This window comes from Dasypus novemcinctus, chromosome 29 (assembly GCF_030445035.2).
Source record: "Dasypus novemcinctus isolate mDasNov1 chromosome 29, mDasNov1.1.hap2, whole genome shotgun sequence".
NCBI lineage: Eukaryota > Metazoa > Chordata > Mammalia > Cingulata > Dasypodidae > Dasypus > Dasypus novemcinctus.
The window spans coordinates 30767247-30838419 of NC_080701.1; the positions used below are offsets into that span (position 1 = coordinate 30767247).

The 71173-nt window shown below is 50.4% G+C and overlaps 1 protein-coding gene and 1 long non-coding RNA gene across 2 annotated transcripts; one reads left to right on the forward strand and one right to left on the reverse strand.

Annotated features, from left to right (window-relative positions):
- Positions 1–2260: 2260 nt before the first annotated feature.
- LZTS1 (leucine zipper tumor suppressor 1) lies at positions 2261–58484 on the reverse strand. The gene is given in 5 exon segments (XM_004479965.5): positions 2261–6015; positions 8601–9404; positions 10661–11013; positions 11016–11138; positions 58300–58484. Coding segments are annotated over 4 exon segments (1899 nt in total). The 5' UTR covers positions 11104–11138; positions 58300–58484; the 3' UTR covers positions 2261–5361.
- LOC131276557 (uncharacterized) lies at positions 32127–48000 on the forward strand. Its single transcript, XR_009184015.2, has 3 exons — positions 32127–32216; positions 36557–36663; positions 47928–48000. It is a non-coding gene; the product is annotated as an uncharacterized lncRNA (long non-coding RNA).
- Positions 58485–71173: the final 12689 nt, after the last annotated feature.

Here is a 71173-nt window from a genome sequence, read left to right on the forward strand (position 1 = left end):
AAATCTTAAAAAAAATAAAATGGGATTTGACATAAAGTAGGAGTCAAGAGACACTTGTTGAATGAATGCGTGCATGGATGGATGAAATAAATGGCGATATTTCAGGCCGTGTCATGCCTGGGTTGGGGAGAAATTTGGGGGCAGCATAACTCTCTTCAAATAACTCCCCAAGCACCTGCTGCTGAGGCCGCTTGGGGCTGAGCATCAATCTGCCTTCCTCTTTGCATGCACAACACACCCTGAGTCTAAGGTGCGACAAAAATATCCCCAAACACGGTGCCTCGGATGCTGGCGGAGGTTGAGGATTGAGCTGCTTGTTGTCAGGGGAAGCAGGAGTCTGGCTCTCCTGCTGTCTTGTTTCCATTTTGTTCTTCCTGTTTTTTTTTTTTTTTTCTTTTTCCTTCCTAAACTAATATGCAGCTTTGGGAGACTCCATGAAGCACATGTACTAAAACCTAAAGCACGGGCTGCTCTGGAAAGGAGAGGGGTCCTCAGAGGAGGTGGGGTGGGCAAAAACCGTTGCTCCCCCAAATCCCTGCCCCCCTCCACCTGGACAAGTCTTTTCCAGGGCCAGGTGCCTTCGCAGGGGCCCTGCTCCTACCTTACTCTCAGCCCTTTGGACGGCTAAGGACCTCACAGGGTGGCAACTAAGGGTGCCAGGGTGGGGGAAGGGGCTGCCGGAGGGTGCTTTGAATATTTTTATGCCATATAACAAATCACCCAGAATTTAGCGGCTTCCCCCCAGCACCATATCACGTGCTCAAGATTCCAAGGGCCAGATCTTCTGCAGGACAGAGTGGGGGCTGTCCCACGGGGTCTGGCCAGGCCATTTACAGGCAGTGAGCCGGAGGCAGAGCTCAGCCTGGACCTGGGACCCTGGGCTCCTCCTGGTCTGTGTGGGGTCCCCAGCAGGGCAGCTCGGGGCGCCCGGGAGTACGAAAGTGGACACCGCCAGGTCTCCTTAAAGCTTCGGCTGGAGCTGGCAAAGCGCTTCTGCTGAATCCTGTCGGTTACAGGACCTGCCCCAACGAAAGAGGCCGAGGCTACCCAAGGTTGTGATGCGTGCAGGCCTGTTTTGGGGTCAAGTCTACCAGCCTTCAGGTCAGGGCTAGGAAGGAGAAGGGCAAGGGTTAGCCCAGGCCTGATTCTTCGCCCCACCTCCCTACTTCTTTGTGGCCAATGGAAAGCACAGGGGCTCTGGAATCAGACAGCGGTGGGCTCGTCACTTCTCAGCCAGCCTGTTTTTCCTGGCCTAGGAGGCTTTCTGCAGCCCGGTCTTTCTACCCCTCTAACCTCCAGCTCCGCTCCTGTCACCGAGGACAGGCAGGGAGTCCTCCAGGGGTGGGCGCATGTGCCCTGGAGCTGCGCTTCTTGACGGGATGCCTCTGATGCCTCTCCTTTCTGCCACCCTCCCCTTCCATCCCACCGTGCCTCCAAGGCCATCTCCTGCCTCCGGCCCCAACTCATGCCGATCTTTCCCACCATTGCCGGGACCATCCTGTGCTCCCGCGGCTGCCTAGTAATTTTTTTTTAACCAATCATTTTTATTGGTACATGTTAATAAAGCATACAATTCATGCAAAGTAGACAATCCCTGGTGCTTGGTGTAATCACCTAGTTGTACATCCATCGCTGCTGCGTTGTGATCTGAGTTCCCTCTTTCTATGCCCCTTCTGTCTCCCACCACGTGAACATGAGCCCTCTGGGCCCAGGATCCAGGCCCAAAGCAGTAGGTAATGCTTGTCGATGGTGAACGAGACAGGCTGGCACCGGGAAGGCTGGACAGATGGCCGTTGTGGTGACCACACCTTCCCAGCTAGCAGCCCCTGGGTTGGTGACAATAGCCACTGTGGTCTCCTGCCAAAGAGGCCATATGCAATAGACCCGGGAGCTGGCTGCGGAGGTGGGCAGCTGGTGGAGGGAGCAGGAGGGGCTGGGGGTCTAGGGAATGGCATTCTATTTTGGAGAGGACCCTTCTGTATTTTCAGAGGCACTTGCCTCTTGCTCTCCTTTCCCTTTTTCCAGGTTAGGCCAGGACCTTCCAAAAGTCCCCAGGTGGGCAAATGGCTGGGACCAGCTTTAAGTCTGTCCGACCCCAAGGTGCACGCTTTTACCACCTTTCCCTAGCCCTGTCCAGCCCTCCTGTGCTGGGGGAAAGGAGCATCACTCTTCTCGTCCCCAATGGAGAGGTGCCAGGGAGCTGCCACACCACAGGGAGGAGGACGTAGGTGGCCCGGGTGGACAGAAATGGCTACGGAAGGCATGAGAAATAGCACTCTTTATTCATAAATAAAAACATAAAATTCGCAGAAATAGTTTACATGGCCAGAAAATGACATCGAAAATAAAACGAAGCCCATCGAAAGCAAGCCGAACCACAACCAAAAACGACCAAGAGAAAAATACCTATGTACAGATTCTTCCAAGTGCCAGTTCATCCAGAGCCAGCCTCTGCTGGAGGTGCCAGCTCAGCCCGCGAATGCGGCAGCACAAAGACAAACCGCAGAGGAGGTGAGGAGGCGCCTCCGGGCTGGGGTGGGCACGGCCTCCCAACCTTGCAGCACCAGGGCCCCAGGGATTCCCCCCCCCCCCTTCCCCCAAACTGCCCCTCCAATAGCTCAGCCTGGAGGACCCTTGGGCAATGATCTGGGGGCAGAGAAGGAGCTCAGGGAGTATCTGGGCATCAGGCTTGTCAGCCCCCACCTGGAGCTCAGCAGAGTGAGGGTCCTCCAGGCCCCCGCGGGAGCTCAGGGTCCTCCTTGGAGGCAGAGGGCACCTGGCAGGAGCTCACCCGAAGGAGGCAGCACGCAAAGTCTGTTCAGTCCATTTCCAAGGAGGTCACAGTCCCAAGTGGGGGAGATGGTAGCTAGCAGGTGCTTGCTCTTTGCAGGGAGAGGGCTCACTTTCAGACCAGAGGGTGGCTCTGACAGCATGACCTGTCGGCAGGGGCAGCGGTGCTTGAAGGGAAGGGCTGGTGCTTGAAGGGAAGGGCCCTGAGCTCACGCGGGCAAAGCTCCGAGGTTGGCATCTGCCCGCCCTCCCCAGTCTCCACGCAGCCACTGCCATCCAAAACCCCCTTAAGGGGAGGCTGCGTTTGGCACAGTCCACGGATCATGAGGACGCGTTTCGAAGGGGGACGGGTGGACGGCCACGTGGAGGTCGCTATGTTACAGGCCAGCGGTGCCCTCTCGGGCCCTTTGAGCCACCCTGGGGCCTTGTGCCTGCGGTAGCCCAAGGAGAGCACCTGCCACCTGGGGTCCCAGGCAAGACCTGGGGCAGGGTCCCTGTGCGTGGAGGGTGGAGTCACCCGCCACGGGGGGGCCCCGCTTTGGGCTAGAGCTGCCCTTCCCGGGGCCCAGCACCCACCTCTTCTCAGGGCAGGTCGCGCAGGCAGAGCAGTGGGCTTTTGGCCGCACTTCCCTGGGGGCTTTCCAGCCTGGGGAGGGGAAGCCAGCCCCCTTCTCTGACCCTGTGGACTGGACAGGACCCCAACAAGGCACGGGCTGGTGAGAAGTGAAGACACGGGCCGGGAACCAGGAACGGGGGGGGGGGGGGTGGTCTTTGACTTGGTGGGAGCAGCGCAGGGAGGGAAATGCCCAGCAGGCAGGGTCAGGGGCAGCCTTTTGGCCTGTCCTTTCTAGGTTTAAATGTAGCACTGACTCAACATTCCAGAAAACCACCTGTCAAGTGAGAGCAGCAGGGCAGGTGCACTTGACCCCAGGGACCAGAAGGCAGAGCCAACCACACGCACGCTGGCCCTGTCCGCAGCCCAGGCTCAGGGCAGGGCTGCGAGGGGGACTCGAGGGGGGGCCAGGGGACAAGAGGCACCTCCCACCCCTCTCCCTCGGAGAAAGCAGAGGGCAAACTGGTCTGGGCTTGGGCTAGGAGCGCAGGCTCCTTCCTCAGCCCGCCCACCGCGGCGCGCCCCTGTGGGCAGACGCGCCGCGCAGGGACGCAGCCAGGGCTGGCTGCCTTAAGAACAGCAGCTGTGGCTGGAGTCAAAAATAGCACACGGAACAGCCTGTCTGCCTGCTCGATCTGGCTCACTTCTGAAAAGACCAGAAAGAAAGGGAAAAAAAAAGTGAAAAAAGCAAGAAGAATGTTCCTGGAACCAAGCCACCGAGACGCTCTACCTTCCCCGGCCCTGCACATCCTCAGAAGAGAATCCCTCCGTCTCCCCCAGGCCCCGACTTGGACCCAAGAAAGGCGCAGCCCTCTGGGTTCCCGTGGGGTGAAGCAGGGAAGGGAGGGCAGCTCAGAAGGGGGCGTTTGTGGGCCCCTCTGTAAAGACTCTCGTTGGAACTTGGCGCTGAAGATGTTCTGCAGGTACCAGGCTGGGGCGCGGGGGACAGGCGTGCCACTGAATGGGGCCACAAGCGAAGGACCCCACTGGCGCCATCCCATGGATGGGGGCTACCCCGGGAGGCAAAGAGAGACCTGATTCCGGGGAAGGGAAAAACCGAGCAGCCGCTGGCTGGCTTTGAACCGAGCAGGGAAGTCCCTGTCTCAATGAGGAATCATCCGGGGGCTCTCCAGGGGACCCGGGGGAAGCCACATGGCTCCGCGCCATGCAGCCTTTGATCATCCCGGCATCTGCTTCAGGCCCCAGTGTCTCTGGCTTTAAGGGGACTGGTCCAGAGGCTGCTCCTCTCCAGGGCGCCAGGCTTGGCGCAGAAGCGGGACCCCAGGGGCAAGCAGTCCCGCCGCTGCACCTCAGGACTTAGCATCTCCCTCCAACTCTCCTGGGCTGCCCCCTCGGTCCCCTTCCTCCTGAGGCTTGCCGGGGTGGGGGCTAAGCCAGGCTCTCCCCGCCCCACTCCATCCCCTCCGGCTCCGTGGCCAGGGGAAAAGAGCTCCGGGTCTGGCCGGGCCAGATTCCAAGGCTTCCGGTGAGGAATGGCTTCCATCTACATCCAAGGCTTCCCGACGGGCATGTCCAGGGGAGAAAAGAGGTGTTGGGAAGAGAGGCGGAAGGGAGCGTCTGTCCTTGGGGGGGCTCTACAGAGTTCAAGGCCATCGACACCTGCCTGGGGTGGGGGGCACCGCTGTTCCAATTGGCTCCCGCCAGCTCCCCAAGCACCTAAAGCCAAGCAGGCAATCCCTGTGCCCCACATCTTGGGAGAAGCCAGTGGAGGCAGAGCTCTCGTCCAGGATGGATTTCAGGAATGGTGAGCACTGGGGCACCGGCAGGGAGAGTCGCGGTCATCTCGGACCCCTCCCTCCCACTCGAGGCGCTCAAGTCTGTGGCTGGGTGTTGGCTTCTCGCAGAGCAGGGGGACGGGGAGGGGTAACCACCACAAACCAGGCTCACCAGCCCTGCCTCCCTGTGCCAGGACCCCAGCCCTCCTCCCGGCAGCCCCCCTAGATCTCAGTGGCTATGATGTCCTCGTAGGGGATGTCGGCCCCTTCGAGGTCAATCTCGAGAGGCTCTCCCGCCCCCTCCCCCCGCGCCAGCTGCTGCAGGGCCTTCTCCAGGCGCTGGTTCCGCTGGTACATGGCCAGGTAGCTCTGCTGCAGCTGCTTCTGGTACTGGATCACCTTCTCCTTCTCCTCCTTCCACACCAGCCGCTCGTGCTGGAAGCCGGAGGACATCTGGTCGTGCCCTTGCCGCTCCTCCCGCAGCTCGGCCCGGAGCCGCTCCAGCTCCCGCTGCAGGGCGGGGATGTCCTCCGAGAAGGTGGGCCCGGGCCCCAGGGCGGCCCCGTCCCGCTGCAGGGCGGCCTGGGCCCGCAGCTCCAGCAGCTCCTGTTCCAGGAGGTTCACCTTCTCGCGCAGCAGCTCCGACTCGTTCTTCTTGCGCTGCAGCTCGTTCTCGCAGACCTCCAGCTCCAGGCCCTTGGTGCGCAGCGCGCTCTCCAGGTCCTGCGTCCTCAGCTCCATGCCCTCCAGCTTGCCCCGGGTGTCCTTCAGCTGGGCCTTCAGGCTGAGGATCTCGCTGGCCTTGGCATTGACCTCCGTCTGGGACTCCTTCAGCTGCTGCTTCAGGAGGGAGATCTCGCCGGACTTTTGGCACACCTGCCAGAGGCAAGAAGAGAGAATGCCAAGGGATAAGTGTCCTCGACCCAGGGCGAGTGACATCTTAGCTGCATAAGAGAATTAAAGTAGACTTGAGATGCTGTCTTAGCAAGAAGTCCCAAGTGAGGAGGTATAGAAGATGCCGGAAGGTCAAACCCCTCTTCAGCACCCCTTTCATTCTCCAGTCCACCTTGGTCCACTGCTGGCCTGCCTCATCTCTGATTCAGAGTCTAAAGCTCAATTTGTATCCAAACCCAGGACTGTGCACTCTCCGTGGTCAAGAGTGTCATCGTCCCACTGCCTGTGGCTCCACTGTCCAGTAGAGCTGATTTGTGCCTGGATTTCTAGCACCCATATTTATGCCCCAGCCTTTTGACTTTACCCCTCCACACCCAGCTTTCCTCTCTTCATGGGGTTACAGACGGTATTCACATACTCACACTCTATTACTAACCCATGCCTCAGAGGCAGTGCCCCATAAATACCTGCCGAAGGACGAAAGAGCGTATCCTTCCCTGGCCCCACACCTCGACCGTGTCTCCTACTCATTCAAATTTGGCTGAGAGCAGAGACGAAAACCAAAGCACCGAGGAAGACCCACATGCCTCTGGGGTCTTGGTCACCTGGGGTCGCAGGTGGGTCACAAGAAGACCCGCGCCACTCCAGCTGGCTGTGTCTCAAGAGCATCTGCCGTTGTCTCAGGATGAAGGTGGCCAGAGTGAAGGCCAGCGCTTGGCCTCCTCCAGGGCAGACTCTGGGGACAAGGCGGGAGGCTGCCTTCACACCCCCTCACGTCCCCTCTCGCATTAGAAACTCCCCGTCTCCCATGGACCACCAGGGGAACACTGCCCAGTCCTAGAGAAGACCCAGCGCCACCCAAGAGGCTCAGCTGGGAAATGGAGAATGCGGTCCCAAGCCCCAGCCTGGGTTTACTCCACGTGGGGAACAGCAGAGTCATGGTTGAGGCACAGGTTCCCAAGGAGACTCCTGAGTCGGACTCCTGGTCACACCATGTAGGGTCTGAGTGAGCTCGGAATATATCAGCACGGTGGCAATGCGGTGTTGATTAAGAAGGTGGACGCCGAGGCCAAAGCATTGGGACCTAAGCCTGACTCTTGATACTTAATATGTGGTGGCCTTGGACAAGTCACTTAACCACGTTTTGGCGATGATAACCTCTCTGTGCCTCAGTTTCCTTAACTTTAAATTGAGGCTTAGTAGCAGTGACTATTCCAGAGGGTTGTTGTAAGGGTTCAGTGAGAGAACCCGGGGCCTAGACTTCATAAACACTCTATAAATTACCGTTTTTGATAGATATGCTTATAACATACTTATAATTAGACACAATCATTATCACTCATTGTTAATATTATCTATAATAATACTGCCTGACTGGACAAGCTGGGAATGGGGTCACAGCAATATCCAGTTGACTTCCAGGTTGGATGAATAAAGGCAGCCACCTAACACCAGATGCCCCTGACACGTCCCCATGCCCAGGCTAAGAAACATCCAGAGGGTGGGCTGTGTCAACATCGAGAAAAAAGCAGGGCCCTGCCCCACGGCTGATGTACTTTTCTCTGTGGGAAACCTGGCAAAACTGGAGAGGACCCTCCCTTCCTCACCTGTCCGCCCCTTCCACACACAGGATCTTCTCTGCCCCTAAAAACACCCCTACGCCTTACACCCAGGCAAGCACAGGAAGCACCAGTGCAAACAAGTGTGCTGTGCTACTAAGGGTCAACCCCACCCACCTGGGGGCAGTGGGTGCTGGTCCAGGCAGGCCCTGAGGCAGAGGGCTGGACACAATGACCCCTCATCTCCTTCCCAGGGTAGGAGTCTCGGATCGGGGTCTATAACAGAGCTGCCAGCGTGTCCTTACTTTTCCCTTCCCATACCCCAAGGGTCCTCCAGGTGGGAGAAGCTTCTTTCCAGCTAGCAGGATGTGGGGGTGACACTGGTTCTTCAGCAAGGCCTGGGCAAGATGTCTCTTTTCTAGGTGTGTCTAAGTCTGCACGTGCCTATGTGAGACCCTCTAGCCTCCATGTTTCCATCTCGGCCCACCAGAGAGAAGCTTCCACTAATGCTTCTGCAGGGAGTGGCCAATTCCGAAACTGAGATCTGTCTCTTATGGGGCCACCTTACTAGTGTGGGGCTCACTTTCTTCAATCCCACCCTCTCACTTGGGCTCTTGGGCCTACACAAGCTCAGATCTGGCTCGTGCTTCCTTTGAGCCTCCTGTAAGCAGAGGCAGTGAGGCTGGCTCTTGGAGAGCTCAGCTAAGTTTGTGCCTCTCCATCCTAGCTTCTCAGCCAATAGCTGGGTTGGTAAGTTCAATTCTGGGGGCCACAGAGGGTGAGGATGGAGGGCAAGTAGGAAGCCCCTGCATGACTTCAAGACAAAAACGCATCCCCCCACGTGGTTTACCAGGAGGCCCTGGTATATGGCCCTTTCTTTGGGTCAGCCAGTGGGCACTGTAGTCCAGTTGGCCTGAGCAGCATGCCTCCACACACCATTGGCCAGAATCTGAATTCTGGCCCCAAACACTTGTCCCCCCAAGCCCACCACCACCAGGCAGGCCTCACCTCCCACTGGGTCTCCTCCAGAGCAGGGACAAAGTTGGTCTTCTCCTTCTCGTAGGACCTCAGCTTGGTCTCCAGCAGGTCCTGCTCCTTCATGAGGCTCTCGAGCTCCTGCCGGAGCTGCCGCTTCTCTTGCTGAAGCTGGAGCACCTGGAGGTGCAGCACCTGCTGGGCACGCTGGCTCTTCTGCGAAGCCGGCTTCAGCTTGCCGCCGCCCTTCTGCTCCAGGCTCTCCAGCTCGTCCCTGCAGCGCCGCTGCCGCTCCTCGTAGGCCTGGCTGGAGGCCAGCTCCTTCTCCTCGAAGCTGCGCTGAAGCTTCTGGAGCTTGCCCTCCCTCTCCAGCAGCTTCTGCTCCAGTTCCTGGATGCTGCACTCGTCCGTGGAGATGGGGGAGCGGACGCACGCGGGGCCCTTGTCCGCCTTGCTCGGGTGGCCCAGCTTGCTACCCCCGTCGGAGAAAGACAGAGCCTTCAGGCTCATCATGTTGCTGTCCTGGAGGACGGTGCCCTGGGTGATGTTGTGCGCTGAGCCCCCGAAACGGCTGGTGGGCCCCACGGGCGTGACCAGCGGGTCCAGCTGGTAGCTGCTGCTGGTGCTGTGTGTGGGCAGGCTGGACATGGAGTTCCGGCCCGAGTCAGACAGTGCCCCGGAGCACAGGCTGGGCTTCAGCTCCTGCTCTCTGGGCTTGTCCGGAGGCACAGGGTGCAGCTGGTGGCTGGCGCTGTCGGGAGAGTTGCGGAGGATGGCTCCGGATCGCGGCAGCACGGGCTTGAAGGCCGTGGGTCTCACCGCCCCCTTCTCCGAGCCCTGGGGAGGGAGGAGAAGAATCACACTGACCCCGGCGTCTCCCCTCAACACGCGTCCCATCTGCCTCCCCACACAGAAAGCTCCCTGGCTTGCCAGGCCTGCCCACTGGCCTCCGCAAGCCAGACCTGAGCACACACTGGCCTCTTCGCCCCCTTCTTGGCCGGGAGCTGTAGCAGCCTAAGGTGGTGACTCTCTCCGAGAAGGAGAAAAGCCCCTGTATCTGGGGCAGTAGGAAATACCAACCAGTGTCTGGCTTGCCCCAGTGTCCAGAAGGAAACACCATTCCACGGTTCCCTGGCCGGGCTTCCGGCTCTGGGCTTCTGTGCGGGGTGCAGTCAGGGCATGGGGCTGGAGCCGGGAGGTCCAGAGTTTAGTCCAGACCAGGGGGTGCCCCTGGTAGAGGCTCTTCCCTCTTTTCTTTTTCACTGCCTCTTTCAGTAAGCCAGGAATCAGAACACTGACCCTGGGCTCCTCACCGGACTGGGAGGAACACGTGAAGTAACAAAATATAAAACTGTTATTTTCGTTGGCAGATTATTTTGCAGTTTCCAGGACACTTTATTTTGCAAAGCCTAAAACTCTATTCAAACATCCAGGGCTGTTTTCCTAGTATATCAAGGCCATCAATTCAGTCCCCTGGGAAGTGGGGGTGGGAACTGAATAGGAAAATTGTTTCCAGTGTCCTGAGCCCTCGAGCTGGTATGACAGCCTGATTTTCAGTGCCTACGACACCTTTGCCTCATCCCTGCTAAAGTACTAATGATAACAAACTCACTCCTTATCCAGCCTGAGATGCTTCTGGGCTAAGCTTGAGTGAGGAGCTCACTGCACAACCTCAGCAGATAGTGAGGAAAAGACTCCAGCTCCCAGGGGTGGAGGGATGCAGAGTCTGCTACAGAGGGTAGTGGCCAAGGCTTCCCAAACGTACTCTCCATCTTCTTGTACAGGCGACACAGAACTCCCTATCCTCCTCACATGTTTGACGATGATGCTGTTTGTCTGGTCTTGGCAATCAGTTATATCCCCGTAGAGTTAAGGAAAGAAGGCTTTTATTTCCCTTTTTCTCTTTGCACAAGGGCTGACCAAGACTTCTAGCTTAGTGCTTGCCCAATGCAGTAATTCCCTAGTTCGACATTTGTTCTTGTGTCTTTGGAGATCTAAACATTTAGACTACCCCATCCCCTGCTCTCTACCCTCATTCTACTTCTCTCCTGCCTTTTTAACCCTGCTTCCCCTTGCCAGGGACCCCTACTTACCATTTCTAGCTGACTGGAGAAGGGCATGAGCTTGGGTGGGGTGGATGAGCCGAAGTCCACCCCGGCCTGGCACCCTATGTCCCCACTGGACAGGGCAGTGTAGTCTGGGTGGTGGGAGCCCCGGGCCTTCTGGCTGACCTTGATGTAGAAGAAGTCCTCACTCTTGCCCATTTTGGAGCTGGACTTGCCATGGCTTGAGTCTTGGGAAAAGCCAAACCTCAGCAGCCCATCTGAATACCGATTGAGCTTCTTGAGGTGGGAGGACTTGCGCAGCTTGTATTGGGAGGCCCGGCAGTGCTTGCTGTGGAAGCTATGGCCAGAGATGAGGCTGCTGACACTGCCCATGGTGACTGCGGACCGAGCACAGGCAGGTGCAGGGAGCCAATATGGCTTGGCTGTGGCAGTGAGGGGCAGTCCTGTCTCCACAAGAGGACTGCAGTCATCGCAAAAGCCTCAGCAAACTGGGGAGACCATACACCTGGAACAGAAACAAGGCAGAAGTCAGACTGGGAAGGGGCCAGTCACAGTGCAGTCCTCAGTAGTGACTGAAGGACTTGTTCTGTCGGCTACATGCCACAAGCCCATCTGAATCTCTGCTATCAGGCATGCCATTCATTCTTCTTCTCTCTACTAACTCAGCAAACATTCACTGGGCACCTACTTCAAGTTAAACTCTATTCTAAGCACTGACGGTATAACAGTGAACAAAACAGGAATAGTCCCTTGCACTAATGGCATTTACATTTAGTGTAGTGTGGACAGATGATAAACAAATAAACGTATCAAGTGATAAATATGCTGTGGGGGAAAGCAGAGTAAAATGGGTAGAGTTATGCAAGGTAGTTATTTTATATAAGATGGTCAAAGGTGGCCTCCTTGTTAAGGTATCATTTAAAGAGACCTCAAGCAAAGGTGGGAGCAAACCATATGGAAATCTGGGAAGAGAGAGCTTACCAGAAGAGGCCCCAAGTGCAAAGGCCCTGAGTTCCTGTAGTGTCAGGGGACTGACATATGTGAGACCAGCAAGGATACATCTGGCTAGAGGGCAGTTGGTGAGAGGGGTGTGGGAGAAATAGAAGTGAGAGGGATAACAGGCGCCTACAATGTGGAGCCTGGTTGGCCGAGAGGACTTTCCTTTTACTCTGAGATGAGGAACAACTGGACGGCTTTGAGCAGATAATGACTTGAACTGACTTACGTTGTGCGTGTGGAACGTCACTCTGGCTGCTAGGTAGAGAAGAGACTGTTGAGGGGCCAGGTTGGAAGTGGTGGGCCAGTTATGTTAGGTGAGTGACTAATATAACTGGGCCAGAGTGGTAGCTGTGGATGTGGTTAAAATCAATGAAATTTTAGACATCTTTTTTTTTTTTTAGGTGGTATGGAGGATTGAATCTGGGACCTTGCACATGTGAAGCAGATGCCCAACCACTGAGCTATACCTGCTCCCTTAGATACAATTTTGAGGGAGCATTGAGAGGATTCACAACAGGACCACATGTAGGCATTGAGAGAAAGAGAAGTCAAGGTTGACTCCAGTGTTTTTGACTGAGCAACCGTGAAGACAATTGCTACTTATTGTTATTCAAAAGACCATCAAAAGAGTCAGTTTAGGGTAGGGTGGGTGTGGTTAGAGAAAATGAGTTTGGTTTAAGACACGTTAAGTTTTCAAAGCCTCCTAGAAATCCCAGGAGAGCTGTAGATCAGGCAGTAAGGATGTCAGGGCAGTAGTCAGGGCTGCAGATTTACATGTAAGACTTATTAATGTTTAGATGATGTCACTAAAGGAGTAAATGCAAGTACTCAAGAGAAGATGTTTGAGGATGAGTTCATGGGTCACTCAAACATCAGGAGTTAAGAAAGGTGAGGAGAAATGAGTCAAGGAAACCAAGAAGGCTTGGACAGTGACAGAGGCAACCTAAGAAATCCAAGTAAAGAAATTGTTTCATAAGGATGGTGGCAAATGCTGCTGGTATGTAAGTATGACGGTGACTGGGAATTGGTCAATGGATTTGGCCATGGGGAGGCGAATGGTGACCTTTGCAAGAGCAGTTTAGGTGGAGTGGTGGGGATAAGGGCCTGATTGGAGAAGACCCTGAGAAGAAGAGGAGCCAGAGCAATTAGGCAAGAAAAAGAAATAAAAGGCACCAAAATTGGACAGGGCAAAGCAACATTTTCCCTATTTGCAGATGACATAATCCTGTATATAGAAAATCCTCCCAAAAAACCACAGCAAAACTACTAGAGTTAATAAACGAACTCAGCAAAGGTGTGGGATACAGTATCAAGATGCAAAAATTAGTGGGGTTTCTATGCACTGGTCATGTGCAATCTGAAGCAGAAATCAAGACAAAAATTCCACTTACAATGGCAACAAAAAGAATCAATATCTGGGAGTAAATTTAACCAAAGATGTAAAGGACAAAAACATTGCCAAAAGAAATTTTAAGAGATCTAAATAAATGAAAGGACATTCAGTGTTCATGGATTAGAAGCCTAATTATTAATGTCAATTTTACCCAAAGTGATGTACAGATTCATCACAATCCCAATTAAAATCCCAATAGCCTTCTTTGCAGAAATGGAAAAGGCAATCAATAATCAAATTCATGTGGAAGGATAAGGGGTCCTGAATAGTCAAAACCATATTGAATAAGGAAAACAAACCTGGAGCATTCACACTTCCCAATTTTAAAACTTATTACAAAGCTACAGTAATCAAAACAGCGTGGTACTAGCACAAGAGGACACACACACACATACACACACACATCAATGGAACTGAACTGAGAGTTCAGAAATAAACTCTCACATCTATGGTCAAATGATTTTTTCACAAGGGTTCCAAGCCAACTCAACGGTGAAAAAAAAGTCTCTTCAACAAATGGATATCCATATGCAAAAAAATGAAAGTAGACTCCTAATTCATACCATATGGAAAAATAAACTGAAAAATGGATGGACCTAAATATAAGAACCAAAACTATAAAACTCCTAGAAGAAAACAGGCAAACGTCTTCAGGATGTTTTATTAGGCAATGGTTTCTTAGACCTCCCACCAAAAGCATGAATAACAAGAGAAAAAACAGATAAATGGAACTTCACTAAAATTAAAAACTTTTGTGCATTAAAGGACATTATCAAGAAAGTGAAAAGACAACCTTCAGAATGGGAGAAAATATTTGAAAACCATATATTTGATAAGATACCCAGAATATATCAAAGACTCCTGCAACTCAACAACAAAAAGACAAAAAACCCAATTTTAAAAATGAGCAAAGGACTTGAATAGACAAGTCTTCAAAGAAGAGGTGCAAATGGTCAATAAGCACATGAAAAGATGCTCAACATCATTAGCCTTTGGGGGAATGCAAATAAAAACCACAAAGAAATACACTTCACACCCATTAGAATGCCTACTATTTAAAAATAATAATAAGTGTTGGCAAAGATATGGAAAAAGAGGAACCCTTGTACATTGTTGGTGGGAATATAACATGTTGCAGCCACTGTGGACAACAGTTAGCGGTTCCTCAGAAAGTTAAATATAGAATTACCATATGACTCAGCAACCCCACTTCTAGGTATGTACCCAAAAGAATTAAATGCCAGGACTCAAACAGATATTTGCACACCAGTGTTCATAGCAGCATTACTCACAATTGCACAGAAGTGACAGGAGCCCAAATGTCCATCAACAGAAGTTTGGATTAACAAAATATATATATATATATACAATGGAATAATATTCGGCCATAAAAAGGAGTGAAGTTCTGATACATATGACAACATGGATGAGCCTTGAAGACATGTTGAGTGAAATCAGTCAGACACAGAAGGACAGGAATTGTTTGATCTCACTTATATGAAATAATCAGATGATGCAAATTCATAGAGTCAGAAAGTAGAACACAGGTTACCAGGGGCCGGGATGGAGGATGGGAAGTTAGTGCTCAATTGGTACAGAGTTTCTGTTTGGGGTGATAGAAAAGTTTTGGTAATGGTGATGGTAGCACAATATTGTGAATGCATTTAACACCACTGAACTGCATACTTGAAAGTAGCTAACGGGTTAATGTAGGTTGTATATACGCCACCAGTCTAGAGTTGTACAACACAGGGAGTGAACCTCTTTGTAAATTAGGGACTATAGTTAATAATGGAAGTATAATATTGTCTTTATCAACTTTAACAAAGGTACCACACTAACATAAAATGTTAAAAATAAAAAACAGAGAAAACTGCACATTGGGGGGGTTAGAGGGGAACTTTGTAATTTCTGCATGATTTTTTTGTAAACCGACAAAAGATATAATGAAATAAATTAAATTAAAAGTGAGTGAGAGAGGGAGGCAATAACTGTACCCTTCCAAGTTGAGAATTACCTCACAGACTTGGTTTGGATTCGCAGTTGTACCACTTACCAGCTATGATATCTGAGGCCAACTATTTAATATCTTTAAACTTCAGTGTTGCCAAAAAAAAAAAAAAAAAAAAAATCTAAGACAAACTTTAAATACAAATTTTTAAAAAATGAAAAAGATTTCATCTTATAATCAATGCTTAAAGCAAGAGGAACCACCTTTCCAGAAACCAGGGGAATAAATTGGAGTGGCGTTGCCTGTACATGTGCAGATTTAGGCACCTCTCCAAGCACAGGTCACGCGTTTTCAAAGGCAGAGAAGCATTATGATTGTCATGCATCCTGAAGGAGTATTTCTCAGTCAGTCAAAAGATAAATGATCCAATTAAGGGGGAAAAACTACAAGTTTAATAAAGTAGGAAGCCTGCTTTCTTTGTTCTACTCTAAATTATTCTGTCAATCCTAAAGGGGCTGGGAAGTCCCAGGTGGGTTATGGAGAGCTGCATCTGCACAGCCTAGGGGGAGCCGGAGATTGTTCCACCCTGAATAGAAATGCTTGGATTCAAACCCCTGTTATTATCCTGAAGCAAAAAGTAGTGATTCTATGAATAAATGTTTTATGTTCCATTAGGAAAAACACAACAAAGCATCATGGTGTAACTTTGCTGCATGTTTTTATGGGGAAAGCTTTTATTAAATTGGTGGCCCTTGAGAATCAAGGAGATACAATAAAATCTACGTCATAGTGAAGCAGGCTAGTTAGGGAATCAAAAGACAGATCTGGAACCTGGCAAGAAGTCCATATGTCCTTCAGTACCCCCAAGGTGGCTGCTGGAAGACCCTCCAGAGAAATCCAATTTGGAATGAGATTTCCTCCGGAAACAAGGAGAAGCTCCAGATATTCTCCAGGGGCCTTATCATTGGGCCCTCCTGGGGGATTGATGGGTGGGGTAACCAATCAAAGCAGCAAACAGCTGGAACTCCTCCTGTGCCGTTAGTAAAGGGGCAGAATAACGAATGGTTTAAAAAGCAAGCACATCACCCAGGACAACTAACAAGGAGGTGAGGATGGACAACCACCATATCAAGGAACCAAGAGAGTCTGCAACTACAAGCCAGAGAGTTCCATCAGCCATAAGGAATCGAAGTCCCCTCTTCAATTAGAAGAATCCTCAGGACTGGGGAATGAAATATGGACTAGAGTAGACTTACTGGTATTCTGCTATAGACGTACTGTGATTCTAGCAATGGAAGAACTGTTATCATTGATGTGGCAGGGATCACTGGAGATGCTGAAAGGCAGGGAGAGGGAAAAGAGGTGTAATATGGGGGCATTTTCAGGACTCGGGACTGTCCTGAATGACACTGCAATCACAGATACAGGCCATTATATATCCTACCATAACCTACAGAATTGAGTGGGAGAAAGTGTAAACTACAAAGTAAACTATAATCCATGCTTAGTGGCAATGCTCCAAAATGTGCTCATCAAATTGCAATGAAAGTACCACACTAATGAAAGAAGTTGTTAATGTGGGGAAAAGTGGGAGGTGTGGGGAGCGGGGAGTGGGGCATATGGGAATCCCTTATATTTTTTATATGTAACCGAAGTATCTTTAAAAAATAAATAAAAAGTGTATTTAAAAAAATGAAAAGCAAGTGTGAAGACCTCTTGCTCTCTCTTGCTCTCCCACCTTTGCCCTGTCCCAGTGCCTGAACTGGCTCTGGTCCATGTGCCTGTTCCTGCCCTCCGTGCCCTGCTCTCACCATTTCTCCCCTGCCATGGTCACCATGCAAGTAAAACATGGACATTTATAACAAATAATGGGGAACTGTAGTCTATAAATCAGCCCACTTGATCACTTTTCAGCCCCTTCCTCTATAACTGAGATCCATGATCTGTTGTTTTCTTCCATTTCTCTTCCCTCCCTACCTGAATAAACTACTGGTCTAACTAACCTGATGTGCTCTTGAAATTCATTTTCTGTAGCATAGTCAAGAACCTCGACAAAATCCAGCTACAATTAGGACCAGGAAGTATATGAAATATCAGTATAAGATACCAGGTATACCAGCTCTGGATGCTTACTGAATGCCTGCTATGCTGGAGGCACTCAGTGAGTTGTAGGCACTGTCAGTGTTATCTGTTCTTTCTATGATTATTATTGTCCTATTCAGAATTCATCAGACCTGTGCTAACCTCAATGCCCACGCCTCATTTTCCAGAACTACCTTCCAAATGCACGCTTGCTGCATCCTATTCCCCCAAGGCCCTACTCAGAGAACAGAGTTCCTCTGCTAATCTAATGGTTGATGAGGACAAAATTTGTCTTGTCTCTTGCTCAGCTGAGGCCTCCAGGTCCTCTGAGGCAAGAATTCCACTACTGCCCATATGCAGGGAAGCTATTTTTGGTCCAAAGACTCCCAGAGCTCTCCCGCTCCACTGCCATCTCCTCTCACCTGGAGCTTGCAACAGCCTCCCACCTTGTCTTTCCCCATAAGCATCTCAACTGCCAAGGTCATTGCACTCCCCTCATGAAAAGTCTTCAAGTCGTCCATTGTTCTCAGGGTAAAACACAGACTCCTTACCAGCCCTGCAAGCCCCTGGCAGGCTCCCACTTTTGCCCTCAGCTCCATTCTTAATTCACACCATTCTTCCCTTGCTGATATTCACAATTACAGCCACACTCACCTCTTAGGTTCACAGAACATAATAAGCCTTTTCTCACTTCAGAACTTTCACACCTGCCATGGCCTCAGCCTGGAATTCTCTGACCTTAGTTCTTTCCACAGATGCCTCAGATATCACCAGGGCAAGGTGGCTTTCTCTGGTTACTCTTGATAAAGTAATCTCCCTCATTACTTTCTATTATGTCGACCTGTTGATTTCCTTGATAACTTTTGCTTCAACCTGCAATATCTTATTTTTTAATGTAATTGTTTACTGAGTGTGTCTCCACCCGCATATATGCTCCATGAGCACAAAGACTTTGCCTGTAGCTACAGCTCATAGAACACAGAGGAGGAAAATGAAGACCAGACTCAGAGGATAAATGGCTTGGCCCATGACATCCAACTAAGTAAGTCAAGTGGGACTTGAACCTGGGCCCAAATTCCATGAGCTCCATGCTATATATAGCACACTGCATGGGATGGTATCTCCTTTTCACAGTTGGGGCTCAGAGATATTAGGGATCCTGTCCTGCAGGTGACAAAGAGAGTTTGTAGGATTTGGGGAGTGAAAGCCCAGAGAAGAAATGAAGGTCTGTGGGCTTTCTTTTGGGCAGAGGCCAACATGGCTCTAGGGGGACACCAGCTCCTTTACTGACCTGACCAGCAGTCTGGAACCTTTGCTATGCACGAGCAACGGGCTGGGCCCTAGAGCTTAGGGAGGGGAGGGAGAGAAATGGGACCCGGGAGCATAGGAGAGGATGGCCACCGTCAGTCCTTCTGGAGTGCCGTCCTGTCCCCTAGCCCTGGACAACCTGCTCCCACACCCTGAGTCTTGATACACAGAAGAGCTCTGAAGTTTGCGATGGTCCTGGGGTGCACAGCAAGCTCTGCTCATCACCTCCAGGTGTCCGGAGCTGTTCAATTTTCAGCTTGGAGAGGGCATCACGACAACCTGGCTGTGCTCCATCCTAGTTCCCAAACCCCAAGTCTTTCCTCCTACCCCCCCACCATCAGACTTGCCATCTCTGACCTCTTAGGAGGGGCATATTTTTATTCCAATGGCGAAAGAAATTGCCATTGTCCAGGAATACGTATTGGGGATGAAAACAAGCAATCATAGAGATCTGAGCTAACCAAAAAGGGGAAAGGAAGACGGAGGGCTGGAGGGGGAAAAATAAAGGAACCAAGCAATCTTAGAGCTGGATATCGCATCATAACCTTCTTCCCTGGGGCCTCCTACTGGGTTTTATAAATGCAGAAACCAGCTGGAATGAAGGAAAGAGAATGAGAGAAAGGCTGAGAAAAAGAGAAGAGGAGCCCAAAGTAGCTGGAGGAAAAGGACACCAGAAGCTAAGCTTCTCACCGTCACCAGCCCAGGCTCCTCTGCTCCTCCCTCTACCCTGCCCTCCCCTTCCCCCTCACGCCTCTCCTGCCCCACCCCCACCCCTCTACACCCCTGGGGCTGCTACCCCCAGGCCTGGGAAGGATGGGTGCTGTGGAGCGAAGCTCCCACTCCCAAGCAGCTTCCACCGCCCCTGGCAGGTAGGTGGGGAATGGGGTCCCAACACCTCGGCTGGCCCCTCCCTATCCTGCCCCCCCCATTCTGCACCCTTTCCTTTCCAAAGGAAACCGGAGCTCACGCCCAGGTGACAAATTCTTTCCGGAGGTACTTTTCTGGAATATGGAGATAGAGACAGTGGAGTTGAAAAGGAGTCGCACCGGTGAGCATACTACTCCTCCTTCCTTAGCAAACTAATTGTCTCTCTTCCCACGGGGGTGGGTTGGGGGGGGCAGGCGGAGCTGGGCCCATGCCCATGTCCTATCCAGCTGCATCTCCACCTCCCTCCTCCTGCCACCCAGGTCTGGAGGGGGCCGTGGAGAGGTCACCCACAGGTTCAGACACCACCCCCACCCTCCCACCCTGTCAAGTCCTCCAGCCTCACTCCCCCCTGCACCTCCCTCATTCCTCTTGGATCCCTCCTGGCAGAAGAGACGCATTGGCAGGCCAGGTGCCTGGGGGAGCAGTCACAGGTTCCAGGCCCCCCCTCCCCGCGCTGACCCCACCTGCCCTTGCCAGCCCCGCCTCGGTGGCAAGCGCGCCCATAGGTGCAGGGTGCAACGCTGCCAGAGCCCCCATGGGGGAAGGCGCTTGCCTGCTCCCTCCCCTCATCCTTCCCTCCAGCAGCCAGGGCTGAGCTGCCCACTTCCCAAACCCACGAGGTGGCCAAAGGGCCCACGCGGTAGGTCCTCAGTCACCGCTGGGCTGGCAGAACTGAAAGTACAGGAGACCCATGGTGCTGGAATTCCTTTGGTCATTGATTCAACAGATATCTTTTCAGCAACTGACCTTGACCAAGGGCTATGCCAAAATGCCAAGGAAATAGTGGAGAACAAGACATGGCTGGGACAGTAAGGGCATAGGAGTTAGATGGGGAGGACTGGTAGACCTGCGTGTCTGCTTCTTTCGACCGGGCGGCCAAGGAGGGCCTCTCTGAGAGGACGTTCGTGAGGAGTGAACCTGATGAAGGCTTTTGGTAGAACGGGTCTCTCAGAAAGAACAGCAAGTGCAAGGGCCCGGGGGTAGGAATGAGCTTGATGATTTTGCACAGTGGTTCTCAAGCTGGGGAGACTCCGCCCTCTAGGAGAGACTGGCAATGTCTGGAGATATTTTAGATGATCATGACTTAGGGGCTACTGGCATCGCATGTCCAGAGACCAGGGATGTCCCTAAACATCCTACAATGCCAAGGGCAGCCCCCTACAACATAGAATTACCTTCTCTGACGCGTCCAGGGTGCCACTGTCAAGAAATCCCCTTTTAGAGGAAGAGAAAGGAAATGTTTAGAACTTTGGTTCTGCCACACACTCAGTGTGGCTTTCAGCAAGCAACTTTACCTCTCCGTGCCTCAGTTTCCTCATTTGTCACATGAAGGTGACCATGACTGCCCTGCCGCATGATGAAGATGAAAGGACCTGAGGGCTTGAAAAGTGTTTTGAGAAATCACCAGGGTTGGTTATTGCCTCTACTATTTTTCACTCTCCTCCAGGACAGTTCTCTAAGCTGCTTGATCATGCACTAGACAGTTTCTTCGAGAAGCATTCCAGGGCTGCACTCCCAGAACAGAGCCTGGCCTGACCACGGGGAGCTCAGCGCCACCGCTTGCCCCAGGATTCCTTCGAACTTGGAGCAGAAAGAGACTGGGATAGGAAATGACCTCAAGCCCTCCCTGGGCTCAGTTTCCCACCACAACCCCAGGGGCTGGATTTATTTCAGTTATGTGAGACCTCCTGAGAACTTCAGGAGAGCTATCAGTGCCCTCCTCGGGGAAATGCTCCCCCTACGCCCCCACACTTCAGCCATGACTTCACAGGGTTTCCCGGCCCCTAGAGCCCATCTGTTGTCCCAGTTTAAAAATAATGCAACCTGCTCGGGGGGATCCGATGTGAACTTGAGGCGCAAATAACTTGGCGTCCTGGCTTGAGTCTTCTGTGGACCCGAGAAAATTGTTTTTAAGTGAATCCATCCCTGTGCATGGAAGCCTATTATATGTGGGGCCTTCGGGTTAGATTCAGTTAAGGGACCTTTTGATTAGATCGATTTTGATTAGATCGCTTCAGTTAAGGACCTCTGATTAGATTTCGGGGCCCAGGCTGGGTCCAAATCCTCTCAATGGAGTCCTATGTAAATGGAGGAGAAAGCAGAGAAAGAGAGCTGCTCTTTTACCCTGCCATGTGAGAGAGGACTCCAGGATCACAGATGACTGTTGAGAGAGATAGAAACCCCTCTGAAGAGGCCGAGCGAGGCTGGAAGCTGGACTCGGCAGGACAGCGGGCAGCGGAGGACAGGAGGCCCCGGAGAGGCGAATCATGTGCTGATCGCCCACGGCTGAACTCAGGGAGAGTGTGAGCCTGGCGAGGAACCCGAGGCTGGCAGCCCTTTTTCTTTGCCAGGTGGCAGGAGCCCAGGACCTGCCAACAGCCAACTTTCGGTGCGACGGCATCTCTGATGATGCCTTGATTTGGCCATTTTCACGGCCTCAGAACTTGAAGATTGTGCCCTAATAACCTCCAATTACAGAAGCCAGCCCATTTCTGGTATTCTGCCCTAGGTGGCCTTTTGGAAACTAAAACCCTTGGTATCTGATGCTTGGCTTCATTTTCATAACTCCCTGCTTCTCTTCAGAGGCTGGGAAGGTGGGAGGAAGGGAACAAGCGAAACCAAAGAAATGATGTTGCATCTCCTCGACAAAGCCCTCCAGCGCTCGCTCCCACGCTCAGCCTCCCTAGCCAGGCAGCCCTATTTCCCAAGACTTGGAGAAACTTTAGACCTACTTCAAAGGAGCTCCTGAGGTGAATGAGCCTCCTGGGTAGTCAGAGGAGGGAGGCTGCCCAGACCGATGGCCAAGGCTCCGGGGAGGACACCCCACAGTGCCTGCTAGCTCCTGACACCCACCACTAGAGCTTTCTTCTTCAATTTTAACAGATCCTAAAAATTTCTGAAATCACATAAAAATAACCCAAGGAACCCATGCAGAACTGATTGTTACAATTTGTCCTATTTGTTCCAGAAATAAAACATTTCAGAGCTGAAATTCCCATTCCTTCTTCCTTTCCCTTCTCCCATCTCTCCCTCCACAGGGGGAACCACTATCATGAACTTTGTGGGTATATTTTTGGATTATTAAACATTTTTCAAACATATATGAATATTATATGCACTGCTTTTTAAAAAGGTGATAGAAACGTGTTATCATGTGGTAGGTATCATTTTACCATTCCCTGCTCAGATGTTTCCATTTTGTGGCTAAAACCCCTGTTGTAAGGGGAGTGGATGTGGCTCAGTGGTTGAGCACCTGCTTCCCACCTACGAGGTCCTGGGTTTGATCTAAGGCCCCCGTACCTCCAAAAAAAAAAAGGTAAAACCTTCTTATATATGAGTCTTTTTCCACAGATGTGAGACCTTTTCTAAGGTTTCTTTTCTTGGAAGAGGTCTCATTTTTTTTTTTAAAGGCCCTTCCTCTTAACCAGAAGTTCCCAGAGGAGGTGGCACCGCAGACACTGATGAGCCAGTCCGTGGGTGGCCCGAGTGGGGCAGTGTCCCCCCCCCCCCCCCCCGACTCCTCCACAATGCCCTGGGGAGGGGTGTAAAGCCAAGAGGCCACCTCTGGCCGAGCTGCAGTGGGAGGGGCCCCTGTGCCAGGTGGGATGAAGGGACCCTGGCAAGGTGAGAGGTCATTTGTCGGGGGATCTCGGGGACCTCCTGGCCTGCAGCACCCCCAACACTGAGGGCCATGTCATCCCCTAATGCCAGAGCTAGGTCCCGCACCAAGCTCCGTCCCCACCCAGGAGGCCCCGGTGAGGAAGGAGAAGGGAACTGTCCAGGTCACGTCCTGCATTCCGGACCTGAAACCGGCATTCTTTTCATTTTCCCAAGAGGGCAGGGCCAGCTGGGATCTATTCCCCAGATGGTGGGGGCCGCTGTGCGAAGAGGGGGGTGTAGGGTGTGTGTGTGTGCGCCGGGCGGCCTGATACAAATGGGACTCCAGTGAGTCATCTGTGGGCTCACTGGGCTCCTCCATTCAGGGATGACTGCCGTGTGGGCCCAGGGGCCCGAGAAGGCAGAGGAAGCGGCTGCAGGTGCAGGCTCCGCGTGGGCCCCGGCCACTGGGCGGAGAGCTGACCTGCCTCCAGACGGGGCTGGTGGTGGCCCAGCTGGGACCAGAGCTCCGCCTGCAGCTCTCTCCTCCCCTCCGGGCCAGGACCGCCAGGCCGGGATAACTTCTAATCTTAGCCACGGGAACCTTGCCCTTGCCTTCGCGTGTTCAATTCCATCTGTGCAACCTGGAGAGCATCACGCTCATTATTATTCATTCGCATTGTCCCTCGGGGTAAACCATGTGCCAAGCATCACATTGGGGGCCCCGAAGCAGCAGGACAAGGCCTCTGAAAAGGAACTGGTAGTGAAGTCTCAGCCTCCTTTTCGAAGAAAGAACTGAGCCCCCCTCCAGGCTTAGCTCCCATCTCCCTGCTCAGGAAAGTCCTGCAGACTCCAGGAAATCCCTCTTCTGGACCATGCACAGCTCGCTGCCTGGTCTGGAGACAGCTCTCGCATTAGCTAACTTTTCAGGGGTGCAGTTTTCATCTCCCCGATTGTCTTTAAGCCTCCTTGAATGGAAAGACGGGGTCTAAAGCCCCTGTCTATCATACATCGTGCCGAGCACAGTGCCAAGAATACAATAGTTGCTCAATAAATATTGCTAAAATCAGTTCATGGGCGACATAAAGATGACTGACCTAGTTGGCAGAAAGGAAGGATAAGGCACGGAGGGGGATTTTCCTAGAACTGCACACCATGCAGATTCTGAAACCAAGACTACAAACCAGAAGCTACATCTGGCTTCAACCCAAATTTTACTCTTTTTTACTTTATTTGTCTCAGTCAGTTCCCCTGGGGAGAAGTAAGCTTCCCTTCTCCTTCACTCCCAGTTCTTTCCAAAGCTTTTGGCCACTACAAAGAAAGACAAGGCAGAGTCTCTGTTCCTCAGGCTCTGATTGAGAGAAAAGACAGGCACGCCGAAATAAAGAGAGCTGAAAAGGCAACATGGATTTTCACTGTAGACACAGGACCGACTGGCAGGGCGTTGCCCCCGGAGCACGAGGGCTGCTTTTGTTCTTTCATATACAAGTGAGGCCGCACTTCTCAGACACCCTGATGCAAGATGCTGCCGGGGCTCTCAGGTGACCCCGTTTCTGGCATGGCCCTTAGACTCCTCCCTCCCACTTCTCTGCCTGCATGATGCTGATACCCCAAAAGTGAGCAGACCTGCTGTTGTTTGGGGGAACCACATCACGGAAAGACACTAGGCTGGAAGTCATGAAGCCCGAGCTCTAATTCTGCATCCTTTCTGCTCAGGGATGCCCATCAAGCCATTTCTCTTCCTGAGTCCCACCTACTGCAGGTAGCTCCTTTGCCCCTCCAGGTAAACTCCATGAGGGCAGGGACCAAGCCAGATACCTGTTCTGGGCCCACTGGGGGGCACCACCATCTGCCATTCATCAGGCCCCACTTAGGATTTTTACCTGCATGATCTCATCAGGTGCTCAGCAAAGGCCCATAGAGGGATGCGTCTGTTTTGCTGAATGGCCTGAGATTTCACTTCTCAACATCTCTCTTTCATTACATTCCTACCTCTCCGGGCAACTGTCAAGATGAAATGAAGTCACGGATATAAAAAATGTCTGCCCGGACACACTGGAGGAATTTAAACCCATGTGCTTGTGAAATTAGAAAGCAGCGTGGGAAGATGTTAGCATGAGAACCCCACGTCTTGAAGTTAAAAGAGCAGCGGGCCTTTGGGGGTTGGTCACAGGGCCTGCCCCCATTGCCCTGTGGCAGGTAAGGCTGGAACTTTTGATTCCCAAGGGCTCGGGGGGACTGGCTGGTTCTCCGCCTCTGGGAGGGCAGCTGGGGCTGGCCGAGATGTGGGAGCAGTCTCGAAGCATCTGCCAGCTGGGTGTGAGGGCCCAGGCTGCACCAGACTGGTGGGCGGGCACCCAGCCAGCTACCCAGCGGAGGTGCCTCTGGGGCTAAACGGGGCCCCGTGCCCAGGGTTAATTGACTCCTTTTTAAAGACGAATCTCCCCGTGGCTCTCACCAACCCCTCCTCCGCGTCTGATTCTCTTCCCTTGTCTGGAATTCCTTCCACTGGTTGTACGCCTTGTTCTGGACCCCTCCTCTCATTTGCTCTTGGCAGTCAGGGTGGGGGGCGGGTCTGGGGCTGGGCCAGAGGTGAGCCGTTGAGCTAACCGTTTCAGCTCGGTCTGCGCGCTTCCCCACGTGTGGCTCACAAACACCTGGAGGGTTCCATGTGCAGAGACAAATGATCGGAGTGAATGGATGAATGAGAAAAAAGAGGCGAGGATGGAGGAGGAAGTGGGTGGTGGGGAGTGTGGGCAGCAAGGGGAGGGGGGCCGTGGGTGCCGAGGTGCAGGCGGCGAGCCGGCTGCCGGTGGGCTGGGAGCAGGAGCCCACGCAGCTCTCAATTAAGTGCACTCGGATTCCTTGGAAAGGCAGAAAGTGAAAGGGAAATCGCTGGCAGCCTGAGTCATTCCATCGGGGTGAACAATCGGAAGCAATTGTGCTTCCCACTGCTCGGGAGGAATCAAAAGCCATTCCGCCTGGCAGGCTTTTGTGTGCAGGTCCTGGGCGCTCAGCTGCTGGCTTAGCCTTCCTCCGACCTGGTGGGCAGCTTGCGTCTTAGCAGCGCTGATTGACATTTCTCCCCAGGAACTTGATTACCCACCAATCCCAACCTGCCCTTCCCCCCTTCCCAAAATAAAGCCACCGTTACATGCAAAACTCATGCAAATTTAACCCTGGCGCTGTCAATACCGAGGCGTGGGAGAGCAGAAGGCGAGGCTCATCCACTTTCATGACTCGGGCTGTCACTGGGTACTGGGGCCCACGTGAGCCGGGCAGCCCTGGGGACAGCAGCCACTGCTCCTCTGGGCAAAAGGAGCAGCTGTCTAACGAGCCACCATTCAGATCTCAAATGGGGTGTGGGTGAGATTTCCAGAGGAGGGCTGAAAACCCGGGCAGGCTCTTTCTCACCTCGCCTAGTAGCCCGGAAGGCACTGGAACCCAGGACCAGTCAGGGGCTGGGGGCAGATGGCATCTGAGTTAGCACAGCGCTTCTGCCTGCCAGGCAACCTCCACCCCCGGGAAGCACTGAGTCAGGCGCCTCTTGGAAGCATGAATTTGAAGATCCCAGTCTGGCAGTGGCGGCATGATGGCCAGGTCTTGGACAGGGACTGAAAAGTAGGTTTCATCTATTTATCAACGTTGTGGCTGCTGCAAGCATTCTGAGGCCACGTTCAGGTCTGGGAAGGAAAGACGTTGTGATAGATGAGCAGCGTTTGGCCATGGGCTGGGGAAGGGGGAGCGGTGGCCCTCCATCCAGTATTTGACATTCCTGGTCCAGGACAAAGCTGGTACCTGGTTAGCCTTTGACCAAACGGGCCACTCAGAGTCTTGAATGAGAAGTGAGGTGCCTGAAGCTCCTTGTTTCCCCACGATGGCTCTGTGGAATGCCTTTGTGGTGCCACTGCTCCACAATTCTGACCCTCTGTCCCCGTGTGCCCAGCTCCCCACCGCAGGCCTCTTTGCCCCCTTGGCGCAGAGGAAACACCACAATTCTAATGCACGTTCGTTCCACTTCATGGCAGACCCAGGAAAGCGGGAAATGGCCGAGGAGCTTCTCACGCAGGGTGTGTCACTTGAACAGAGAAAGGGCTCCGGGCTCCTTCCATCACATCATCAAGGCAGGAGATCTCCTGAAAGGGCAGGCCCAGAGTCCCAGGGCAGCCAGGAGGACCAGAAGCAAGCTGGCACGAGCTCCTATGGAGTGGCAGAATAGAGGAAAGCTTGGAAGTTCAGAGGTGCTGCTCTGATGCTCTGGGCCAAGAGGGAAGCGAGACCCAGAGAGGCTTGGGGGCAGGTCCATGGTCACACAGCAGAGCAGGAGGAAGGTTGAGACAGGAAGACTGGCCTCCTGGTTCCCCACCCAGCTGCTCCTTCCACTTCCATCGGTCTTGAACAGGGGAGGAGGGGATACTGTTCTCTGCTGAGAGGCACTGCTTTAAAAAGGCTCGGATAAAGCACCCAGACCAAGTCCCACACAGGCTGAGCCCGGTCCAGGCCCCGGGACTCCATCCGATTAGCTTTGACTTCTGGGAGTTACTGACAGCCACGAATGGGGGCAGAGGCCGGGTGGCAAGCATCATCTTTCCATGAAAATCAGTGGTAAACCTGGGGCCCATGAGTTTGGCTGGTCCCAGGGTGTGGCAAGGGACAGAGATAAAAACAGTAGAAAGAAGCAGCCAGAATAGAAAGCCCTCTGTCACCTAAAAGTACCCCAGGGGACCCCTGCTTTGAAAACGGAAGAGCCTAGCCATTCAACAAAAGGCAGGGACCCCTAGCATGGGGAGAGAGACGGGTGGATGGAGGGGGGAGGGCACGGAAGGCCCTTGTCCGAAAGAAGCTGAGTGCGTGACGTCTTGGAGAAGCCTCCTCGCCCCCACCTGCGAGCTCTCCCCTCCTTCCCATATCGAGCTGGCCCCTCCTTTATCCCCACTGAGTGTATCCAGAACTCAGAATGGGATTGGAACTGGGGGGCCCAGGGCAGCAGGCCAAGCTCAGAACCTTGACTCTGGATGCCTGAGATGACATAGAGGGTTGCTTTAGTTCACTAAGGCTGCTGGGAGCACCATACCAGAAACGGGTTGGTTTTTTATAATGGGGATTTATTAGAGTCAAGGCTCACAGTCCCAAGGCTGGAAAGGGGTCCAAATCCAGGCATTACTGGAGATGCTTCCTCACCAGCGGTCGGCTGCTGGTCGGATTCTGGATTCCTGTGCGCAGCAAGGCAAAATGGCGGCTCTCTGTCCGGGTCCCTGCCTTCCCCTGCAGGCCCCTTTCTCCCCAGCTGGGGGTGAGCAAGCGCCCGGCAGGGCTCCTCTCTTCAGAAGGCTCTAGCTGCTCAGTGGGCCCAGCCTCTCCAGGCTTTTTCCATGCCTCTGGGCTCTCCTGATTGCAGCCTCCGGCCTTTCTCTCACCTTCTCCGGGCTTCTCTAGACCTTGCTCACATGGCAGGATAAAAAGGGTGACCGTCTTTCTCTGTGTGTTTCTACTTTCAATTCTTACATAAGCGCCCAGCAGGAGGGCACTGACCCAACCTGGGTCATGCTTCACTGACACAGTCCAATCAAAGGCTCTAAAGTGATCTAATTAAAAGCAATCTCATCAAAGGGTCCCTTAACTGAATCTAACCACAAGGCCCCACATACGACAGGTTTCCTTGCGCAGGAAGGGGACAGCTTGAGAACATAATCTTCTGGCCCATAACAGACTCCAACTAGGCCAAGCATCTTGGAGTCTACCTGGTTCCTTATGACCTGAGGCTGTCCGTGTGTGTTCCAAGGCATGGCCTGTCTGTTGGGAGCCCCCGTGCCCAACCCAGAAACCCCACAGCCATTCCTGGCTGGTTCCGACATGCCCCGTGTCAATCCTCTCTCACGTACCATTTGATGTGTGGCTGGGGAAGTCTGATTTCTGTGTCACCTCTGCCCACATTTCCCAACCTCTCTGCTTCCCCCTCCAGAGCTCCTTCCTGGAGGAGAACAAGAAGACTCACATTCAGCAAAAGAGCCTCTGTGCCCTTACTAAGCTCGGCAACAAACTGCGCTGTCCTCCTGGAGCCTGTGCTCCCCACTGAACCAGAGAGTGAAGGAAGTTCCTTCTTTCCAGAAGCCCAGGGATCCACCAAGGTTGGCCTGCTGCCGCCCCCAAGTCCCTGATGACCGGCCCCTCCCCCTCTGTGCCTCCATCACCCCACACCTTCCTGGTGGGAGTTCCCAGCCGATAGGGCACAGAAAGTGGCCCTGAAGTGCCCAGGGGTACTGCTGGGACCCAAGGGCCACTCCAGCTCCACTCCCGTCACTTCTTGCCCATCACACTCCAGCAGCCCTGACCCGCTCTTGGTTCCCGACATGCCATCCTTGCCCCTCAGTGCTTTCCCACCAGCTCTTCCCTCTGCCAGGGATGACCCCCCCACCTCACCCGCCGCTCGGGTGCGACAAGGTGGAAGAACACCTCTCTCCTCCACACTGCCTTCCTTTGCTGTGTCTGAAGGAAGCAATGCCAGGGCTGTGCCTGGCCAGGAAATCAAATCCCAGAGAAGGAATCCATTCTCTGCACTCTACAGGGAAGAGGAGGTGGCACACGGCTGCTGATAGAAAGTTCAGAGATTTGGGCAGAAGGTGGGAACTTCCACACTTGGACTAGAAATGGTCCCTGATTTCTCACAGAATCCTCAGTTACATCTCCTGTGCTCTCTTCTCCTTCAAAACTGTTTGGAACTGGGATAGCACCAGGGCCGCCTAATTGCTCAGTGCCTCCGTGAACAACAGTATCTACTTCATCGAATTTATATGAGGGTGAAAGGAAACAATGCAAGCAAAACCCTTAAACTGAGCCCACTCCATCATAAGCACATGGTAATTGTTAACTATCACCATTTGGTATCCCAAAAACCAATTCATCTTGCAAGGCCCATCTCAAATGCTGTCTCCTCTGTGAAGTTTCCCAGATGAATTCCTGGGTCCTCCTGGGCAGAGGTTCTCCAAGACCAGCAGCAGCATCTGGGAACTCGTCAGAAATACAAATTCTCAGCCCCACTCCCACTCAGGACTTTGCTCCAACAGTACATTCACTATGAAGCTTTCTTATGTGTCCCCAATGTATGGTGTGCTTGTTCTTATAATGGTATTGATCATGCTCCTCTTGATTAATATCTTTCCCAACAGTCTGGGAGACTGTTTTACTCAACACTGTATTCCCAATGTATAGCCCAGTACCTGCCCTGGTGTTCAATAAATATTTATTGATTGAATGAATAAGCATGCCTTTAAAAAGCATATTCTATTGTATTGCATGGTGCAACGAAACCCTTTCCTAGCTGCAAAATATAAAACCACTCTACATAGCAGCCACAGCCCAGGGGCTTCTTAGACCACACTATGGAGTGAAGCTTTGATCATTCCCACCTGCCATGTTATACAGAAGTCTGTGAAGGGAAACGGACTTTGGCCCAGTGGTTAGGACGTCCGTCTACCATATGGGAGGTCCGCGGTTCAAACCCCGGGCCTCCTTGACCCGTGTGGAGCTGGCCCATGTGCAGCGCTGATGCGCGCAAGTAGTGCCTTGCCACGCAAGGGTGTCCTCCGCGTGGGGGAGCCCCACGTGCAAGGAGTGTGCCCTGTAAGGAGAGCCGCCCAGCGTGAAAAGAAAGAGCAGCCTGCCCAGGAATGGCGCCGCCCACACTTCCCGTGCCGCTGACGACAACAGAAGCGGACAAAGAAACAAGACACAGCAAATAGACACCAAGAACAGACAACCAGGGGAGGGGGGGGAATTAAATAAATAAATAAATCTTTAAAAAAAAAAAAGAAGTCTTTGTGGCCACTTGTGCCTCAGTGGCACTCTAGTCTGATCATTTGATCCAGGGCTGGGGGTATGTTGGAGTTGGCAGGCCTGTGCATTAGACTTTCTTCATGCTGAGATTAGACAGCAGCTGAACGACATGACCTGCTAGTTATGCGGGTATAGGGGTGTGCGCTGGACCCAAGTTCTCCATGGAGGTTGGATGCTTCTAAGCTGTCTGTACTCTGAGCTCCATTTAATGAAGAGAATCTGGAGCCCATAGAGTGATCAACTGTCCTTTAATTTGCCTGTGACTGAAGTTCCTGGGATGTGAGACCTCAGTGTTCAAACTGGGGAAGTCCTAGGTAAACAGTTGGTCTCTCTGTCTAGGAGGGAAGTTGGGATCAATACAAAAGAAGACTGAATTAATGCATGGTGACCTGCTGATCTGACCTTGACCACTCACTGGCTCCCTGGATTATTGTGATGGGGAACCAAAAGAGACTGATTGGCTATACTGTCTTGAAGGTGGTTCCATAGATTTTTCCATCACTCAAGGTCATTTGTGAGGTTACCATGGGAAGGGGAGCAGTGATCTTGAGCTTGCAGAAGGAAATATATATAGGACAGTGGGTTATGGGCAAATAAGAGTGGGTGTGGAGGGAATGGGTGACTCATTAAGCTGGGAGTAGGAAAAAAAGGAAGAATTGAGCAAATCCATCCCCATTTCTCCCTGTCCCAGAAGCTTTTTGACTGACCCCAGAGAAAAAGGGGAACAGGGAATAGAAAAAGAGCCTAAGTAGAAGAAAGAGGATTAAGAGGATATTGGGAAGTGGATTTGGCTCAACTGATAGAGTGTCCACCTACCACATGGGAGGTCTAGGGTTCAAACCCAGGGCCTCCTGACCTGTGTGGTGAGCTGGCCCATGCACAGTGCTAATGCACACAAGGAGTGCCATGCCACGCAGGGGTGTCCCTTGCCCAGGAGTGGCACTATATACATGGAGAGCTGACGCAAGATGACGCAACAACAAAAAGAGACACAGATTCCTGGTGCCTCCAACAAGAATACAAGCAGACACAGAAGAAACACACAGTGAATGGACACAAAGAGCAAACAAAGGGTGGGGGGGAGGGGAGATAAATAAATAAATAATAAATCTTCTTAGAAAGGAGGATATGATAGGAGAGGGATCGGAAAGGCAGAGGGACACGGGAAATCTGGGGGAGGAGAGGAGAAAGAAAAGGAGAAGAGGAGGAGGGAGGGAGATGGAAAGGGCTGGTCCCAACAGAGGGAGGGGCCAGACTGGGAGGCAGGGAAGCTGTGCCTTTATTGTGATGTAAATGGGGGTTGAGTGGGAAGTGGGGGAGGGGAGGAGCTGGGGGAGGAGGGGTGAGGGAGCAAGGCAAAAATGGCAGCATGTGCAGAATGCAGAGATTATATCGTAGCTGCTGGATATGGAGATCTGATTTCTTTTGTGTGGATGTCACACGCTGGGTGATTGGTTACCAACTAAAAGAAGCCAGGGCTTGGGAGCAAGGAGGTATGTGGTTGAGTACATCTTAGCCTGGGTGTAAGGAATGATGTCGCTTGCAGAGATGAAGGCAGCTTTGGGGGACAGGAGCACACTAATGGAAAGAGAAATCTATAAAGCCAGTAGCCAACCTCTTCCTTTCCCCAACCCTGACTACTATCACCACTATCACCACCAAAAACAAATGCATTTGAGGTCTTCAAATTATCAAGAAATAATGCATTTCTAAGATAGATTTGTTTTGTTCTATTCATTTTAAGACAATCGTTTAAAGGGGAGAAAACTATTAAAAAGTATTGCCAAGGGAAGCAGATGTGGCTGTAGTGATAAGGCCTCTGCCTACCACATGGGAGGACCTGGGTTCATTCCCTGGGGCCTCCTGGTGGAAAAGAAGAGAAAGCGTGCCTGCATGGCGAGCCAGTGCCTGTGCAAGTGAGTCATGCAGCAAGACAGTGACACAATAAAAGAGAGACAAAAGGGAGAGTCAAGGAGAAGTGGAGTAGAAATCAGGAACTGATGTGGCTCAGCTGTCAGGGAACCTCTCTCCACATCAGAGTTCCCCAGGATCAAACCCCCGTGGATCTTAAGGAGAAAAAGTGAAAAAGAAAGGACAAAAAGAAATAGATACAAAAGATCACACAGGGAAAGCAGACGTGGCTCTACATGGTAGAGTGTCCGCCTACCATATTGAAGGTCCAGGGTTCTATACCTAGGGCCTCCTGCCCCATGTGGTGAGCTGGCCCATGCACAGTGCTGCCGTGCACAAGAAGGGCCATGCCATGCAGGGGCACCACCATGTAGGGGCGCCCCACGTGCAAGGAGTGCGCCCCACAAGGAGAGCCGCCCCACATGAAAAAAGCGCAGCCGACCCAGGAGTGGCTCCGCACACATGGAGAGCTGACGCAGCAAGATGACGCAACAAAAGAGAGACAGTTTCCCAGTGCTGTCAGATAATACAAGCAGATGCAGAAGAACACACAGCGAATGGACACAGAGAGCAGACAACGAAGGGGGATGGAGAGAGAAATAAATAAAATAAATCTTTAAAAGAAAAAAGATCCCAGAGAATGAACACAGACAGCAAAAACAGCAGGGCAGGGGAGGAGGAAGAGGGGAAGGGGGAAAATAAATATATCTTTTTTTAAAAAAAAGTATTGTCAATACTGGACATTAGGACTGAGGGTAAGTAGATAAGGCTGCTATTACTTTGAATAGGACCAAGCCAAGAAAAAGAATCAGAACCAGGCCTTTAACTATGAATTTTCCCTTTGGAGGTAAACTTTGACCTGGAAGGAAGGGGGCAGAGCACTAGAACATGCCAGCAACTCAAGCAGGAAACCATCCTTAAAACACCCCTTTGTCTCTTTCTAGCCACCACAGAGTCAAGAACATCATGCAAGATCCAAAACAACAGGATTTCTCAGCATCCTGGCAATTAATTCCCCAGTGGGGCCATTCATGTCTGTTACAACTCTGGCTTGGTGCAGAATTGGGGATTCTGGGAGCTGGCAGTAGGAGAATATGTGTGAGAACCTCTCTATGCAAGGAGGCGTATCCTGGTGTAGAAATAGCCCCACTGACTGGGAGTATCTAGGAATGTCTCAATCATCACTTTTTCATTTGGCACACAACTGGAACACAACAAATATTCACCAGATGAATGAATGAATGCATGAATGAATGGATGAATGAACGAATGCATGCACGCATGCATGCATGCATGCATGAATGAATGAATGAATGGAATTTCTGCCTTAGGTCTCTCCTAGCTCAAATAAATCTTCCACATTACAGTGGCTAGAAGTTACTTTTCTCTTTTTTTTTTTTTCCACAGGCATTTTGTCTTTATTTTTTTTAATACTACATTCAAAAAATATGAGGTCCCCATATATCCCCCATCCCCCTTACCCCAATTCTCCCCCCATAGCAACAATCTCCTCCATCATCATGAGACATTCATTGCATTTGGTGAATACATCTCAGCACCGCTGCACCTCATGGTCAATGGTCCACACCATAGCCCACAGTCTCTCACATTCCATTCAGTGGGCCATGGGAGGACATACAGTGTCCAGTAACTGTCCCTACAGCATCACCCAGGACAACTCCAAGTCCCGAAAATGCCTCCACATCACATCTCTTCCTCCCATGGCCACCATGGCCACTTTCTCCACACCAATGCAACATTTTCTTCGATTACTAATCACAATAGTTCATGAATAGACTATCAGTAAGTCCACTCTAATCCATATTCTATTCCTCCATCCTGTGGACCTTGGAAGGTTGTGTCCACTCCACATCTATGTCAAGAGGGGGCTTAGATTCCACATGGATGCTGGATGTAATCCTCCTGCTTTCAGTTGTAGGCACTCTTGCTTCCATGGTGTGGTGGTTGACCTTCTTCAACTGCATGTTAGATGAGTGGGGTAAGTCCAATAAACCAGAGTGTAGGAGCTGAAGTCTGTAGAGGCTCAGGGCCTGGCTATTATATGGTCAGTCCAGAGATTCAGATCTCCTGGGTATATATTAAACCCCAGCATCAAAAGTAACAGGAGAGGCTTGTGAAAAAAGATCACATCTGAGTCCAGCTCCATCACACAGAAACACAAACTCCAAAGAAGGGCCAACTGACATGGCACTGAACTCCACCTGCCATGACCATAGAACCTGTGGGTCTCTGTAGCCCTCAGAAAAACCAATACCCGGGGTTGTTAGAAGTTACTTTTCTAGAACACAGACCACACTGCTTCAGACGGAGGTTCTTTTCAGCCTCCTCTCCTGAATAATTGTCCTAACTCCCTTCCGCAGACACCTGCACTGAGTTCCTTCTAGGACATTCATGACCCTCCACAACCTGGCTCCCAGTTCTGTGCCCCCTGCCCCCTCCACATTCCTCACCATTTCCCCCCAACGCCACCCATCACGCGGAGCCCTCATGGCCTTGCTCAGCCTGCCCCCGTGACCCCAGCCCTCCACGGAGACCCCCTCCTGTATGCTCCTCGCTTCTTTCTCTGTCATTTCACAAGAAGGTGCCTGAAACTCCACTGTGACGCTGACTTCCTCGGACCTTGTAGGTAGTAGGCGCTTTACCTGTCGCCCTCCACTCATCTTTGGGCTTCTTGAAGACTAACCATTTTATTGGTCTCCAGATACCCGGATAAATGACTGTGAAGGAAAGAGGGAGGGAGGCTGCAGAGGCTCAGAGAGGTTGGAAGAAGAAATGTTAGTGGACTGGTTAGAAAAAATTTTAAGACGGCAGACACCTAGCTATTTGCCTCAGAAATTGCTGTAATTAGCACCAAACTTCCTTTCCTGCTTCAGCTTCCATCCCCAGAAGAATTACTATGACTGAGAGAGGAGCGGCCAGGAGAGCGCAGCTCCTCCTCCCTCCCGAGGGTGGTGGGAAACCCTCACTCCTTTAGCTCCCCCAGAGCTTCCTCTGAGAACAGAGGAGGTTGGAGTTCCCTCCTCTTCTCAGCTTTCTTTTGAAGATCTGGCCCTGATCTTAGAGGGTCCCCCAGGCAGGCCGAGAGCCCCTCCTCCCTCTTTAATCTGCGCCATTATGGTGCTAATGGGCGGGACTCCTCGTTGTCCCCTCTCACTTTCTGCTAGTGGATACTGTTTGCGTGGCACCCTTCCTTGGGCGTTCAACAGTTTGAGGCCCCCGGAGAGGCCCCCTTATGCCTGCTCATTCACTTGCCTCATTGTCCCTGCCCATTCGCGGACATTCATTGGGACCATGCCTTCCGCTGCCACACGCAAGTGGTCAGACCCCAGGCTCCATGAGCAGCGAGGATGCTCTCTATAAAGGGCAGCATGGCCCGAATGGGGACCGGCCCTTCCCCTCCAGTAGCTGGGGAGTCCGTGGTGCTGATGTTATTTCAAGAAGCACCAAGAGAACTGGTGGCTGCTGCTGAGCAGGGAGGGAGGAAGGGGTGGGGTGTTCCGGGCAGCTTCCTTCTCTAAAACCCTGTTAGCTTCATCGCTCCAGATAGATCCTGTCCTTCCCCTCCCATTCCCCCAGAACCAGCTCGTTCTGGAGATCCAGCCCCCTCTCCCTGTCGCCATGAGCCCGGCATTCAAGGCTCTCCAGAAGCATCTCCCAGCCTGACCGTCCACTGTCTCCCTACAATGAATTTCTAGCTCATGCTTTGCCCATACTTTCTCTCAGTCCTCTTCTTGGGGGACAGATGGAGGCAATGGTAGGGTTCTTTCTCAGCACCTCAGAAAAAAACGCTCTTTTCAATATATATTTTTAGGAAGTACTGGAGATTGAACCCAGGACCTCATACCTGGGAAGCAGGGGCTCCAACACTGAGCTCCATCTGTTCCCCTCAATATTTTTTCAGGTAATGGCTAAGAAGACAGTGGTGGAGACTATGATGAAAGCCACTAAAGCAGAGCAAGAGCAAGACCATGCAAGAGGAGATACGGAGAGAAAAGAGTCAGTGAGAAGGTGGTATTTTCATCCTACTCTTCTACCACCTACCCACTAAAGTACAGCTCCCACCCCCTGGCCTGGCTCCCAAATCAGGCGTATTCCTTTGTGAAATTAGACCTGAAATTCTGCCCTCACTCCTGAAATCCCATCGGTCCTTCCCAGACCCGGCTCTAGTTCCACCCTTCCACGACCTTGGTCCCATCTGCAGGATGTGAATGGGCTTCTTGGCAATGCCCCCATTTGGTACTTACGAGGCTGCTTCCGGTGTACATACTGTATCTACTCGGATGGAGATTTCAAATTCCCAGAGGGAAGAGACCAGGCTCAGGCCTCCGTAACTGCCCAGATTACCTGGTGGGAAACAACTGCACCTTGGCAGCTGCTCCCAAGCTTGCCCGGCTGCTGGTCCAGGCAGTGTGGATCGATGTTTGCTTGCTTAGTGAGAAACAATGGAAGTTGTTCTCTCCCAGGACAGATATGACCCGAACAAGAACTTTTTGTAACCAAAAGAGCCTGGGCTTGAGAGTCAGGCAGATGTGGACTAGAAAGGAGCTCTGCCATTGATTAGCTGTAAGACCTTGCAAGAGCTGCCGAACTGCTTTGAACCCCAGTTTTTGTGGGTTTTTTTTGCATCTGTAAATTGAAGTTGTGTTGCCCAGCTTTGGCATTATTGACACAAAAGGCCAGAAAATTCTTCACAGTGGGGCATTGTCGTATGCATTTCAAAAAGCGTAACAGCATCTCTGGTGGCTGCTCACCGGTAGCCAATAGCACCTTGCCTGAGTTATGACAAATCAGAAGTGTCTCCAGACATTGCCAAATGTTCCCAGTCAAGAACCACTGATACGCTTTAGGGTTGTTGTTAAGATTAGGTGATGTGATGGCATATGTGAAGTGTCTGACACAGTATCTAGCATATAGTAGGTACTCAATAAACATATCATTTGTTATTATCAGCAGAATATAGCCTTTTTCCCCCCACCCTCAGTCCCACCATGGAGCATGTTAGGGCTCCATAGTCTGGTGCAGCAGGGACAGCTCTAGGGAAGAGTTCTGTGGAAGGTGCCTGGGCCTGGCAATCTCTTCAGTGGTATCATTGGTCTTAGGTTGAAAAGAAGAGCCATTTCATGGGTGCTCAGATGTGTTTTAGGAGCGCATGATGGGCAGTGGATGTCGCTGGAGGCCTAGAGAGGGAGGCCAGTTCATCAGTGGCCACAGAGGGTCCTTTCCAAGCAGACGGCCCATTTCTGCTTAAATTCCTCTTCCCCTTCCCCTGGTTGTTCTGAGGAGAAACATGGCCCATTCTAGGAGCAGGAATCTGACTCAGGTAGAACAGCAAGGGGAGAGGGTGGACGATACTGCTGAGGTGTCGGCTGAGCCAGGGGGCACAGGGAGGAAGGCCTTGGGGGATGCTGGCTCTAACTGCAGGCCACAGAGCAGAGCCAGACTGCCCACCAGCCTTGGCCCACAGAGCCTGTGGACAGAGCAGGTGCAACTTCCTGCCCTTCGGTTCCAGGCCTCTAGACCTGGGAAGGAATGGAGAGAACCACCTGCAAGTTGTGCTTCCTCGAGGCCCAGGATCAATGGAAACCTTCCAAGTCTATCAAACCAGGCTTCTCAACCAAATATAGAGAACTCAGAGTTGCCCAAACTATAGACACCGCAATCCCTCTGTTTCTTTATGGCAGAGCAGATATACCAAGAGACTAGAGATCAAAAACCCTGGGCTTGAACTTGCTTCGTGGAGCCAGCACGGGTTGTGTGGCTTGGGGTAAGTCGGTCTCTCCAGGCATCTGCCCTTGGATTCATCACCATTGCTCTCTCTGACACGGGCATTTGGTGAGGGTCCAGGGAGATAAACGACCAGGCGTGGTTTGAAAAAAGAGAACTGTGGATAAACCCCGACACCAAGTTCAGCCTCATGCCGAGGGAGCCCAGGCCACATCAGAGCCATTTAAAAGGGAGTCTCTGGATGAAAGGACTGACCTGACAAGATGGGCACAGGGCAGGCCAGGCCATCTCTGGTAGGCTAAAGCCGGGCTGCCCTGCTGAAGATCAACGAGGTCCGTGTGTAAGAGGAGCTGGCAGCCCACAGCCCTTGGCCTTCAACCAGCCACTCTCAGCAGGCCAGAGGAGGGGGTCCATCGGAGCGGTGGATGAAGAGGAAGGGATGTTTGGTTTGTTTTGAGCAGTGGATGAAGAGGAAAGGATGTTTGGTTTTTTTTCTTTTTTCTTTTCATCATGAGATTGGCTGAGAAAGGGTAAAAGACATGCATGTTTCCTGCTTTTTTAATGGAGAGTTGAGACCCCAAAGCCCTGAGGAGTGTCCTTCCTTCCTAAGTGTGTGCTGCCCATGGGGATCTGGGGATCTGACCCGGGAGGTGTCTGCCTGTGATATGAGGTTCCTTCCTCTGCGTCTGCTCATATTCACCCTCTCATCCCCTGCCTGAAGGACGGCATCACCTTGGGCCTCGCCAGGGACAACGGCCTCAAAGGTGGTCTCTCGGCCACTCCTCCCTTCAAACAGTTCCACACTAAGATCTCTCTCTAAACGCAGCTTTCAACAGTTGCGTCGCCCATCTGCCTGACAACTTTTCCTGCTCCCCATGGACTATCTCACTAGGACCTAATGCTACCGTCTGATAGTCTTACAAACGCTCTCCATCAATGGTGACATCAAAAAGCTTGTGTCTGAAAACCTACCTTACCACTTACTCCCTGACGGTGAGGCCTCTTAACTCTCTAAGCCAGTTTCCCTGACCTCAAGGACATGCAGTGAGGGTCACTGGCACAGTGGATGAGAAAAGGCTTTACAAACTGTAAAGTGCAATGCCAACACAAGGCATGATGACCCATTCGGTGCTCTCTAATCGCTTTCAGGGTCCATTCAAGATGACTTTCTTATGGTTCTCACGTTGGTTCCTTCCACAGGGGCTCTTCCCCTTTATACCAGCCAGACAAATCCTGCCCTCCTAAGCCCACCGTCCTTCCCACCCTGATGCCCTCCCTTACTAACTGCCCCCCTTAGTACTCATTCAGCTGCCCTAATCTGCCTCAGATCTTCTGCACACAGATAACAGTTGGTGAATATCTGCTATGTGCCCATGGTTTACATATTATCTCATTGAATCCTTACCATAAACTTAGCAAGGTCACTAGATACAAGGCCAAAATGTAAAGGTCATTTGCATTTCTACATGCTGGCAACAAAGAGGAAAAGAAATCTTTAAAATGTACCATTTAAAGATACCTGAGAATGGATACAACTGAATTTATACATGACCTCTACACTGCAAACTGTTAAGTACTATTGTCATAAATGAAAGAAAACCTAAATAAATGCAGAGATATGTCAGTTTCATGAATTGGAAGACTTAACAATGCAAAGATTTGAATTTTCTCCCAAGCGATCTACAGATTTAATACAAACCCAGTCAAAATTCTAGCTACTAATATAGGCAATTGCAAAGGGCCAAGAATAATCAAGACCATCTTGAAAAATAACAAAACCATAGAATGTATATTACCTGATATCAAGACTTACTATGAAGTAACAGTGATAAAGACAATGTGATATTGGTATAGAGGTAGACATATTGACCAATGGAACAGAATAGAGTCCAGAAACAGACCAAAACACAGTCACTTGACTTGTACAAAAGTGACACTGCACAATGTCAGTGGGAAAATGAAGTTCTTTTATTGATTGGGGCTGAATTTAGGGGAAGAAAAAGAATCCCCCTTCACACTACAGTATACAAAAATAACAATTACAATTGGGCTGTAGATACAAATGCAAAAGGTAAGACTCTAAAGCCTCTAAAAATGAACATAGGAGAACATGTGGGTAGGCAACCATTTCTTAACAAGACAAAAAAGTACTAAACATAAGGGGAAAATTTGATAAATGAAGATTTTCTCTTCATCACAGAGTTCCACTAAAATGAAAAGTCAAGTCACAGAGTGGAAGATATTTGCCATACATATATCTGAAAAAGGACACATCTAGAACAAAAAAACAACTCCTATACACAAATAATAAAAAGATAGAAACCCAATTAAAAAATGAGCAGAAGATCTGAACAGGCAATTCATAAAAGAGAATTTGCAAATGGCCAATAAACTTATAAAAAGATGCTCACCATGATTAGTGATCAGGAAAATGCAAATACCACTAAACAGTCACTAGAATGGTGTGACAGTCTGAAATTGGATAGACCCCAGAAAACCAAGTTCTTACAGCTAATCCATCCCTGTGGGTGTAAGTCTATCGTAGGTGGCACCTTTTGATTAGGTTACTTCAGTTAAGGGCTTTTTTATCAGGTTCCTTCAGTGAGGAATGGTCCAGGGTGGGTCTTAATCCTCTTACTGGAGTCATTTATAAATGGGATGAAGACAGAAAGAAAAGAGAGAGAAAGCCATGGAAGCCAGAAGCTAAAAGCAAAGAAACCTAGAAAAGAAGGGAGAGATCAGTCTCGCTACTGACAGAGGAATCCAGGATTGCCAGCAGTGGGTCTTTGGGGAGAAAGCATTGCCTGATGATGCCTTGGTTTGGACATGTGAGCTTCATTCAGAACTCTAAGCTTGTAAACTAATCCTCATTGCGAAAGTCAACCTGTTTCTGAGATAGTGCATTTCAGCAGCCTGGCAGACTAAAATAAATGGCTAAAACGTAAAAGCCTGACAGTGCCATGTTTAGCAAGGATGTAGAGCAAATGAAACTCTCACACACCGCTGGTGGGAGTGCAAACATGCATAACCACACTGGGAAAATGTTTGACAATATCAATTTACATTGAATTGATGCAATCCCACTACTAGACATAGACCCAGTAGAAATACTCACATGTGTTTACTAAAAGACCTAACAGCAGTATGTGTAATAGACCAAAACTGGAAATACCGGGAAACCAAAAATGTCCATCAATAGTAGAATAGATGAGCCACGCTACATTCATACAGTGGAATATTATGGAGCAGTGAGAATGATGGGACTATTGCTATGCATGATGTGGATGAGTTTCTCACCGAAGAGTACATACTGTCTGATTGCATTAGTAAGGAGTTCAAAAAGAGATTAAAAATAAAAAATAAAAAAAATATATATGGTGCCAGGACGGAAGGTGGTAGTGATTGGTAGGGGAAGGAGAAGTGTTTCTGGGGTATTTATAAGGCTCTATCTTTTGGTGTAAGTTCTGTTTACAGGCAATATTTGAAAATTCACCCAGGCGTTTATCTATGATTTGTGCAGAAACCTGCAGGTACATTATAATTGAGTACAAATTCTTTAAAATATTCTCACAATAACACTATGAGGTGGTTCTTTCTTCCCAAAACAAAGAGGAAATGAGGCTAAGAAAGGATAAGGAACCTGCCCAAAGTCACATGAGAATGAGAAGAGTCAGGACTTAAACCCACCCAGTGAGTTCCTTCATGCTCACCATCTCTTGACTTTATAGGTCGTGCAGCTCAGGTTCATTTACGTAACTGGGCTCCTCGCTGGGGCTCTACCTCAAAGGCAGAGGCTCTCATGCCTCCATGCCTTGTACGCACAACTGGACACAAGTAAGGACCAGGAGGCAGGAGGCTAAACCCATGCATGCCCCACCCCATCAACCCTTCTCTTCCTCCCTCCCTCCTCTCCAACCTGGCTTTTAAGAGTGCTTCTGAGCAGGTTCTCCATTCTGCCTCCCTGCATGGAAGAACAGAACTCGTGCCATCTCTGGGGCAGGGTTGGTAGGATGGCTTCAGTAGGGCTCCCAGAAGGTATAGATTGTAAAGGGGGACAAAGAATGCTGTCAGCTACCATGGCCTCCTTCCTCTCCCCAGAAGCCACTACCCTTCACCCTGCAGCCCTCCCACCTCCAGCTGATGCTCCACCAAGTAAGTGGGGGCATACTTCACTTGTGGGGCCCCTGGCTAGGGTCCTCGTTGGGGGGGCGATGCTGGACTGTGCCGTAAGGCTCAACTCCCCTCTCCCTGCCCACAGGGACTTGAATTAGTTCAGACAAGGCCTAGAGCTTCTCCCCCCATAAAGAACGCAAGAGGGGAAAGAGGGAGCGAAGCTGTAACAGTGCTGGCGGATCAGCCCAGCAGGGCTTGCCTTCCCGCTGGCTCCCTCCCCCCACCCACAGCTGGGGGCTTCTTAAATGACTGCCTTACTAAGCAGTCAGGACCTGGATGTTGTCAGGAACCTCCTCTGAAAAGGCAACCCTCCATGGCTTAGGAAGAGGGTCCCCACCACCCAGGAAAGGCTGCAAGAGGGGAGCTTATTTCCCTTCCCCATCACCTCTGGCCAGAGGCAGATGGCCAAGTGGAACAATAGAGACTGCTCCCTTGGATGTCAGGCAGGGAGACAAAGTGCTTCCAGATTTAGAGATACCAGACTAGGCACTATACACATGGGATCTGGTGCAACCCCTAGAAGTCTGGTGATTTTCCCCATCTGACAGATGAAGGGAATGTGGCCTCAGGTTTTATTAGCTGGAAAGTGGCAGTGCCTGGCTTCGAACTCAGGCTGCCAGTCAACATTTCTAGCCACACCGTGTGACTTCTGTTTCCAGTGGACTCAAGCCCTGCAGCTGTATGCTCAGGGCAGACTCACCACAGGCAATGATCCCTCTGTCCCCTCACCTGCCCCACTCCCTGTTCTTCTGACCTAACCCTAACCCTACCCCAGGACTCCTGCCCCACCTTCACCTCCTTGCTTTCCAGGCTCTGGATCCAACCCTAATCCTTTCACCCTCTAGTCTTGGACGACAGCTGCAGCCTCTCCATGCTTCTGTTTCCTTATCTGTATACTGGAGCTAACAATAGTACCTACCCATCATAGCGTTCCTCTAAGTGTTGAGTGAATTTTTATTTGTAACAGGATGTAATTAAGAGCTTAACAAATGGTAGCTGGTATTGTTTTTAAACTACGGGACTTGGTGACTGAAGACATGGACGGCTGAGTTCTAACTCTAGGCACAAACTCTGATAAATTTTTCTCTCATTTTGTGGGGTGCTGGGCTCTCTTTTCTTCCATTATTTAAAGAATGGAGGACATTTCCATTTGGGGACTTTAGTGATTAAATTAAAATGAACAACAGCAAAGAAGGCTAATGGTCATCTATCAATCAATTGTAGGATGTCCTTAGAAATTACTCTATTAAGTAGACTATAAACTCATTGAGGACAGGGCACTGTCTTGTTTACCATGGTATCCCTTTGACCTCACAGAGAGTGTACCATGTGGAAAGAACTCAATACAGACAATGAAAGATGTCACAAAGGAACAAACAAGTGTGTGTGTGTGTGTGTGTGTGTGTGAAGGAGTAGTCTTACCTTCTCACCTTGGTGACAGATAGAGCTTGGGGGACTTGGTTGTTCTGGCTTAGAGCTACCTCTTTCCCCTGTGTCTTCTCTAAGTCACAGCCGGCTAACTGCAACCCAGCTCCAAAGTACAAATAACTCTGGATGGGCTTCCATTTTTTCCCAGAGGTTATTCTTTCTGTTCTTTTTTTAGATGTTTATTTTAGTAACATATATAGAACCCTAAAATTTCCCCCTTTTAACCACATCCACATACATAATCAGTAGAGTTCATTACATTCACAATGTAATGCTACAATCACCATCACCCGTTACCAAAAGTTTTCCATCACCCCAAACAGAAATTCTGTATCATTTCAGCATTAACTTCCTACTCCTGACCCAATCGCCAGCCCCTGGTAGTCTATGTTCTAGACTCTATGAATTTGTTTATTCTATTGTTTTATATCAGTGAGCTCATAAAATATTTGCCCTTTTGTGTCTGGCTTATTTCGCTCAACTTGATGTCTTCAAGTTTCATCTACATGATAGCATGGTCAAAACTTCTTCCTTATTACAGCAGAGTAATATTCCATTGTATGTATATACCACATTTTGTTTATCCATTCATTTGTTGATAGACAACCCCAATTGGGTTGCTCCCATCTTTGGCAATTGTTCCCACTATGAATATCAGCATGAACTTACCTTTCAAGAATCTGTTTTCAATTTTGGGGGGTATATTCCTAGAGATGTGATTGCAGGCTCATACGGTAATTCTACACTTAACATCTAAGGAACTGCCAAACTGTCTTCCACAATGGCTGTACCATTTTATATTCCTATCAACAATGTTCCTACATATCTACATCTTCTCCAATACATTATTTTCCACTTTTTAAATAATGGCAATTCTAGTGGGTGTGAAATGGCATCTCATCATGGTTTTGATTTGTGTTTCTTTATGCCTAATGATGTTGAACATCTTTTCCTGGGCTTATTGGCCATTTGCTTATCTTCTTTGGAGAAAGACAGTGTTGTCTTTTTGTGGTTGAGTGTAAGATTTCTTTATAAATTATTGATTTTAAGCCCTTATCAGATGGTGGTTTCCAGATATTTTCTCCCATTCTGTAGGCTGTTTCTTTACTTTCATGATGAAATCCTATACAAAAGTTTTTAATTTTGATGAGATTCCATTGATCTCTTTTTTTTCCCTTCTTTTATTGCTTGTGCTCTTGGTGAAAAGTCTAAAGAACTACTGCCTAGTATAAGATCCTGAAGATGCTTCTTCTAGGACTTGCAAAGTCCTTTTTCTTATATTTAGGTCCCTGATTAATTTTTGTATATGGTGTGAGACAGGGGTTTACCTTCATTCTTTTGCATATGGATATCCCAATTATTTTTTCCCAATTGAGTGAACTTGGCCCCTTTGTCAAAAATCAATTGGCGGTAGATATACATACCTATTTCTGAACCCTCCATTCAATTCCACTGGTCTATATGTCTGTCCTTTTGCAATATCATGCTGTTTTGACCACTATAACTTTGAAGTAAGTTTTAAAATTTGTGAGTCCTCTGACTTTGTTCTTTTTAAAGATGGTTTTGGCTATTTGAGGACCCTTACCCTTCCACATAAATTTGATAATTGGCTTTTCCATTTCTACAAAGAACGCTGTTGGAATACTGATTGGAATTGTGTTGAATTTGTAAATTGCTTTGGATAGAATTGACAGCTTGGCAATATTTAGTCTTTCGATCCATGAGCATGGACTGTCCTTCCATTTATTTAGGTCTTCTTTGGTTACTTTTAGCAATGCTTGGTACTTTTCCATATATAAGTCCTTTACATTCCTGGTTAGATTTATTCCTAGAAGTTCATTCTTTAAATTTCTATTATATATAGGGTTTTTCCTTGAATTCTACTCAGATAGTTCATTACTAGCGTACATAAACACTACTGATTTTTGCATCTCAATCTTGAATCTTGTTACTTTGCTGCATTCATTTATTAGCTCTAGTAGCTTTGTTGCAGTTTTTTTTTTTTTTGAGACTTTCTATATATAAGATCATGTCATCATCTGCACATAGGGAATGTTTTATTTCTTCCCACCCAATTTGGATAAGCTTTATTTATTTTTCTTGCTTAATTGCTCTGGCTAGACCTTCCAGACTAATGTTAAATAACAGTGGTGACAGTGGGCACCTTTGCCTTATTCCTGATCTTAGAGGAAGTATGCGTGTGCTATTAGCTGTCCTCAGAGGTATTTTCTTTGGCTCTCTGCCCCTATCCTCCTCTTGGACTCTGGCATGTAAGGTGTCTGCCTCCTCCTATTTCTTGCCTCCGCTGTTCAGCCCATTTTCTGCCACCTCCTTGAAGAAGTCTAAAGGAGACCTCTCAAATAAGTGCAGGGAAGGAGGGGAGGAGAACAGGGTGGAAGAATCCAGCATATATACTTAGCTCAGTGGCACAGGGCAAGAAGAGTGAACATGCAATAGCACAGATTCTGGTTTGTACCATGCAATGCTTGTCATGCACTAGATCTGGTACACACAGAGCACTCCATGGCAAGAGAAACATTCAGAGTCATCATGTTAGAAAACAGACTCCACCTTCTGGCAGCACCCTTCTATCCCTCGATGTGGCCACGTATTTAACTCCAAAGGCTGAGAACCTACAGACCCTTTCTGATCCTCAGTGGAAGTGGGTGAAGGAGACAGGTGGCTGATCATCTGATTCCTCCTAACACCCTCTTTCTACACACTCCAGTCTTGACTGCCTCAAAAGCACTGTGCAACCAGCACAGGTCTAGGCAAGGGAGGAAGACTCACACTGCAGTGAGACCAGGCCCACAACTGGCAGCTCCCAGGAGATCCTCGCCCACCTCCTAGGCCCTCAGTGACTCTGTGGTCAGGCAATGGAGCATGGTTCTCAGTTATTGGCAGAAAAGAAGGAAAGAGGAGCTCTGGGTTTATGTTGCCATCCCTTTGTCTGCGACACGCTGTCCTAAGGTCCTATTGGGTGGAGACATCTTCAGCAGAGGCCTCAACGGAACAGCCTTATTTCTGACTCTTGGCAGTTTACCACTTTATGCCAATGAGAGAGGTCTAATTCCAGGTGACCTGGTATTCTCTTAAGTTCCACTTCTCTCATCAGCTTCAAAGTCCTCAATGCAAACTCGAGTAGGAGTATAGTAGCTGTCCATGGGACTGTGCAGAGGACAGACCTTTGAACTTGGTCTCAGTAATTCAGGTGGAAGGTTCCTGCTGCCACATAATTTGAAGAGTAACAGCTGAGAATGCCTGGGAGGAAGTCCCATGGCTTCCTTTGTTTCTGGACAGCTCTTTGACGTCTTTCCTAGCACTCCTAGTCCTAGAAGCAGATGGCCCTGCAACTGAGCTGGAGCAATTAACACAGTATTCACTTGGAGACACACCTAAGAGCCATGTGAGTCCTATTTTGGTGGAGGGACTGCCTTAACCCAAATAGATATGACATGTGGGAATGGAGGAATCCCTGGACTCTGAGGATGCGGGTTCTAGTGTCAGATGTGAGACTAGTAGCTATAGCTGTGTGCCTCAGAAGTCGTCATCTCAGCTCCCTGGGCCATACCATTAACGTAAAAAGGTTCCTCCACTAAAAAAAAGAGGCAAAAGGAAAGCAATATTCAGCTCTCCCAGAAGGTGCATTCCACCCCATCTCATGCGGGGAGGATATAGGGAAGGAGTGTCCAATCCAGGAACAACTTCTCCTCGGTTCACCCCCCTGCCCCCATCTTGTTTAATGCCATTTAGGTAGAATAAACGTTTCTCCAATTTTCATGCAGAATTAGACTCTTGGACATGTCTTTTGCATTCTCCTACATGGGACTCAGTCAGATGCAGCCCCTCTCACATCTGTGCAGCCACCACAAACTGAACGGAGAGAGAAGTTGTTTCATTTTATTTGTTTTTCTTTGTCTCCTTTTCCTTGACCTTATGTGCTACAGAATCCAGAAGATGATCCAGATGGGAAAGACATTGGCTTTGAAGAAGGAGGCTGGAGGAAGGAAGAGAGAGGAGGATAAACCCCTTTCATTTCAGGCGTTCACCCTGGGGAGAAATCGTCCTTCTTTAAACTCTCTTCCACTCACACTCCCTGGAGATGGCTTTGTGTGGTCCTTGCTGAGGATGGAGGGAAAGCCCAGCTGCCTTGGGCGGTCTTGGAACCCTCTCCCCTCCCCTCTTCCTTTCCTTCACACACATTTGGCAGAGGCCAGATAGAGAAAGAGATCCCCTTTCAGTGCTGAGTCCTGCCCTTGGACCTTTAAGGGATGTCACACTTGTCCATTCAACATAACTTCATAAGCTTCCAATCAATTTTAATATAGTCAAGCATCCCATGCCCTCCCACACTGTTTGCAGTTACAATGGTCTCCCTTTGCCAGAGGAAGTTGTCCCTCCCTGGCCCATGAGCCTGTAACAAGGGCTCAGACTCACTCCAGGTTTCCTTCAGCTGGAGCTGTGGGGAGTGAGCAGGGTTGACACAAACTGAGCTCCTATTTTGTTTCTTGTGCTTTTATTTATATTGGCTCAGGTAATTTTCACAAAAATTCTATATGAGATACAGTGTACTTTACAGATGAGAAAACTGCAACTCAGGGAGCCTAAGTGACTTGCCCAATGCAACACAGCCAATAGGCAGGAAGGCTTGATTTGAACATGGTCTATCTGATCTCAAAAACTATGTGCTTCCCACTGTCCACTCCCAAACTGACCCACATGGTTGTCTACCCCAAAGAATGTCATGCACCGTCAGCCTCACCTGCTCTGTAGGTTGCTGCCAAGGTGAAGATTAATTCCTTGGGGAGAGGAAGGAAGCATGGCATCAGCTGAAGGGTATCTCAAGGAAGGGCATGTCTCCAAATGCCATCTCACTGGACACAGGTGAGTCTGCTCTTCACAGAGACACGGTCGTACATCACCCCTCCACTGGCTTACTGGGGTTTTTTAGCAGGCACTCTGCTGAGAAAACTTCCGGAGGGAAATGGGAAATGCTGCTCTGAATGCCCCATAGCCATGGGCAGGAGGACCCCTGGCACCTGGTCCCTGCTTGGGGAGTCCCGCCCCTCCCGCCCTGTCAACCTGGTGCAGGCTATTCATCTGCCTCTCGTCTGGAATCTCCCCGTACATGGCGTCAATGCTCCGGGTGATTAGCACGGCTGCCTGGCACCCGGCGACTTTCTCATTTTGTTTGGGTTTGGCTTATGCTGCACACATATGAGACAGAGCGAGGCAGAGAATGTGTTTTTCATTTCTGAAAGGCACCGGCCAGTAGCATCTGTGGAGTGGCACTATAAGCTTGCACTTTTATCCGGGAAGCTTTTCAGACCCCTTAGAGTGAAGGAAAAGGAACAGGAGGATACAAAATGTCTAAGACCTAAGGAAGAAAAAGAGGAGAGGAAAATGGAGACTGTTCATATCCCTATCCCTGAAGTCCCTGGAATCCCTTGACCTGGATGGGGAGAAAAGGCGAAGACTGAGGATATCTCGCAGTTGAGCTGTTCTGGGATGTCCCCTGGACAAGCCTGACTAATACTCAAGGTTTGAAGAGCTGATCAGTTCTTCTGGTCCTTTGGTTCTCATCCAAATTTGGCAGTGGGTGTCTGGAAAGAGCCCTCAAGTGGGAGCACCTGTCCTGGCTGTGCCACCAACCAGCTGTGGGACCCCGGGCAAGTCCCTTCCCATCTCTGGGCCTCTGTGTCTGCATCCATTTTAATTAAAGAAAAAAAGAGCTCCCTGTGTTGCTTCCAGATCCAAGAGGGGAGGTGTTATCCTTGTACAAATAAGTCCTAGACGCAGCATATGACCACTGCTTCATCTTGGACAAAGAACTTCCCTCTCCTGAAGCTCCAGCTACCCTAAATATTTCCAGGCTGCATGAGATCTCTGGGAACATGTGCTATCAACCATGATAGAAGGAATGAGAAGAGAAAGGTATTCTAATAAATAATGTTATTTCTAAAAAGAAGTCTCTCCACCCTTAAATCCATTCCATATTCCAGATTAATCTCCTAAAATCAAGGTCTGCTGCCTGTCACTCCTCTGCCTAAAAACTTTCCATAGTTCCCCATTGCACACCAAATAACATCCCAACTCCTGAGCTGGGTATGCAAAGCTCAACGCAACTGCAACTTGCCTTTCTAGGGTGATTTCCTCACCACTTGGTATTCCCTATCTTTGCTACCTTTAAGCCCTTCTCAAGTTCCATATGTTCCAAGGAGACTTTTTATGCTGGTTCTGTTTGGTAGATGGATTTTTGATGTATTGGTTTCCTTCTTCAATATCAGATCAGAGATTCCCCATGGCAGGGCCTATGTTTTGCTCATCTTTGCACTTTCCAAAATCTAGCAGAGTGCTTGACACGGACCTAGCATTCTATGACTTGATAAGAATGGAACCAAAATAGAAAGAACTGGATTCCTAGGGTGTAGAGGTTCTTCAGGTGAGTAGAGAAAAGGTAACTATTTGGGGAAGATGTTTTTTTCCTGCGGGGAGAACTGGGTAGAATGGCCATACCAGGATCCCTTGAGCCCTGACATATTGTGTTTCTGGGTAGAGTACCAGCATTTCTTTGAAGCAGACTCTAGTTTCCTGATAAATCTGGGAATCCGTGACTTGTGGGTCCTGTCTATGACTCTAGTGTGGCGGTTAACGCCATTCTCAAGAGAAAGATTCTAAGTCAACAGATGCCAGAGGTACTGTCAGCTGAAACCCTGATGCCTCTAGCCTGGTAGATGAGGGAACTGGTCTCAGGAGAAGCCAAGCATCCTACCCACACTCCCGCCCAGTCAGTTGGCGGCAGCGCCTTTGAACAGGGGCAGCTGTGAGCCCATCAAGGAGAGGAGCCGAAGGCAGCTGGGGACCTCTTCCTGGGCCTCCTTCAGTGGGGAGCTCGCTTTACAGTGCAGGTGGAGGCTGGGGGCTCTGCCTGGCTTCTCTTGTTTTTCCCACCTGCCTGCGGTGTGGTTTGTCTGCTGGCGCCACAGAGGCATTAGGGCTGGGGGAATTTGATCTGCAAGGAGGGGGAGGCTGTCTCCTCAAGATGTGAGTACACTCCAGTCCTTCCCTCCCTCCTCTGCTTGAACTGCTGAGATGCCTTTCCAGTGGGAGGAGAAGGTGGTAGCTGAAGCCAGGGGGTCTGAAGGTAGCAATAAATAAGGAAAGCTGCCCCGGGTACTCAAACCAGCCTTCTGAGACCCCACTGCCCCTGACCTCTCTTCTCCCGTGAAGCATAGGTGAGCAGGCACCCTGGAAACCCCCGAAGATGGGGTTTCCTCTTGGAGGCTGGCAGAAGGTCAAGAGCTTGGTTCCCCTAGACTTCTTCCCTTTGACGTTCTCAGCATAGTCCCCAAGTGACCCTGCTTCCCTGGCTGTGTGCAGGCTTCTGTTCTCAGTTTCCCCACCATCATCCTCTTCACAGAGGGTAATGAGCTCCACTAGGACCAAAGCCAAATTGGGCAGGTGCTCCTTTCCCCTTCCAACCTCTCACATTATCAATGACTCAGAGGACCTCTTGTCAGGGCCACTCTGCTCTGTGCGATGCTGATCCTGCCGTCTGACATGGGAAACAACTCTCTTCTCTGCCACCTGCCAAGTCCCAGCACAACCCAGAGTCCCTGGACGAGCCATCCAAGGAAGCCACAGGGGTATCTTCAGCACCAGGATAGAAGCTGGACTGTTCTATGGTGGAACCCTTTCCCTCCCTCGGGCCTCCTCGCCGAAATGGGAGACCACGCTCTCGTAGTTTCCTTCTGCTTCTTTCTCCTGTTTCCTACCTGTATCCCCTGACTCTGTGGCCCTTGGGTTGGAAAGGCCATCATCATCCTCACCACCATCAATCTCAGCCACTTAGGCTGAGCCCTGGCTACATTCTGGGCCAGGGGCCATATGGTAGAAGAAGGAAACACACTTTCATTTCCAAGGAGTTTATAATCCACGCAGGGAGGGAGAATAGAGCTGAAGAGCCAAATACTAATACCCCACTGCTTCAAGGGGTGACATACATACCACAGAATTCAAAGAGCACAGGGTTCATGGAGAGAGAAGTCCTTCTCCCTCAAGGCCTGATGCCCCGTCCTCCTTCCAGACGGAGCCCAGGCAGCCCCTCAAGAATAGTGCATGTACCCCTCACCCCAGAAGGCCTGAGACTCTTCCTACTGCACCAGGTAGTGTGGCCCCAACTGCAGTCACCGGGGAACGTGCTGGAGACCCCCAGCTTTGTTTCCCTGCCTCCTTAGCTCTCTCCCCTCTCCTTGCACATCTATACTCAAGTTTCTCTTTTTTCTCTTTCCAGCAGGAATATAATGTTCGGCTGCCTTACACCCACTCTCTGAATGCTGCCAGTGAATAATGACTAAGGTGGTGGGTGGAAGTACAGCAAGTCGAGACCAATTTAGCAGTCCAGGGTGCCAAGAGGAGGGTGATTTAGCAGCAAATGGCTTTGCTACAGCAAGGAGAGCACAGATGCCCCCCAGAGCTAAGAGGCCAGCAGAAGCCAAGTGCACAGCCTGCCCGGGTGCAGCCTGGCAGGCAGGGCCTGGGTGATTTGGGAGTTTAGGTAGTGAATTTCAGACTTGCTCCCTGGAGCAGGATTTGTCCTTAGACGCCGAGACGTCCGGCTGCGGGGAGGGGGCAGGGAGGATAGGGGAACAGGGGTGCAAAATCCCACCCAGGCCCAGGGTTTTCTGGAGACCCCAGCCGAGCACACCAAACTGTGCAAGCAGTGGGATCTGTTTCTCAGTGCAGTCCCCACCCCAACCCCTGCTCTTTGCACCATTTTCTCCGCCCTTGAGCAGCCTGTGTCCTTGACACCCTGTCAGGCTCCGAGGCTCACCTAGACTTGTGGTGGAAAGTAATCTAAGTAATCCCAGGCTCTGCCTGGGAGGTTCTAAAGGGCTGACGGCAGCCCCAAAGAATGGTGGGAATGGTGGACTGTAAGGCTCTAGAGGGCATGGGGGGGGCTTCCCCAGCCCAGCTCAGGGGTGATGCCACAGAAGGCCCCGCCCAGATCGACAGAGGTGGGGCTCTCCCAGGTCCTGGCACCTGGGGAGTCCCTGAGGATCTGTGTTGTGTTGCGTGAGGTACCTGTGACTGTCAGTACTGGAATGACAGGGCAGCCCGTCTCCGAGAGAGGGGATGAGAATGGGTGAGTGCGGGAGTGATCATCTCCCACCGTGACTCCCTGAGAGGGAAGCAAAACTCCTGGTGACCCGGGAAGACAAGCTCTTTACAGTCTTGGTTCCAGGGACGGGACGCGACCCACGCCACATCTGTTAGGTGCCAAGAGGGCTTGTCGCTTAGGAAGAAAAATCACCTCTCTACTGGACTGATTAGGACAGTTAGCCGCAGCTGCTCACCAGCGCACACCTTCTCTCTGGCTCCTTCCCCCGCCACACTCCGCCCCTTCTTCCCGCACCTGAGGAGCCGCTGCTCTGCATGCTCACTCCCTGAAGTCTGGTTTTTGCACACCACTAAATTACAAGGGAAGAGACTCTTATCCTGTGTGGGTATAGAACTTGTTTATGGGTAAGATGGAAACACAGATTAGCAGTTATAGAGTAAACTTTGGTAAATGCAGGGGAGCGGCATGAACTCAGATTGTACGAAAGCAAAACTCACTATAATTTCGGGGTGGAGTGGACTAAGCCTTGTGAACTGACTGAAGAAAGAAGTGACAAATAATAAAGTGAACAAACAAAATTACAAACCTTTTCAAACTCACTTGACCCAAGACCGTTTCATATATTTTAAAGAACACATCTGAGAAACTGGAGATAAAGCATTACAAGCCTTCATTCATTAAAGAAAATCCCGAAGCAGACATTCCATTATTCTAGAGACTTCCTCGTTTGTTTGTTGAGCTTAACATACAAGTATAACAAGTGCTCGGGGATGAGGTGGAAGAGCCCAGAAAGAGTGAGGAAAGCACCAAGGCTCTCATCCCACTAAAAGTACATTAGCTATGAAAATAACCAAGTTCTTTGAATTTTAAAAGTCTTTTCCCCCTCAGCACATTAAACACTTGTCGACAATTCAGGAGACCCACATCCATTTAAATTCCTGAGGCTGGCCGGTTGGATGGCTAGCGCCATGAGAGTCAGGGCACCAGGGTTCAAATCCCAGGGTCCCACTTGTGATCTTGGGTCAAGTCCATCAATGCCCTCCCTTCTGAAAGACTCCCTCAGTTTTTTCACCTGTCAAATGGTGGAAGAATTTTTCTCACAGAGTGGTTGTGAAGTTTAAATCACAATCTTATGTCCCTTTTAATGTGTAAAGGCCTCTACAAATAAAAAAGGGCTATTAAACTCATTATTTTAGGAAGCCTGGGGATGGTGTCAGGTTGCTGGTGGAAGTGAGAGTGGGGCAGGATACAAGAACGTGAGAGAAACGAGATGGAGAGTGCAATGATACAGGGGTGGCTTTGCTAGCCAGGGCCTGGGAGGTAGCTAGCCCAAAGTTCAGCTTAGCCACATCTGGCTTTAGTTGGCACCGTCTCCACCCAAGCCTTGCAGGAGGACACCAACAGGCCCCCTGGCATGGGGCAGTGGTAAGAGGTGAGTTAATTCCCCGTTGTTCATTCGCCAGCTTCACCTGTTCTGGGTGGCTGGCTGCGCAGGGCAGAAGGAGGTAACAGGCTTCAGCGAGAGTTTCCTTGGAAAGCCCCATCTCCTCGTGTCTTGGCCAGCATGTCAGATCTATGACCTTGGCAACTGCTAGCTCTGCCTGATGGATCCCCTCCCTAGGCTCGCCGTCAAGGTTACTTCACGACCACCTCCTCCGTGGTGCCTTCTAGCTCCCCTCCCTCTTGCTGACCAGCTGCTGTACTCAAAGTTAGTGCATTCCCAGTTCCAATTTACTTGTCATTGATTCACATGTGCTGTCTTTTCTTCCCGTCTCATCACAGTTTCCTGTCTCAAACCACACTTCAGCCACTTTCTAAAATACTCCCATCTCCTGGCATGTTGCATAGGTAAAACCTTTAGAAAACAGTCCAATATAGAGCCTTGCAAACTTGAGTAATGGTCTCTGAAATGAAAACTAAAATCACCATGGACCCCTGAGGCAAGGGGCAGGGTTAGTTTGAGAAATACCAGGGTTGGTAAAGGGCAGAATCAGCCAACTGTGTGACCTTGAGCATTTCACCACCAGATTATCTCCCCTAAACATGGTAGCAATTTGCACTCCCTACAGGCGAGCAAGAGTGTCCATTTCAGATCAGTGGTTTTCACACTGGAGCAGCACAATGAGCTATTCAAAAGCAAACCCAAAGACCTAGTATGTAAATCAGCCCAAAGATTTTCTGGGCAGGTGGAACATTCTTTGTTGGCAAAACCACAGAAACACTTCATCACTGCCCTGGAACCACCTGCCCCCTGGGGTTCCAAGTGCATGACTTAACAACCCCAAGTCTAGATCACGCCTAGCACCTTCTGGTTCTATAGTTGTACTTCCCGGTTGATTGACCTGGGAAGAGTGTGCATGGGGCTGTTGGGGTATGTGAGGGCTGGATTTTCCTTAGTTAGATTTTGGAAGAAGGGTTTGGGACACAGTGGCCCTCTCTGGCAGAGGTCCCCAAAAAATGCCCAAACAATAGAGGAAGGAAAGCCAGAGGCCATGCCAGCAAAACGTGCCCATGCAGAAATCCTCCACTCTGTTGGGAGAAGTGCTCCCTGCCAAGGGTCTCTGACAGCTCTTCTCTCTCCCATTAATTTATCCAACAAGCATTTACTTAAAGGGCCTACTCAGAGGAGCTGAGCTGGGACTTAGCAACACAACCTCTGCCTCCACACACTGCAGGTTCTCCAGGGAGCTAGTGGGTAAGTGTGGTGATAGCAGGGAACGACAGTGGGAACTCAGTGGAAGGCATCTGATCCAGGCTTAAGGAGAGAGGACGCTTTCCTGGAGGAAGTGATCCTTCCAGAGAAAACCTGAAGTGCAAATGGGAACCATTTAGGTGGCAAAGGGAGAGGGCAAGAATATTCTAGGTAGATGGAATAGTGGGTATCTATGCTCAAAGGGAGCAGAGGAAGGTAGAAAGAGCCAGGGACTGGAGTCTTAGTGAACTGAGTTCGAATCCCTGCTCCACCTGGTCTGATGTAGCTAAGTTAGGTCTCCTCATCTGATAACCATTCATACCCTGCAGGGCTGCAGTGAGTTAAATGAGATAATGAATACAAAGCACTGGGCACACAGTGTGTTTAGTGAATGGTATTCAACTGCTTTTAAATATTATCCATTACCCTTGTCTAGAAGTTGCTTAACCACGGATTTTTCATCATGACCTTATTCATCTTTGTAGCCTCAGTCCCTAGCCCAGAGCCTTGCATTTTGGAGACGCCTAATAAATAATGCTAAATAGGTGCAAGAGCATATAAATAAGATTTGGAGAGCAGCAGGTCATTTTTATATGGCTGGATTCCATCTACCTCTTGGCCCACATGTTAGACCCGTGGCTTCTTAAGACTGCATGGCACATCACTGCCTCACCCCCCCCCCCAAAGCAGGGCTCCTCCCAGCACCCACTCTCCAGCAACACACCTTCTTTGACAGCCGCCCCAACACACACCTACTAAGGGCCAGATGCGGGCCACCTCCTCCACCACCCAAAGGCACAGCTGCATTGCTAAACGAGGCGCCGGACCTTTGCCCTGGGAAGCACACAGGGGCTGCGATAAATGCTAAATCCCCACCACTTCTGGTGAGGCTCCAAGGTCCCAGCCTCCCTCTCACTGGCACGCAGACACCTCGGAAAGACACCTTTCTCTCCCCCCTGGTTTCCTTCTCACCTCCAGCAGAGCGAGGGCACCATGTTCACATCCCTCCAGCTGAGACCCCTTCCTTGGTCTCCCAGTTTCTAAGGCCAGCTTTGCTCCCATTAGCTGCATGCCCTCAGGCCAAGCCCTTCGCTGCTGGGGCCTCAGTTTCCTTGTGGGTAGAAGGCAGAAAGTAAATGGGGCCTCCTGCTTACCTGCGTGGTTCGGTTGTGAGGATAGAGGAGGTAAGGGACATAACGTCTGCAATGCGCAGAGAGCACCTCAGAAGGAGGCACTGGATAAACACAAGGTGAGGCCCACGCCTGATTACCATGTACATTTTCTGCCCACAGGCTCCCACCCACAGACTGTTCGTCTCCACCTTTGAACGCCAACACCCTTTCTGCCTGCATGCGCAGACTCCTGTGCATGCACGGACTCCTGTGCATGCACATTCACACACACTTCAAAGGGCTCCGTTTTCCCTCTGCAGACCTGCAGAACTCGGTTTTGAACTCAGATTTCACTCTCTTGCCCTGTCCCTGCAAACTCTTTTCAAGGATCTTCCCTGCAGGAAGAATGAACGCACAGCTCATCTCTCCACGATGCATCCCCGGTGACAATGAGCCTGCACTGCCAGCAGAGAAGACCCTTTTCTGGTACAGCCTCCACCCAGCGCTCTCCAGAATTCAGTGCCTCCTCTTTCGTTTTTCAAGCACCCAAGGCCAGAGCCGAGGGTCTGACGGCAACAGAAGGAGGTGGAGGGACAGGAAGGGGGAAGGACCCAGGAACGCTGAGATGCTCAGATCCCTAAGCGGCTTCGTTCCTGAGAAACTGAGGACTGTGACGCAGGGATATCCTGGGGGCGAGGGCTGCTGTCTGTGGCGGGTGAGGGAAAGAAGTGGACCGGGCGTGTGTGCTGCTTTGCCGCAATTGCACCCTGAGGGCTGACCCCCTGACCGGCAGCTCTGGGAGGGAGGGGGCCGGGGGCGCGGGAAGGGAGCCCTTTAGACTTCCGGGCTCCTCGGCCCCGCTGCACCCCAGCCCGTGGGACCTGCCCCTTCAGGGAAACCTTCCCAACCTCCTGAACTGCATCTGCTGTCCCCGCCACCAGCGTGGACACAGCAAATCGCCAAAGTTCCAGGCGGCAAAGTTCAGCGGCCCGGCCCCGGCTGTCGCCCTGCCCCCTGGGGCTGGGGCCACACGTCTCCAGCTTCCTCACCTCCAACGCCAGGGTCACCTGAACGTCGAGATCAGACTCGGGGCTGGGAGGAGGTAAACCCCGTCTGCAGGAGACAAAGACAGAAGGACGGACGCAAAGTAATTTCCTGGGGCCGGGACCGGATGGGTGGCACCCACCCGGGCAAGAGCCCCTGACAGTTACATTCAGAGACAAAGACACCTAGACAGACACTGACAGCCAAAGACAAAGACCGACAGACAGGCGGACCGACCCACGGACTGTCAGAGCGCAGGGAGCGCAGCTGTTCCTCGAGCCCGAGGCGCCCCTGCCCAGCGGCAGACACTTCCCAGAAAGGAACAAGACCCCGCGGCCACCGCACCTTACCTGCTTGCGTCCGCCTCGGGGCTGATTGGAAAATTGGGCTTTTTTTTTTTTCCCCCTTCAGTGTTTTGCGGTGCGTTCCCGTCTCTCTCTTGCCGGGTCTGCGGGCCGGGGCTCGTCCCGCAGCTCGCGGCTCGGGCGCCCTCGGGGAGGCGGGCACACAAACTTTCGGCCTCGGGCGCGCGCGGCCTCCCCGCTCGCCCGCCCGCTCGCCCGCCAGCTCGCCGCGCGCCGGCCTCTGCTCGGGCTCCGGGCGCTGCGGGCGGGCGCGGGGCGCGGGGCGCGCGGGGCGGGCGGGCGAGCGGGGCGGGGCCAGCGCCGGCGCCGCTCATTGGCCGGGGCGCGGCCCGCAGCCTCCACCCCGGGCGCTCGGCGGCCTTTGTTCGCGGCTGACAGCCGGGGCTGCCCGCGTCCCGCGGCCCCTGTCCGGGTGCGGGGTCCGCCACCTCGCCTGCCTCGCTCCCGCACGCCTCGCGGGGCGGCCTCTCCTGCGCGGTCCTTCCCGCCTCTCGGCCCTGCTCCGCCCGCTTCCATCCTGCCCTCGTCCCCTTCTCCCCTCTCCCCCGATCATGACCTGCACTCGTTCCCGTCGCTTCCTTCATGCCTTCTCTTCCTCCTTTTCTCCGTATTAGTTTCCCCCGCGCCTTACTCGCCATTTCCCTTCTCCCGGGTCTTCCACGCGGGGGTGCTGGGGCCCGGGACGTGGCTCGCGGCCTCGCGGGAGCAGTGCTTCCCCACGCCCGGGACGCTGGCGCGCGCTCTCCCCTGACATTTCGAGAGCCAACTTTTCCAGCTCCTTCCCAGGCGCTCCGTTTCGGGTGAAAGCAGAGGCCTGTCTCAAGGTTCTAGCCCTTCATCTCCCCGTTCCCTTTCTAACGCTGTCATTTTCTCCACCATCCGCACTTTCAGCTCCCAGCGTTTGAGCAGGAGGGGAGCCGAGCTTGACAGGCTTTGGTAGGACAAAGGGCCAGTTGAGCGGGGCCAGAGGATGCACTGAGGACAAACGGCTGAAACCAGGAAGGGCCAGGAAGGCAGCGGCGCTGTCCGCGGAGTACCAGGCTCCGCGGGGTGGGGGCGGGGGTGGCTAGCCTCTGATCATAAGTACAATAGGTGATTATAAGTACAATGGGAGATTGTAAGTACAATAGACGAAGACGGCCCAAGGGGAAAGAGCACCGGCTTTGTTTCTGCCACACCCCGGTCCAAAACCCTGCAGGGCATCCTCAGACCCTCGAGAGCCTGCCCAAACCCTTGGACTCGACCCTGAAGTCTAGACCCTCGATTCCAGACTTCCTGCAAGACAGGTGGGGTTTAAGAGCACAGACTGGCTGTGAGCTCCTGCGACAGTCTGCACTCAAGACCAAGCTCTGCCACTTGTCTGTGGGACCCTGGACCAGCGCTGAACTTTCCTATATCTGTTTGGGCATTTGTGAAATGTGCGGGAAAGTTCCCCAAAAGTAAACTCCCTGAGGGCAGCGACTTGCTCTCCGTTGTTCAAGCCCAAGGGACTTGGTCTGATGGTGCCCAAACACCTAGAACTTGTCTGGCACATAGTGGACCCTCAATAAATATTTGTTAAATGGATGCGTTCCTAGTTTATAGGGTCGTTGCGTGGATTACGTGGAGTCCCTGATAGGTAGAAAGCACATACACAGATAAGTAATCCTACAAATTCTCCGTCAACCCCAAAGGCTAGTCACCCTTCTCTGATCATCACCTCTTCTTTCCCACCTTTATATATGCTCGTCCCTCGACTTGAAAAACCTTCCTTCGGCTCCCCTCAACCCTAGACTCTACCTCTCAAAAGTTAAATGTGAAATGCAGTCCTCACCCACGTGAACGTCCAGGCAGAATGGTGCCCGGTGCTTCCTTGGTTCCATTCATTTGACACAGCCTATGTGTTCTCCCTCGCTCTCTGGTTATGAGTATTACCTGTCTTTCCCCAGAGTGTGAGCTCTCTGGCTTCAGGAACTAGACTCTACAGCTGTCTTTAGAGACTGATGTGATAGTTTCTCAAGAATATTTGACAAGTGGATTAATGGAAACCAAACATTCCAGCACCTTAAAGAAAAAGTAGACTCTTGAAGATGGAGGACCCGATCAAGTGAGCCCTAGACTTTAGGCGAAGTTGTTTCCATGTCCTCAGATGTGGAATTCGCTGGGAGGGGCAAAAGGATTTTGGAAGTCTGCTCCTGGTTCTGGCCTTACCCCTGGCCATTTTTATGCTCTTGGACAAACCATGTCCCCAGGCGACATCTCAGTGTCCTCACCTGCAAAAGGAGATGGTTTGGATGAGATCCTTCTCAAGGACTGATGATCTGTGGCTCTACCAGACACATTCATGGGAGATGACTGGGTGTGGCATGTAGCCCTCCTGCAATGACCGAGTTAGGCAGAAGGTGTGGGCAGCATCTTTGGTGTGGGTATGGTGGGTAGAAGTGGGATACAGTGAGAAACAACAGATCCACCCTGGACAGGAGATGCTCAGAGACAAAATGGGGAATGTGAGGGTGGAGGTGGGAGGGAGGAAGCAGAATGGGGAAGGTAGGCTCTGATGGTGCAACATGTGTGTGTTGTGTTTGTGTGTACAGAAAAGCCCCAGGAACGTGCTCTCTAGCAGTACAAAATCATAATTTTCTTCTTGATTCCAGCCGTTGGGTATGGTCATGTAAAGGTGGACATGTCTGCTCCCCCCACCGCTGGTGGGATTCTCAGATCACTAGATGAAGGAGTGCTGCCCTTCCCAGGCCTCCGGGTTCCTGAGAAGGTGCTCCTTCTGGACCTCTGCTCCCTTTCAGGCTTTCCTTTGCTGAAGCTGAGTCTAGAAAGTTGGGCAGTCACAGAGCATGCTCTTGTAAATGTCTCCCACCATCCTCATCTACTCTTGTCACCTGAGATGCAGAAAGCTTACTGTTCTGGCTTATCACCTTGTGCTCTTCATCTCTAGCACCTAAGATTTTCAGTGGGATGCAATGGGCTGGGCTATTTCTAATCCTACCTTTGAAAGGTCCTGGCCTTTAATATTGATAACTGGAATTTAGCACTTCCCTGGTTTTGACAAGTTCACCTAAAAATCTGTGAACCAGAAGGATATTTCCACTTAAAATGAAGAGAAAATCCTGGCTCACACTGGCTTGTATAATGGAAAAATACCTCAAAAATCAGTTAAGTTCAGAGGTCAGCTTCCAGGTTGGTTCATGCCCTGGCTTTGTGATGTTATCAGGGATCTGGTCTTTCTATCTCTCTGTTCTGCTGTCCTCAGAGCATGGACTTTGCCCTCGGGATGATTCCTTCATGGTTACAGGTCAAATCTAGCCATCTAGTTGTCACATCCCAAACCAGCAATGGGCTGGGGAATAAAGGACCTTTGTTCCTGCATTTCTTTCTTAGGACTGAGGAAACCTTTCCCAGAAGGCCAGGCTTGGGCCTTATCATTTAGCAATCATTGGCAGACTCAACTAGATTAGAGTGATTGGCTTTGGCCAATCCTTGGGGGTAGAACTGAAATTGGAACATACCTGTACGTCTCACCTTTGTCTTTAAGAAAGGGGAAGCCGTGGGAGGAAAGAACAGAATGGGCATTCTACCCCTAGACTCTTACTTAATGGTAGAAATCATCATCTCCATTTTCCAAGTGAAGACATCCGCAGCTCAGGGAGGTGAAAAAACTTGCCCCAAATCCCACACCCAGCAAGTGAAGGAAAGGATGGGAATTCAGATCCATCTCAAGTCTTGGCTCCCTCTCTAGAGTTTGTTTCTCTAGAGTTGACTCTTCTCAGCTCCTCCGAAGCCTGGGGAAGCCCATGCTGCCTTGGAGCCTGCCAGGACCTATAAAAACACAAGCAACGAGGAGTTGCCGTCTACCCTCAAGTTTAAAGGTCTTCCCTTAGCTCGCCAGTACCTCCACAATGCGCCCCCGCTCTTACCTGTTCATCCCTTTTTCTCCCTCTTCTCCAATAGTGACGCCCCTTCAGTCATGCCCCCATCCTTTCCACCGCTGTGCCCTTGCCCTCCACCAAATCTGATGGGAACGTTAGGTGTCTTTCCAGGCCTTTCCCAATCCCCGACTAGCCCCAGCCCTCCTTGATGTCCTGCCTCTGACTGGAGCCCTGTTGATAACACACCCATGGCCTACTAGATTTCACCTGTGCAGCTCAGAGGTTGGCCCAGGATAGGCACTCAGTAAACATTTAAGGAATACGGGAGGGCAGGCAGCACCTCTTATTTTTCTCTATCCCTAATGACACCCAGTCCTCTGCTGAGCACGTGGTTGGTTACCGAAGGACTAACTGGCTCGAGGGCTAATTTCTCCCTAGGGCTGAGGAAATGCTGCACACAAAGAGGCTGGCCATTGTCACTTCTGAGGGCGGCCTTTGGCAAAGGGGCCCTGTCAAGCTCACATTCGCTTGACGCCCTAAATTCGTTGTAACAAGGAGAGCACCTGAGACCATGGCTTCTGGGAGATCATTTAGTCCCCCTCTGGGGAATGTTGGTGTGCTCATTTCCTCCCTCCAGGGGGGATGCAGAAAAATGCCGGAGGCTTTTGAGACCCTGTGTGCTGAAATTTAATTTACACGTTTACTCCATCTTTGCCCTGGAAGCTGCTCTGGGAGTCCCAGACGGGGATGCCAAAGCGTCTTCTGAGGGGTGGTTGGATTAGAGACTGGTCACTTGGGACCGGGAACTGCCCTGGGCTTGGCCCCTGCTGGCTTGCCTGGCTTTCTAATTGTCTCCTCCACGTCACCGCTCCTTTCGTCTTGCACCTCCCTTCTTTTGAGATGAACTGCATTTCCTTCATTCTGTGTATTGAATTCTCTATATTTTGATTTTGTGTCATGCCTCAGTTGGATCACCTGCAAACGAGGAGCAGTGGAGGTGGTGGGTGGTTGAACAGGGCAGTCTCCCAAGCCACTTCCAGCATTTTCTGACTTTTCTCTGAAGGTTGCTGGGAATAGCAAATGAGGACAGATGTCGCAACCAGGTGTGTATTCTGTCTAGAACGGGATTTGGGGGAGTGGATGTGACTCAAGTGGTTGAGTGCCCATCTCCCAAAAGGGAGTTCTCGGTTTGGTTCTTGATGCCTCCTGAGGTAAAAAAAAAAAGAAAAAAAGAACAAGCAAAACAAATGAAAAAGCCGACTCAGGGAAGCCGATGTGGCTCAGTGGTTGAGCGCTGGCTTCCCACCTACGAGTTCCGGAGTTCAATCCCTGGCCCCTGGTACCTCACAGAAAAGGGGGGGTGGCTTTGGTACACTTTGATGTATTCTACCTTCAGCATATACAATCTCAAGGTACACAATCAGGGCAAAATTGCAATGTGGCATTAGTTTGGCTGAGGTTTCCCTGTGGTACACAGCGTTGCTGTGAGAGCTAGATGAGGCAACATGTACAAAGTGCTTAGAAGAGTCCCTGGCCTGTGGGAACCCCCTGTCTGTTTCCATTGTTGTCACTGACATTGCTATTGTTATCTCCCACCCCCTGCCCCAGCTCAGGAGCCTAAGGCCTTTTCTACCCTATTTCTTCCAACTAGAAACTGCCCATGATTTGGCCAGAAGCCCCTTCGACATAATGTAGTTGGGAAAAACAGTACTTTGAGCCTGAGGACCTGGGGTTGGACACTTGGGTCTGAATTGTGCTGTCCCTTACTAGCTGGGTGACACTGGCCAGGTCTGGTGCCCCCACTGGTTGGCACAAGCAGGAAAACACGTGCAGCAGACGAACTTAACATCTCCTACAACAGCCATTCTCAGGGCGGCTGTGATTGCCAGGAAAGCAGAGCTCCTTGCTAAGGTGCCCCAACGCTGGCAGCTCCATTTTGCTTCCTTCCTGGCTCCCCGCTCCTTCCCTGAGGTCTTTGAATTTTATCAAAGAAGATAATCGATTTATCTAAAAGCAGGAGGCGAGAGTGGAATCTCTGGCGTCAGCAGTGGGGTGAGGAGGTCCTTAGGAGGACAGTAGGGGGTCCTAGTGTCCTTGACACCCCAAGGTTGGGTTCCCAGCAAAGCGGGCGTGGAAAAGAGGGAGCCTGGCCTCAGGAGGAGGCGGCGGGGGGAGCTGGTCCAAAATGGCAGCTGGAGAGGAAGTAGCCGGCTGCCTGAGCTGGAACCTCTCAGCGCCGTGTTTAGAATGTTCTCTCTCATTAATCCTATTTAAAGCCCGGCTGCTGAGAGGGGAGGCGGGGAGTCCTGTTTCAACTTGCTCCTCTCCCCCCTCTCAGGAGTTTTACACTCCCCTTGGCCTTCGTCTTCCCCTGGGGAGAGGCTGCTGGGAGGGCCGGGCTGAGGGGGCGGGCAGGCTGGCTGTTCTGGTAAGGAGGGGGCGTTGGAGGAAGGTGGGGACTCTCCACTCCCAGTGCAGGTGGGGAGGGGGGCGAGAAAGAGGGAGCCCCCGGGCACGAGTGTTTTCTGGGCAAGTCCCTCACCCTCTGGGCAAGGGTTGGTCTCTCGGTGGCTTTCAAAGCTAAGAACACCTAGGCCTGTTTCTCTCTTTGGGGTTCTCAAAGAAGAGCCCGATCCCCCCTCACCCTGAGGGGAAAGGTATGAGTGAGCCTGAGAGTAATGATGTAGGGTCAGCTTTTCAGAGAAAGAAGAGCTGACGGTGTTTGCCTCTGTGGTAAACATCATTTTGGGGATACCGGAAAGAGGTGTCTTTTCCTAGAAATCTCCCTGTAATCGAAAGTGAATGCTGGAGATTCAGCTACAGACAGACCAAAATCTTCCCATGTTATCTGAAGACCAGAACTCCTGGGTAGCTCTGAGGTTTCCTTCTGACATGATCGTGGAAAAGTCATTTAGCCTCAGCTGACTCATCCACAAAATGGAGAGTGACCCCCCCACCCTCCGTCTTGTTTACCTCCCAGGACCAAAAGAGCTATGGATATGAAAGTTCCTTTTTTTTTTTTTTTTAATTTATGCCCCACCACCACCCTGAGAATTCTTTAAAACCCTCAGTCCCTGTATCTATGGAGCAGCAGTAGCCCTTTCCTTCAGCTTCTCCTCCTCCTCACGCATGTCAGCTCCTGCTGTAGACTTGTTCCCTAATATTCCAGGGAGCTTGAAGGGTCAAACACTGACCTTTCACAGCAGAGTCCAGGTTGTTCTAGTTCCTTCCTCTTGTTCTAAAGCCCCTTTACCTGGGCCTTTTTCTGATTGTATGAGAAGCAAGATTCGCCTGGAGTTAAGAGACCCCTATGCTGTCATCACAGGAGTGAACTGGGGGTAGAATCAGCCTATGGGGAAGGCAGAATCTTCTAGTGGTGTTTGAAGAGTAATGTAACATCAAGCTTGTAAGCTCAAGTCCATCTAGCACTGCTTGGGCCAAGGCACCTAATTGTTTCCTCTCGGTTTTTTCTCTCAGTACAATGGGGATAGTAAAATCCACCTCTTTCCTTTTGGCCTACACAAGGGTGACAGGAGACTGTGAATGACATGCTTCAAATGCAAGGTAATTTAGACCCCTGGGATTGTCAGGCTGTCCTTGATAAATGCCTATTTGGTGCTACTCCTGTTATCTCAAAGCACAGCCAACTTCACTGTGATTTGCATTAAACTCCCACAATGTCAGGCACCACTCTCATTGCCTTGAAAGCAGTAAGGCAGTCAGATAGAATATGCTATTTTAGTACTTAAAACTGAAAAGCAAAAAAGAAAAAAAGAAACAAAGAAAAAGAAATCAATGTGCACATAAAGGATTAATTTAAACAAGATTACTCTCGCATGGAAAGAGAAGAGACATTATATATTAACTTCTAATCAAATGGAACTTGACATTTATGCAGTAAGTTAAATCACCACAATGAAGGAAAAAAACAACAGCCATGAAAACAAGTTAACATCTCCATTATCCCCAGGGAGGGAGGGAGAGAGGGGCCTGTTCTCTCTAATGTTGCAAGGGACTTACGGGGAAACACTCTTGTTTTCCAGTTAATGGCATCTTGGCCTGGGCACCAGGTGATGTGGTCATTGTAGATTTCCTTTCCTTCTTCTGAAGCTGAGATGCTGATACTTAATATATTTGTAGAACACTCTGTACTTTCAAAGTCCAAACATCATCTCATCTTCTCTTTTAATGCAGGAAAGGCAGGAGGTATTAGCTCCATTTCACAGATGTGAAAATTGAGGCTAAGAGTTAGTCACATACCTAACAAGCTGCAGAATATGACAGAAGTCACTTATTTCTTTAGTTCACATTCTTGACACCCAAACTAAAACCCGCAGCCTGTAATTAGAACTTCATGGAACTGGATGGGTCGAGAAGTCATCTTCTCCAGTATCTCACCCAATGCAAGGATCTCCACTACAATGTCAGGTGGTTAGCCTCCTCTGCTTGAAGATTTAGATTGACAGAGAACCCACTACTTTTTGAGATGAGCCATTCCATTTTTGATATCAGCGAATGTTGGGGAATCTTGCTAAAATTAAAATAAAAATCTCTCTCCCAGGGAAGCAGACCTGGCTCAACCAGTTGGGCGCTTCCTTACAACATGGGAGGTCCTGGGCTTGGGTCCTGGTACCTCCTAAAGAAGACAAGTAGATGCCGCCCCCACCACAATGAGCAGATGCCACAAGCTGCAGCCCGCAGGGAGCAGGTGTGGTTTGGGCCTTTGGACACTCACCTCTCAGGTGGGAAGTCCTGGATTCGGTTCTTGGTGCCTCCTGGAGAAGATGAGCAAACAATGAGCAAACAGACGAGAGGACCACCAGGGATGGGGGTATAAATAAGGAAAAATAAAGTAAATAAATAAACCTTAAAAGAAAAATCTGTCTCCTAGTAAGGTCTCCCATCAGCCAATGGTTCATAAAACATTGAAGTTAGAGCAGAACTTAGAAATGATGAACTGATAGCTCAGGTATAAGCTACTGATCTACCATGAGCTGGTGGGAGAGCTTGGTGCTTCTGACTCCCAGCCCATTGTTTTTTTCTCCCTGCCACACCATGATAATTCTGCACACCAGAGCAACCCCAGATAACTCCACTCCCTCTTTCTCCAGAGAGTCTTTCAGATATTTGAAAACCACAATCCAGTCTACTTGAGTTCCCTCCTTTCCAAATCTAGTGTTTTAACTTTTCTTCACCTTTACCTGTAAGATGTAATTTCTTCATTCATTCAACAACTATTTCAAAAGAACCGTTTCAGTATGAAATATTGTGCAAGGAAAAGAGTTGTGAACAAGACAAATAGTGTCTTTGTGAAGCTTACAGTCTGGTAGAGAATACAGTCATTGAACAAATAAAAAAAGGAGTAGTGAATGGAATGCTATGGGAGGTAAGGCGAGGTGGGTGTCACACCATAGGAAGTACAAGGTGGTGTGGGTTTGGGGGTCACCTAATCTGTGCTGCTGCTAACCATCCTTGTTGCTCAGGTGCCCACATGCTTGCTTTATTTTTTAAAGATTTATTTTATTTATTTATCCCCAACCCCTCATTGTTTGTGCTCGCATCTGCTCTCTGTGTCTGTTCATTGTGAGCTCTCTGTGTCTGCTTGTCTCTTTTTAGAAGGCACTGAGAACTGAACCCATGTGGTAGGTGGGCACCCAATCGCTTGAACCACATCTGCTCCCTGCCTGTTGCGTCTCTCATTGTATTTCCTCATTGTGTCTCCTTGTTGGTTCATCTCGTTGTATCATCTTGCTGCACCAGCCTGTCATGATTGCTCACCGTCTTGCTCATCTTCTTTAGGAGGCACCAGGAACCAAACCTGGGACCTTCCATGTGGTAGGCAGTCACCCAACTGCTTGAGCCACATCAGCTCCCACATGTTCTTTTTTAAAGCTTCTTCCCCGCCCCATGTTGTTTGCACTTGCTGTCTGCTCTCTGTGTCCATTCATTGTGTGTTCTTCCATGTATACTTGTCTTTTTCTTCTCATCTTTCTCTTTAAGAGGCACTGGGAACCTATTCTGAGACCTCCAGTGTGGGAGAGGGTGCTCAGTTGCTTGAGCCACCTCAGCTCCCTGGTCTGCTGTGTCTCTCACTGTCTCTCCTCGGTGTCTCCCTTTGTTGCGTCACCTTCCTGCACCAGCTCTCTGTGGCACAGGCCAGCTTGCCCTCACCAGGAGGCCTTAGGAATTGAACCCGAGGGCCTCCCATACGGCAGACAGGAGCCCAGTTGCTTGAGCCACAGCCGCTTCCCATATATGCTCTCTTATTAAGGTCTCTGAAGTGTGGCACCCTGAAAAGATAGTATTAATCCAAATATTTCTTTGAGGCAAAGAGAGGAAGCAGCAATTCTCTCTCTTTCTTTCTCATTCAGTCTTTCTACACACTAAATGTTTGCTAAGGCAAACTAGGGCTGAGTTTGCTTTTTTACCAGATGCATTATACTGCTGACTTCTGGTAGCCCAAGGTCACTTAAAACCTGTATGGACTACTCCCCAGTCAGACCTGATTTGTTTTATTGTGTTTTTTAACCTAAATGAAGTAATTCACAATTTATTCATATGAATCATCCTGTTGGTTTTGGCGCAGGATTCTAATCTGTAACAATCTCTTCTTGACCCTTTTTCTAGGAACGAAGTATGTTTGCAAAAACTAGGAATGTGCTCAGGTTTTCTCCTTTGATTGGATTTTGTCCTAAGGAGGACAAGAGGAACTTCTGCAGAACCCCAGCGGGAGCTCCCAAAAAAGGGGACTCTTACTTAAAACCGAAGAGGTGACCAAAGCAGCTGGAAAGGGGAGCAGCCCTGGGGACCCACCAACCACTTAGGCATCCTGCCTCCTCCACCTCATCTTCCTGCCTTACTCTCCACTCTCTTCCTTCCTCTTTCTTTCTGGCTGTGGTTTCTTTTTACCGAGGCTTTTTAGCACCTTGTGGTTTCTGCCTGTCATGTTTTCTTGGTCTTTTCACTTCTAGACTAACCTGTCAGCTGCATTTGTGTCAAACGTCCTAAAGATCTGCTTCTGAACCACCCCCATTTCAGGAATCAAGTTCCATAAGGCCCTGGCTTTTCGGATTAGGCCTCATCTCTCATCTGATCAGAGCGGCTACAGGCAGGGCCGTGGCACCGTGTGGGAAGGAACGTACCCCCTGCACACGAGGAAGTGCTCAGGAGAGGGCTGCGGATGTGCTGGCGCCACCGCACAGGCCGCCTGCCTGCTCGGGACACGCACAGTTCCTCCAGGCCCTGGCGCATGCCGAAACTGTCAGGGTGTGTTATGGCCTCCACCGCACCGACAGAGGGATTCCTGTTACAGCTTTGTTTCGTGTTTTCTGGGTCTTATCCCTTTGTATCTCAGTTTCAGAGCTGGTGCCTCCCTTACAAAACAAGCCGTTTCCCTTTTCCTCTTTATGTATGTGCTGAAAGCAAGAACAATGCTTCAGCCACCCGTCCCTGGAACCAGAGAAGATTTATTACTTTTAATCTCCATGATGCCTGTTATAACAAGCATGTCTTACGCATCAGCGAGGATATTGTCCAAACTTGTGGTGGAGTTGGCAGTCGCTCAGGAGCTCGCCGTCCACGTCTCTTGTTGTCACTCCCTCCAGCCTTTGAAGTGCAGCTGAGGAAGGAGGCTGGGGCTGGTTCTCTCCAGGGAGGCATGGGCATCTGGTCCTGTGGCTGGCCATTCCAACACCTTTTTGAATTGGGAGAGCTTTATAATTTCTGCAGGACTAGGAGGCTGCCACTCAAAATGGTACCTGGTGGGCTGCTCCCTACATCAAGCATGGAATGCTATTACTCGCCCGGTTGCAAGGAAGCAAGGAATGAAGATGAAGCCAACTGCTGGTTGGCCTTCATAAATTCTGGTTATGGATATTACAACATGGATTGAGATCAATAGGTCAGGAGAGGTCTTTTAAGTATGAAATTAAAGTATTATCCAGGGATGGCAGGGTCTGTGGGAGCAATATACCCCTCTTTTCTTTCCTGTGATTTTTCCAAGTGTGGGAACTTACTAGAAATGCACATTCTAAGGGAGCCTTCTCACCTACTGAATCAGAAACTCTGGGGGTGGGGCCCTGCAATCTGTGCCTTAACAAGCACTCTGGGTGATTGATTGATATTGATTGACTTTGAGGCACCCAGGGCCATGGATTGAATCCAGGACCTTGTATATGGGGAGCTGGTATTCAACCACTGAGCTATATCGGCTTCCCTGAGTTGTTTTTGTTTGTTTGTTTTTAATATATTTTTTATTTATTTTTTAAAAGATACTTATGTTACAGAAAATGTTCTTGAGTTGGTTTTATGGTTTGTTTTGCTTGTTGTTTGGTTTTGTTTTATCAGGAGGCATTGGGAACCGAACTGGAACCTCCCTGTGGTAGGCAGGCACTCAACCACTCGAGCCACATCTTCTCCCTAGTTGACTTTGATGCACACTCAGGTTTGAGAACCACCGCTTTTAGACTGAGAGCCAAGGTCATTTTTATTTTATAAATGTCACTAACCAAGATAAAGGACAGCATAGATGCTCATTCTAGACATTCATAATGACAAATGACAAAACTGCGTGTGTGTATTCAAATTGCATAGTAGTTCATGAGGCCTATTCCACATGCTTACATAGAAACATATCTATTATATCTGAATATATATTATTATGCCAAGTATGTATCTATTTTCTGTGTAAGCATGTGAAATAGGCCTCACGAACTACTATACAATTTGGAGATGATATTCTTTTAGGGGCTTTTCTAAGAAGGACCCATAAATAGCACCCATTTTCCTACTTGCATTCAGAACCAATTGACCAAGAAGACAGATGAAAAAAATGGACGTGGACTATCACCTTTATCACTGACAAAGATTAGGCTGGGGAATGTGGCTTGTACCTGTGAACAAATGTGCTTCTGAATACACCAAGGAACCCTCCTTTGATAAGGTGGCACTTATCAAGGCAAGCAGCTCCCACCACGCCCGCTTCCCCTGTACCAACCACG